Raw genomic sequence first — 63,533 nt, forward strand, 5'->3', positions numbered from 1 at the left:
CTGGGGACCCAGAAAGGGAGGGCAGGGCAGAGCCTCCGTCCTGACGACGCTGCTGGCCGGGGCCCCTCTCGGTCCCACCAGAAGAATGGCGCCTGCTTCGCAGGGTTCTGTGCCACCCCCACGGGCCCCGTCCAGGTGAGGTGACCGGTCCCAGGGCACCAGGCCTTGCCAGGGATGGACGTGGGCGATGCGCTGAGTGGCTTCTCGGACCCTCGTGCTCCAGCCCCCCTGTGCCTGCCCTTAAAACTCCTGCCTGAGATGTCCCGTGTGTGCGTGGATCGGGACCGACCTTTGAGGGAGGACCGTGGACGGCTCTGCAATGGACCGAGGTCTCCTCGGGTCCCGATGGGATGCCGTGGTCGGTCGGTCACCGGACCAGCGGAGCCTCGCCTTGCCTCGGAGCCAGTCACACGCTGCAGGCGGCTGGGCCCTGCTGGCGACACCCGTGCTTCCCGCCGCACAGAACTAACTGTGTGAGTGTGTGTGTGTGTGTGTGTGTGTGTGTTTGTGTGTGTCCCGGCCCCGGGGCGGAGCTGCTGAGGGCTCGGGGACCGGCTCCGGCGGAAAGAGGGTGTCTTGCATTCCTGCTTGCACACACTCCTCTGCGTGGAGACACGCAGCCGCCGCTCCGCGGGGAGGGGGCTGTCGGAGACCCTCCCGCAGCCGCTCAGACGCCGGGAGGAATGGCCTTTGTTCGGTGCCTGCCCGCCGCCCGCGCCCGGGAGCTGCTGCGGCTGCAGGAGGCGCTGGCGCCCTGGGGCCTGGCTCCGCGGGGCCACGCGTGCGCCTGCGAGCCTCAGTGTGGGGGGACGGTGCGGCCGGGGTCCACTCCTCCTCGTCCAGGAAGAGGAAGGGGGGGGGTGCAGCCCAGAGATGGGGAGAAAGGTGCTCACGATTGGAGACCCCGCACGGAGCCGGCACCGAACCTGGGCTCCCGGATCCAGCTCGGCCTTGCACACCCCGGTTTTCCCTGTGGGGGTGCGTGCGTGTCTTCCTGTTCCCCTTTCATTTATGAAAACAATCTAGCTTCACACACCATGGAGACGTGTTTCTGTAGGTACACGCATGCGCGCACACACACACACACACACACACACACGCACTGGCTTCCTGAATCGTGTTGCTAATTTGCTAACAAAATGCTGGGTTTTGTCACGCTCACACATGCTTCCAGGAAAAGCCAAGGCCCCACTGCCCCAATGGGCAAAGATACAGTGAGCTGCTTTTATTTATTATTATTATAATATATATTTTTTAAAATATATTTTATTGAGTTTTTACAGAGAGGAAGGGAGAGGGATAGAGAGCTAGAAACATCGATGAGAGAGAATCTTCGATCAGCTGCCTCTTGCACACCGCCTACTGGGGATGTGCCCGCAACCAGAATACATGCCCTTGACTGGAATCGAACCCGGGACCTTTCAGCCCACAGCCCGACGCTCTATCCACTGAGCCAAACCGGTTCCGGCAAACCCCTGCAGTCTTCGCAGTCGTCATTGTCACCGTTGCCTAGTAACCGGGAGCTGTTCCCACTCGCTTCCGGCCCGCGGGTCGGGGGTCCTCACCCACAGCACCCGCCCGCTGTCCTGCACGCGTCCCGGCCCCCTCGCCGAAGCGTGTCCTTGGGCTCCGCTCCCAGAAGGGCCATGTGTGGGCGCTTGTGCAGGTTTGTAAAGTCCCCTTCCTCCCTGCCTGACTCCTCCAGCAGCCGGAGTGTTTGGTTGCCATGGAGACGGGTGCCCTGGGTTTCCCTCCTCCTCCTCCTCCTCCTCCTCCTCCTCCCTCGAACCCTCCCCGCAGGCCCTGCCCACCCAGGTGGCCGAGTCCCCAGCTGGATCCCTCGGGCGGACGGCACGCTGTTGGCACCGGGAGCCGGAGGGAGGGCCCGTGCCAGGGGCGGGCACGGCCTTGGCTGGCGGCCACAAACCCCGTGTCGGGACACCCTGGGTCAAGTGGCCCGTCTGAGCGGACGCTGGCGCCCGCCGGTGGCCTCGGTGGGGTGAGAAGGAAGGACGGTGGGTGTGCTGGGTCAAGTGGAGCCCTGGCTGGCACCCTGCAGGGCAGACGGAGGGGCGAAGGGGGCCGGGCTCTGCGCCCTCCCTGCCAGGTGGCCTCGGGTCTAAGGCGTGAGACTTCCTTCGCTTTGTGGAGACTTTTAACCGAGCGTGTTCCCCGTCGGGTCCGGGGGGACCTGCTGGCCGTGCGGGGGCTCCGGCTGCTCTCGTGGCCTGAGTTGGCAGGTGACGGACTAGATGAGAGAATCTGGGTGCTTTCCTCCCGGGGCTCCCGGATCAGGGGCGCCCGGGGCCTGGGGGTGAGGATGAGGGGGCAGGCGGCCCACACGGACAGGAACGGTGCCCAGTGCCGGCCTGCGCTCAGAGGAAGGCCACCGAGGGCCGGCGGGTCTGCCCGGGGCAGTGCTGGGATGTGCGAGTCAAGGCCAGAGCTGGTGGCTTTCCGTGCGGTGACCCAGGGCTCATGTCCCCGGGGTGGGGGCCACTGTGACCTGCCAGCTACACCTTGGGGGGGGAAACAACAAAATTAAGAATAAAAATCAGCCAAAACCGGTTTGGCTCAGTGGTAGAGCGTCGGTCTAAGGACTGAAAGGTCCCGGGTTCGATTCTGGTCAAGGGCATGTACCTTGGTTGCGGGCACATCCCCAGTAGGGGGTGTGCAAGAGGCAGCTGGTCGGTGACTCTCTCTCATCGATGTTTCTCTCTATCTCCCTTCCTCTCTGTACAAAATCAATAAAATATATTTAAAAAAAAAAAAAAAAAAAGGACCTCATCTGAGGGCCTGACGCAGTTTGTAGGTGAGCTTTCTAGCTCCCTGTCAGCCTGACCCCTCCTGAGCCCCCCACCCACAGGGGCTCCCTGAACCCTGGAACACACAATCCAGTGCGTTCAGCCCCGTCCTCACCCCCATTTCCCAGACCAGCAGGCGGGGGCGTGGAGCGTTCGGTTTGCTTGCGGTTGGCTACGTGGCGGTTAAGTACGGTGGCCGGCACTCAGGCCCGGGGCCGTGTGGACCCGCAGCCCTAGCTGTCAGCCACCCTAACGTTGCCTTTGCTTCGAGAGAATGCGTGCTGGAGACAGGGGCCGGCTCTGGGCGTGGGGTCCCGGGTCCCCCTGCCGCCCGGGGCCTGGAGGAGAGGAGAGAGGACGCCATGGCGGGCTGCACCCAGAGCAGAGGCGTGGATCCGGGGCTCGGCGCGGAGGTCTCTCCCTTTGGAAGGCCTTTGACCCCTGGGTTTCGGAGCCGTTGAGTCATCCCAGGATGTCTCGTCGTCGTCGGTATTTCTGCACGGGCCCGAGGAGGCAGCTGGGTCTGAGGAGGAAGCCGGAGATCAGGAATGTGAGAGAGGAAGAGTGGGCAGATCCCAGAGGAAATCAGTGGGCGAGGGAGAAAGCAGGAAACGACCAGAATAGACAGCTGGGCCCGGGGCAGCGTGGGGCGGGAGAGCGCAGAGCGGGGACTTTCCCTTGGCGTGTGGTCACGCGGAGGCTCCTGTCCGTCCCCGCAAACCCGGTCCGCTGGGCGCCCTCGCATGGGGCCAGGCGTGGGGTCTTAGGTCAGACTTTGTTGATTCAGCCTGAGGCCGCGAAGGCCCTGATGTGGAAGAACACCAGCTTCTTCATGTGGGGGGAATCCGTGGAGCCGGCGGTGCAGGCAACTCCAGTGTGGCCACACCTACGTGCCGAGCACACGTGTGGTTCTGGGTGGGAATTTGCTTTCCTTTCCTTCAGGAGTCCCAGGCCCAGGCTGAGACCTGGTCTTGCCCAGGTGTCACCTGCCTCCCGGGCCCCAGTGGAGGATGGAGAGAGTGTGCCACATGCCAGGGGACACGGCACCCTCATGAGCGTGAAGGTGTAGCTCTGAGTCCTGGAGTTCGGGAGGAGACCTCCTCTGGAGGTCTGAACTTCATTCAGGTGTTGTAGACGCCACCTTGGTGTCCCTGGCTCTCCCGTTTTACTAAGAGCACCTCTTCTTTCTGAAATCCTGCCTCTAAAACATCTTCAATTTCGCCGAAACCGGTTTGGCTCAGTGGATAGAGCATCGGCTTGCGGACTTGAAAGGTCCCAGGTTCGATTCCGGTCAAGGGCATGTACCTTGGTTGCGGGCATATCCCCCAGTGGGGGGTGTGCAGGAGGCAGCTGATCGATGATTCTCTATCATCGATGTTTCTAGCTCTCTATCCCTCTCCCTTCCTCTCTGTAAAAACTCAATAAAATATATTTTAAAAAAAGAAGAAGTAGTTTGGGGAGGTATGGGAAAATGGACAGAAGCAAAGAAAGCATGAACAGGCCTCAGCCCCTGCCACGCCCCCTGGGATGCAGGCACCATCTGTCCACACACGCGCACCTGTTATGCCCAGACTTCATGATCCCCAAGGACCACCAGGGAGCCAAGTCCGAGCGCGAATTTCTCCCAGTCCAGGGGTTTTGAGGGCTAGGGATAACTCCGCCCTGCGGGGTGGAGTCGGGAGCTCATCCTTGCCCCGCCCTGCCCTCTCACACCCTCCCTCTGGGCAGGCTTTTCCAGTCTTTTTTCTTTGAATTTCTTCCTTACAGGGTTGAAATACACAATCTTTAGGTCTTTTATTTTTTTATTTTTAATATTATTACATAATGGTGTTTTTTTTAGTTAAAAATGTTTTGGGTTACAAATACAGAAAATTCTGGAAAATCTTAACGACATTATGAAACAAAAAGTAAAATTTCTCGTTTAATCTACCCGTGGACCTGATACTACACAAAAAAGTTTTAAACATTGAAATGTATGAAGTGGTAAGTGCAACTTCCCTTCATTACAGCCTCCCAGTGCTATGTAATAGTAGATAAAGTTTTTTTTTAATTTTATTTATAAAATTGAAAGTGGAATTTCTCTGTAACGCTAGCTACCGGTAGTAACTGCTAGTAGTTTTAGTGTGCAATCTTCCAGGTTTTTCTTTTATATATTAGTGGTGTGTGTGTGTGTGTGTGTGTGTGCAAGTTACTGAACTGGAGTTGTACTATAAATACAGCTGTCAGCTTGCCTTTTTCACTTCCTAATGTTATTGCGTATTTTTCTATAGTATAAGCATTTTCCAGTGTCACTAAAACACTTAAACTGAATGGTATTTTAAATGGCTACATCATGTTTTCACATTTAGATGCACCCTGTTTTATGTAGTCCTTTTCTAAGGCCATCAGTTTAGATCGAAGTAAATATTTATTCACATGTCAGATTCTTTCCCTAAGCTAAGTCCCAGACTGCCCCACTGAATCAAAGATAAACGTTTTAAAGTTTCCTTTCCAAAGAGAGTTTATCGTTTTACACTCTCATGAGTAGCTTGCAGAAATATGTCGTAGCTGCAGTCACAAACGACTGGGATCACTTTAAAAAAAAAAAGTCTTTGTTAACATAAGAGAGAAAGCTCTTGTTCAATTTGCGTTTCTTAGACTATGAGAGGGTTCAGTGCTCAGGCGTGCTTAATGATCTTCCTGGATGATTTTTGCAACAGAGATAATCCGCCCTCTATTAAAACAAAAAACCCTGCAATTCCCAGCTCAGACTCCTGGTCTCGGACTCCTTAGAACTCCGTGGGCTGACTCCTGGGCTCAGAGCTGGGTGTCTGCCCTGTGGATGGGTCAGAAGCCTCGCCTCCCTAGCATGGCCTGTGCGGGTTTCAGGCGGCCTCCGGCTCCCTCTAGTGGCCTCACCGGCAGCTGCAGCCTCACCCCCTTTCCCATCACCCCGGTGGGAAATCCTAGAATGAAGAAAACCAATTAAACTTAACCTCCAAGGCTGCCAGGGGCTTCTGGTAGTGAACTCTGAAACCACTGAGTTGAAAGCACTCGTCTTGTTACCCTAGCTTAGCAGAGCCAGGAAATACTTGCGAAGGTTCTAGGACCTTCTGGGAGTGAGGGTAACTCACTGTGAGGGTTAGCATTTGGTCTACATCCGAAGTGTAGGAAAGCACGTGCAATTTTGCAGCCATAGGTGTGTGCGTTTGTATGTCCATGTATATGCACACACACTCATACTTTTATAACCCCTCCTCCCGCTCTTAAAGAACCTTAAGTATGTCGCCGGGTCCTTAAATCTCTTCTTAAAAACAATCCTTTCTTATGGCTGCCTAATAGAATAAACCCTGCCGTGTATCTTATAGGAATAGGATGCCGCTCATTTCTCGTAGACGTTACGAATGATGGCGGGATGAAGAGCCTTTAAACAATTGAACTCTGACTATTGTCTTGCAGTAGAATTTTTGGGTCAAAATCATCTGAACTTTCTAAATTCTATGAATATTTAATTCCAAAATTTCTCTCAAAACCCTGCTCCAAGAAGGGGTCAAAGGGGACAAGGGGACGACATATGTAGCACTTTCAACAATAAAGATTTAACTTAAGCCAAAACCGGTTTGGCTCAGTGGATGGAGCATCAGCCTGCGGACTGACGGGTCCCAGGTTCGATTCCTGTCAAGGGCATGTACCTTGGTTGCGGGCACATCCCTGGCAGGGGGTGTGCAGGAGGCAGCTGACCCATGATTCTCTCTCATCGATGTTTCTAACTATCCCTCTCCCTTTCTCTCTGTAAAAAAAAAAAAAAAAAAAATCAATAAAATATATTTTTTTAAAAAAGATTTAACTTAAAAACAATCAGACACCCTCGTGGCGTGGGGAGTGTCTGCCTGCCAGTGTAATCACTAGCGTTGTTCTCGCTGACCGCTGCCCGTCGGACGCAGCACGGCCGTTATTTTAATTTGAATTTTTTTCCCCTTAGGCCGGAAGCTGAGAGGAAAAGCCTTTTATTTCGTCAACGGCAAAGTGTTTTGTGAGGAAGACTTCCTGGTGAGTTTGACCCCTGAGCCTCCCTCCCCACAGCCCTGACCAGAGTCGGGGGGGGGCGGGCAGCACCCGGGAGGCCCGGCCAGGAGAGGAGGGGGGCCACACCCCTCCCGAACGGGTCCCGGCCGTCCTTCTGGAGATGCTGGGGGGCCCGGTGCCCGAGGCCAACGCCCAGCCACCGAGCCTTGTGCTCTGAAGGGACTCGAGGGTCCCTGGGCCTGTCCTCTTGTCGCTTTGCCCACTTCTGCCCACTCCATCCCTTATCCCCCAAAAGCCTCCGCGCTGGGATGCAGGCCTTCCTCACGTCTCACTCTGCCTGCTCCCCACGGATCCGGCCCCTCCCTGTGCAGCCCTGTCACCTCGGAGGCTGACACCCCACCACCCACAGGACCGCCCCGGGCTGTCCCTCCAGTCCCCCCACTCCAGTTGCCAGAAGCAGAAACACCCCCTCACTGTGGGTCCTCGCCTCGGAGAACGGAGGACCGTGTCCTAGGTTCCTCCTGTCCCTCCTCCTTCCCGCCCGCCCCAATGCAGCCACGCACGGAGCCTGGTGCCACCAGGCCACCCCCCCACCCGGGCCTGCTTAGCCGGCAGTGGCAGCGTGGCCCAGCCCGGGCACACTATCTGCCTGTGCACCTGGCCTTCGGGCGCAGCCCCGGGTTCAAGGCCGTGCAGAAAAGCTCTCCGCGTCAGCCTGACTCACTCTGCACCTGCCACGCTCTGCCTGCCCGCATGCCCGCCTCCCTTCCTGCCTTCGCTGGTGCCGTCGCCTCTGCCTGGGACGTCTTCACCCTTTCTCTGCCCCGGGAACTCCCGCAGCCTTCCTGTCCCTCCTGCCCCCACGCGGGCCTGCCTCCTCCGTGCAGCCCCCGCCCTGGCAGGCAGGCAGCACACCGCATCGTGTCCGTGTGTGAGCCTCTCCCTCCGGACCGTGGAGACGGCAGCCCCTCCGAGGGCTGAGCGAGCTCCTCCACCTGCAGGCCTGAGACCCGAGCTCAGTGCTGGGCACAGAGTGCGGCCGGGAGGGAGCCAGACTGAGCCTGCGCCTCAGGGATGAGGACTGAGACCCAGCGGGCCCGGCCAGCTGCTTTGTGTGGGTGGATTCACGTGACTCACGTTTGCCGGGCACGGACACACAACCCCGGGCTGGCTGCAGCCCAGAGGAATCTCATTCCAGCAGGGCCTCCGGGAGTCCTTTTCTCCTTCCGGCCCCGCCTCTCCCGCCCGCGGTGTGGTGTCAGGCTCGGTGGGCACTAAGCGGTGGCCCGAGGTTTGGCCGGAGCCTGGGCGGACAGTTCCCGGGGCCTCCGTGGCTCTTGGCGGGGCTCGCGGCCCTCCCTGGGCAAAGGCATTGGTGCTGGCGGGATGCGAGGCTCTGATTGGCCGGGGCCCCGTCTGTGCCCCGCCTGGGCACACAGGATGGGGTCGGTCCCACGGGAATGGTGGGGTCCCGAGTGACAATGCCACACGGTTGTTACCCCTGGAACGGGAGAAGGTGCCAGACGGCAGAAACCACACCTGGTGCAGAGCTGTAGAGAGTTCCCCTTTTCCTTCCCCACCTTCCTCTCCAGGACATGCCCCCCATGAGGTAATATTTGCAATATCTAAGCTCCACTCTCTCCCAGGGAGTAGTAGCCCGTATGTTTTCTGAAGACAGTTCCTCGTTTCTTTTAAGACTCGTGCTGTGTGTGTGTGTGTGTGTGTGTGTGTGTGTAATAATTCTTATCAAGTTTCTTTGAAGCTAACTGTCAAAAGCATTGGCTTTTTATAAAAAAAATATATATATATATATATATATTTTATTGATTTTTGCCAAGAGGAAAGGAGAGAGATAGAGTTAGAAACATCGATGAGAGAGAATCATCAATCACCTGCCTCCTGCACACCTCCTACTGGGGATGTGCCCGCAACCCAGGTATATGCCCTTGACTGGAATCGAACCCGGGACCTTTTAGTCCGCAGGCTGATGCTCTATCCACTGAGCCAAACCGGTGTTCGGCAGCATTGGCTTTTTAACCAGAAACTGACTTGACTTTGAATCCTGTCCTTACCCCTTGGAAGCTGTGTGACCTTGAGAAGATCACTTAACCTCTCTGAGCTTCCCTTCTGAGAAACGGTTAGCCTGAATGCTTCAGAATTGTTTTAGGGTCCATTGGCCTGGAGGCCTCACACTTGAACACGCATCAGAATCCTTCGAAGGGCTTGTGAAAACACGGGTTCCGGCCCCTACCCCGTGAGCCTCCACGTGGGCTGTATCCTAATAATTTGCATTTTTTTTTTTTTTTTGGAGTTTGTAGGCAATGCCTGAGAGAACTCCCCTTAGAACCGCCCTGGTTGGATTCAGGCCCCTCTGCCCTGCCACGGGTACCCAGGTGTCCTTCCTGGGGCAAGTGGTATTGGTATCGGTCATGGCTTTTGTGGCAGAAATGATTCCATGAGTCACCCCACAGCTGTGTTGTCCCCGGGGAAAAGACAGGTTCCAGAAAGAGTGACACATCTCTCCGAGAACGTCCTGGCTACCCTCATGGCTGGCCGGGGAGATGGGGGAGGCTGGGTGCCTCTGCCCTGCCTGGGTTAACTCTCTCTTCTCCTCCCTCCAGTACTCCGGCTTCCAGCAGTCAGCTGACCGGTGTTTTCTGTGTGGCCACCTGATCATGGACATGGTGAGTGGGGAGAGGGGGTCGCCTGCAGAGAACAGCAGCATTCGTCACACAGAGAACCGTGTGTCCTAGCTCGGCGTGGGGCTGCATCTTTATGAACCTCTGGTCCTGTGGGAAGCAGGGCCCACGCAGGACGCCGTGTTTGAAGTTGGCTTGAGTTGGCGTTCGCATCCCCAGCCCTCCCCAGTCCACACGGCGGTGTGTTTCCCATGATCCTCTCTGCTCTGGGCTGTCCGCACGCAGGCCTCCCTCTGGCCTCCTGGGGTCCCTGCGGCATCCTGGCTGACACGCCCAGTGGGACCTGTTTTCACGGCGGGATTCTCAGCTGCCTTGGCGTCGGGCGCAGAAAGTCAGATAAACACTGTGCTTTTCCCCTTTGCTCTGCCCGGCTCAGTCGGTTCCTAAAACTAATTACATTTCTGTTGTTGTTGTTGTTGTGAATCGTCACCTGAGGGGATGTTTTTTCCATTGCTTTTCAGAGAGTGGGAGGGAGGGAGGGAGAGAGGGGTGGAGAGGGAGAGAGAGAGGGAGAGGGAGAAGGAAGGAGAGGGAGAAGGAGGGAGAAGGAAGGAGAGGGAGAAGGAGGGAGAAGGAGAAGGAGAATGAGGGAGAGGGAAGCAGGGAGAGAGAGAGAGAGAGAGAGAGAGAGAGAGAGAGAGAGAGAGAGAGAGACATAGACATTGATGTGAGAAAGACACATCAACTGGTTGCCTCTTGCACCTGCCCCAACCGGGGACAGAGAGCGAACTTGAGACCCAAGTACGTGCCCTGGACCAGGAATAGAACTGGAGACCCTTTGGTGTGCAGGCCAACACTAACCACTGAGAACACCAGCCGGGGCCTAAGATGAATTTTTGAACCAGGGAACAAGGAGCACATTTTATCCATTCTGTTCCTCGCTGAGCCACCGGCCCTCTGAGCCACTGTGTCCTCGGCCACAGTGTCTCTCTTCAGGGGAGCTAGCTTTCCCTTCCTGGCCTCCGTAGAGCAGGGGTGGGGAACCTTTTTCCTGCCAGGGGCCATTTGGATATCTATAGCATCACTCATGGGCCAGACAAGATTACCAGCTTAAAAATCACCTGCTGCGTTGGGTCACACATGTAATCAGCTCGCCCCTCACGCCTTGGCAGGGCCAGACCAAACGACTTACAGGGCCCCAGGTGGGCGTTCCCAGCCCCACCTCACAGGGTGAGGCTGTGGGCCTAGGGATACGGAGGGTCAGGTGCTCACCAATGGAGAGTGGCCCTGTAGGTTTTATTTAATATACTGGAGAAAAGGACCTAGAACTTTGTTTTCGTTGTAAAGAGTTAAATAAACTCCTTTTTACTGATCCCTTCATTCCTTTCAGGAGAAGGGAATTGCTAAGAGTTGCCTTTAAAAAAACAACCACTAGCCGAAACCGGTTTGGCTCAGTGGTAGAGCGTCGGTCTGCGGACTGGAAGGTCCCAGGTTCGATTCCGGTCAGGGGCATGTACATTGGTTGCGGGCATATCCCCGGTAGGGGGTGTGCAAGAGGCAGCTGGTCGATGTTTCTCTCTCATTGACGTTTCTAGCTCTCTATCTCTCTCCCTTCCTTTCTGTAAAAAATCAATAAAATATATTTTAAAAAAAACAAAAACAAAAAAAACAACAACCACCAGCCGAAACCTATTTGGCTCAGTGGATAGGGAGTCAGCCTGCAGACTGAGGGGTCCCCGGTTCGATTCCAGTCAAAGGCATGTACCTTGGTTGCGGGCACATCCCCAGCGGGGATGCGGGGGTGGGGGTGTGTGTGTGCAGGAGGCAGCTGATCGGTGTTTCTCTCTCATCGATATTTCTAGTTCTCTTTCCCTCTCCCTTCCTCTCTGTAAAAAAAAAAAAAAATCAATAACATATTTAAAATAAATAAATAAATGAACAACAACCATTTTTATTGAGAAGCAACTCATGGAGTAAAGGACACCCTCCCCCGTCCCCCAGTGTGCAGCTGAGTGAACTTTTACTGAGTGAACTTACACCCTCCCAGCTGATACAGATATCAGATACTCACAGCAGCACCTTTCAGATCAGGATGTAGGTCATCTCCCACATCCGCACCCCAGAAGGTTCCTCCCTGGCCTCCTCCCCCTCCTCCCGCAGGGGTCCCCGCTGGCCCGCCACCTCTGGCCTCGGGTTTGTCTCGCTGGTCCCGGGGCGCCGTGTAAATGGGATCCTACCGGACAGGCTCCGTGGGGTCTGCCTTTTCTCCCGTAGGAAGATGTTTCTGAGGTTCGTGCATTTGTGGTCACCTGTTGGGAGTGCGTTTGTTTTCCTTGCTACGGAGAAGTCCGTTGTAGGGATAGGGCAGTTTGCTCATCCATTCTCCTGCTGGTGGGGTTTGGCTGGTTCCCACTTGGGGGCCATGCAGGAACAGAGCCGCAGTGAACACCTTTAGGCACGTCTTTTTTTTTTTTTTTTTTTTTTTTAACACAGAGAGGAAGGGAGAGGGAATAGAGAGCTAGAAACGTCGATGAGAGAGAGAGAGACATCGAACAGCGGCCTCCTGCACAGCCCCTACTCGGGATGTGCCCACAACCAAGGTACATGCCCTTGACCAGAATCGAACCCGGGACCCTTCAGTCCACAGGCTGACGCTCTATCCACCGAGCCACACCGGTTTCGGCTTAGGCACGTCTTTGATGGACACGAATACTCATTCCTGCTGGTCCAGGGGTTGTACTCGGAGAACCACCGACTTAGCAGGAAAAAATGCTTTTTCTCACCGAACGCGAGTGTGGGGGTGGGCGGTCCCGCGGTGGGTGGATCTGGTTACGTGCTGACGTCGCCAAGGACGTTCTGTCCGGCTCTTCTCCTCTCCCCACGCGTGTCAGCGCGGTCCCGGCTTCAGGGTGGCCTCTTACCGGTCCAGGTGGCCCCTCCGGGTCAGGGACCCTGCGGGGAAGGAGGTTTGCGGGGCCTTCTCTCCACGGAGCTTCTTAAAAGGCAACAGCAAAGAGGCTTTGCTCGCACTTGGGTTTGGATAATCGGCTGAGTCTCGGCTTATCCTGCCGCAGGGCCAGAGCCGCTTAGAAGGGGTCGGAGGTGTTCTCCGAGCTCTGCATTTTCACGGGGAGTTGCCTTCAACCTTTCCACATAGTACTCGCTGCTCCCCAGATCCGGGGCGGATCGATCCTTCTGTGGCCCTACTGTGCATCATTTCCTACGGAGAACCGTAAGGCTTTCCCATGGGGGAGCCACTGAAATTCCCTCCCGGAGTCTCCCGGAGTTTTAGGAATTCAGGAGGAAGGTCCTGTGTGGCCTCCTCCTGTTTACACATGTGACCGCATTAGCTTTCCTGCCCGGTCGCCTCTTGACCGGGGTCCACGTGAAACTCGGTATGTGTGATTGTCCCCGCGGCCCTGCCGCCTGGTGTGCCCTCTTGGTCCCTGCCACCCCGCTGAGTCCCGGCCGGTCCCGTGTGTCCGCAGATCCTGCAGGCCCTGGGGAAGGCCTACCACCCGGGCTGCTTCCGCTGTGTCGTCTGTAACGAGTGCCTGGACGGCGTGCCCTTCACCGTGGACTCGGAGAACAAGATCTACTGCGTCCGCGATTACCACAAGTAAGGAGGCCGGGGCCGCACGCGGGGGCCGCGCGGTGGGCACGCGGCAGACACCCGCCAGGGCCAGTCTGCAGGCGGCTCGCCCGTTAGCCCACAGCAAAGGCCTCACTCACAGTTTGCGGGGTGGAGCGGGGGCCTCGGAGCTCAGCAGATGCCTGTGCAGACGGGAACTGATTAAAGACTTACTTTTTTTTAAGTATATTTCTTTTAATTGATTTTTTTACAGAGAGGAAGAGAGAGGGATAGAGAGTTAGAAACGTCGAGAGAATCACCGATCAGCTGCCTCTTGCACACCCCCTACCGGGGATGTGCCCTCAACCAAGATACATGCCCTTGACCGGAATCAAACCTGGGACCTTTCAGTCCACAGGCTGATGCTCTATCCATTGAGCAAAATCAGTTTCGGCTGATTAAAGAATTACTTTTATTGAAAACACACACACACACACACACACACACACACACCAAAAACCCCCAGGTCACACCCTCCGGTTCACCGGCCTCCTCCCTCGGTGTGCCTGGGCCTGTGCCCGACTCCTCGCGGGGAGGAAGCAGACAGTCAGTCTCTGTTCCGAGCAGAGAGGGGCCACGTGTGCCCGTTTGCGCTGGGGGTGGATCCTGAAGCGTGAGGAAGCGCGTCCCAGTGAGTGAGCCAGGCCCTCTGTCAGGGGCCGGAGCGGGCAGGGCCGGGCTGGGAGGAGGCCTCCCAGGAGCCCTGGGCCTTGCCCTCCAGAAGCACAACCAGCATCTCATGGCGTCTCTGCTCTCCCCACAGGGTGCTGGCCCCCAAGTGTGCAGCCTGCGGGCTCCCCATCCTTCCGCCTGAGGTGAGATGCCCCGCGGGCCCGGGTCGCCCACCACAGGAGTTTCTCCCGGCTCTGTCCTTCGTGTCCTCCCCAAGCGGCCCCTTCCTCTCTCCGGCGTCCCTAGCCCAGTGGTCAGCAAACTCATGAGTCCACAGAGCCAAATTCTTTAGACTTAAACTTCTAACGCCACTTCTTCAACATAGACTTGCCCAGGCCGTGGTATTTCTGTGGAAGAGCCACACTCCAGGGGCCAAAGAGCCACATGTGGCTCCTGAGCCGCAATTTGCCGACCACGGCCCCAGCCCAGTGCCCTGCCCGTGCCCTGTTTGCCCGCAGTCGGGGCAGACGCAGTGCTAGCTCCTAGGGGAGGAGGTGAGCAGGTGGCTTTCTCAGTGCTGACAACCTCCCAGAGGGTGGGACTCCCGTCCCTCCATTTCCCAGGAGTCAGTGTGTCCTTTACCCCCGTGTTAGTCTCTTCTCCTGAGGCCGCCTGCTTGTTACTCAGAATCCCTCCCCCCCCCTCCCCCCACACCCCATTGCATGTGAACCCAATGGGCCCCCAACGTCTTGTCCTCGCGTTTTCTCGGCCCAGGGCTCGGATGAGACCATCCGCGTTGTGTCCATGGACAGAGATTACCACGTGGAGTGTTACCACTGCGAGGTAGGCCTCTCCCGCCCAGGCCCCAGCGCCCGCTCCAGTCCAGGTGACCGTGGCAGGAGGCGGTTGGGTCCGGGCCTGGGGCTGCCGGCAGAGCGGACGGAGGAAATGGGACGGAGCCTGTTCTGTGGGCGGAGGTGGGCGGAGAGGGCCGAGAGGACCCAGGTGTTTGGGGCATGAGGGTCTTGACCGTTTTCTCTAAGGCCTGAGTCCGCGGCAGCTGCCCCGCCTGCAGCTGCCGAGTGGGAGGAGCAGGTCCTGTGTGGGGGCCTCGTCTTCAGGCAGCTGTGCCATGTGGGGAATAGACCCCCCTCTCCCCTCCAGTTTGTACCAAGCTTGGCTGTGAGTTTGACACGCTGGTGTAGGCTTTCCGTCTGCCGGGAGCCTCGTTCTCAGCCGAGCCCTGGAAATCACAGAGACATTTCACCTCCACCTCACCCCCCTCGGACACAGGGGTGGCTGATGGGTGTGAAGGTGGGTGGCGGGACTCTGCCTCTTCCTCCCCCCACATCACCCCCAGGCCGAGGACGGTTAGGCCCGCCAGGGGTCGCCCCTCTCCAGCCCCTGGGAAGGCTGCAGGCGCTGTGAGAGCCCGTGGCCTGCCAACCGGAACTACGTGGGAGGAGATGAGACGTATTCTGTGATGCTGGGGGGGTCGGTCGGGAGAACCGGGGTGTGGGTTCAGATAGATCGCTCCCGCCGCCCATGCTGAGGAAACAGGTGGGCCTCGTCAGTGCTGCCCCAGGCGCGGGGGGCAGAGGAGAAGGAAGCTCCACGGTCCCCTCCACACATCCAGACCCACGCTCCGGTGGAAATGGAGAGCCACAGACGCAGGTCCCGCTGTGTCTCTTTGCTTCCTAGTAGCCACATTGAGAAGAAATTGCCCAGGTTCCATTTTTGTGATAAACTGTACCCAGCCCCTTCTATCCAGAGGGTTACCATTTCCACGTGGAGTCACCGTGAAACATTTTTCACGAGTCATTTATGTCCTTCCCGCCCCCTCTCCCCCCCAAGCCTTGGAAAGCTGGCGTGTGTTTTCCCTGACGTAACCTCCCATTGCTCACCAGCCCCATTTCTTTCTTTTTTTTTTTTTTTAAATTATATTTTATTGATTTTTTACAGAGAGGAAGGGAGAGAGATAGAGAGCTAGAAACGTGGATGAGAGAGAAACATCGACCAGCTGTCTCCTGCACACCCCCTACCGGGGATGTGCCCGCAACCAATGTACATGCCCTTGACCGGAATCGAACCCGGGACCTATCAGTCCGCAGACCGATGCTCCACCGCTGAGCCAAGCCGGTTTCGGCCCACCAGCCCCATTTCAAGTGCAGGATGGGGACTGATGGCAGGTGGCCCGGGGATGGGGCAGTGCCACCCAGACCTTCCCCAGGAGGGTGGCTGGGTGGGGTCCTGCGTTGGCCACCCCCTGGGAGCCGCATCGCTGGCTCCCGGGGCGCTGGCCTTGGGCAGCCCCTTGGCTCGGCTGCAGTGGGACACGTGTGCCTCTCCCAGGACTGCGGCCTGGAGCTCAACGACGAGGACGGCCACCGCTGTTACCCGCTGGAGGACCACCTGTTCTGCCAGCCCTGCCACGTCCAGCGGCTGGAGAGAGGGCCCTCACCCGCAGCCCTGCACCAGCAGCACCAGCAGCACCAGCAGCACCTCTTCTAGCCGGAGCCCCAGCCTGCGGGGCGGGGAGAGGCCAGGGTGCCTGTGGATTCTGGGAGTGGAGGAGGGGGTGGGGGTGGGGGTGGGGGTGGAGGAGGCGTGGCCAGCGAGTGCCCGCGCACATGCTTGGGACCCTAGGCTTGGGACCCTACCCGCCTGGGGTGGGTATTTCCCGAGGGCCTGCATCGGATCGCTCAGGAAGACGCTAGGACCCGGTCCCTTCACAGGGCGAGGTGTGCACGGAGCGTGTTTCATAAGATCTTGGCGGTGAGAGAGGTTCCAGCTGCCGATGCATCCATCCAACCCTTCCTCTCCCTCCAGGGAAAGGTGCCCCCCACGTCCCCCTGCACACGCGCGTGCACAGAGTGATTTTGGGCTTCCTTCCGCCCCAGAGCTGCCTTCAGCAGAAGGGCTGCAAATTGTAACTGTGTTGAGGCGAGAGGGGAAGCCCAGACACGCGCTCTGCATCTTGGGGAGCATTGGTCAACCGGAGCCAGTGCCGAAATAAGCAAGGCGGGGCGCCCTCCTGCCCCCTGCCCCCTGCCCCCTGCCTGCATTCTGTGCGCCCGACAGATCTGCGCAGCCGGGGAGGGGGGCTGGCGGAGACCTGCCCCTCCCTAGACTCTGCCCGGGACAAAGAACTTGGTGCGGGCACCAGGCCTCTTTGCCCGCCTCTGCCCTTTCCCCTCTCTGCCGCTCTCCAGGGTCTGTGACTCGGGAGTCGCTTCTGCAGAGGCAGGTCCCCGGACCCCACGTGCCTGTACGGCTCAGGGAAGGCTGGGCTTCTGGAAGTCCTGCGTCCTGAGAGCCAGCGATAGATCCTCCCAGCCCCTTGTCCGCCGGGAGCGTGTGTGTGTGTGTGTGTGTGTGTGTGAGTGTGTGTGTGTGTGTGTGTGAGTGTGTGTGTGTGTGAGGCCTCTCGGCCCGGGCGGTGGAGGGCGCGCCTGAGGATAAGTTATTAGTCATGGCACGGGTTTCTCTCTGGCCCCTCTCTTGGCACCGGCATTATTACATTGGAAGGAACCGGTATTAGGTACAGAGCTTTTGTCTCTCTCTTTTCCTCTTTTAACGGTTTCCCTCCACTTTCATTCAGTCTTACACACACACAACATACCTCACAGACACGGGCATCCCCATGTCGCAGGTAAAGGGGGACGTGGACCGTGGCCGTGGGCTCAGGGACCTTCTTTGGTGCCTTAGGAACATCCAGCTTCCTGCCGGCCACTCTCCGGCGGGCCCAGGCCCTGGGACCCTAAGCAGGGGCCAGCAGGGAAGAGGTGGAAAACTGGGTGCTACTGCCTTACTTATTTCATCGTGCTGGCTCCCGGGGGTGGCCAGGCCTGGAGGGCCACACCCTGGCAGGTTTCCAAGGCAACGTCTGCACGGAGGAGGCAGGGTTTGCCTTGCATGTCACAGTCCTGAGGCCCGAGGTCAGGATCCCTGGGCATTTCAATAGGAAGATACATATGTTCCTGTTGGTAAAAGGTTTGGGGGGCATTTGTCCTCTTAGCCTGTGGAGAGGGCCCCGGAGCCTGGAGCACTGGGACCATCTCACCACGGCCGGGCACGGCAGCTGGCGTCTGCTCTCTGCCTCCTCACCTGGCACCCCGAGCTGGGGGACTGGGGCCGAGGAGGGTGGTCAGTGGAGCCATTCTGGGACTCCCAGACGTCCCCCCTGGCCCAGCTTCCCCCGCGGGCCATGTTTTTGACTCATCCGGTAGCAGTTGTCTGTAAGACGCAAGAATTGACGCCATGGGTGGTTGCACAGTTTTGTGAAATGTATTCTACTGGGGTCCTTTGGCCAGATGCCACTTCCAGGCTGTGTGCTGTCTGTCCTTGGTTCTTTCTCATAGGCTGAGCCTCCTGGAAACCTGTGAATGAGTAGGGCTGGGGGAGGGACCCCTGGGGTCACACCCCTCTCTTCCCATCAAGTCCTCCAGCTTAGCCCGGGCAAGGCTGTGGGCAGAGGAAGCCAGCCAATGGGTCTCAGCTGCCTTTGCCAACTCACGGATGTTTCTGGCCTCGCGGACTCACCTTTGTTCCACTTTCGAGTCCAGCGAGCGAGCCACTGACAGGAGTAGGAGGCGTTTGTTTGCAAATTGGGTAACTCGTTAGTTATATCTGTGATTCAGTTTTTCTTAAAGGAGATTTTTAAAATAGACTGCATTGGGGTGATTCAGATCTCGCTGTCAATATGGCATTATTATTATTATTATTATTTTTTAATGGAAGAACAGTGAGAATTCCCAGACGAGACATGAGCAGCAACCTCTCTCATGATCCGCGTCCCCCGTTTCTCTCTCTCCTGCTCAGGCCTTTGCACGTAATCCACGAGGAGATGTTCGCCTACCCGGTTATGTTAAACACTCTGTATGTTATCAGCCACGTGGACCTGTCATGAGGTGGTGCTTAGAGAGAAAACAAGCGCCTGGCAGACCAGGATGAATATGTTGGCTGTAAAAGTTAGAGCAAATAGCCCTTCCCGGGTTCCCTAGACAGCTCTTTGACGTTAGCCTGATTCCAGACCCCAGCGCCAGCCTTCTCCCTTGCCTCATTGCCCTTTCATTTTTTTTCTTTTCTTTTTCTTGCTTCCTACTGCCCCTCACCCACCCCCTCAGGTAGGGCCTTTCAAAAACTGCCTGGGTGGTCGAAGGGCGTGTAACCCATGTTGGCCCGCTGTCAGGAGTCTCTGCCTGTGGTGTTTCCCATCTGTCACTGAGTAAAGAGTGATTTGTTCATCTCCCACCATGGGAGGGCGGGCCTTTAGGTACCTGGTCCCTGGCCCTGCCCTCACAGGACTTTCCTTGCTCCTTGGTCAGTGCTGGAGTGACAGGCTCTTTCAGCTGAGTCCTGAGGTTGCTCCATTGAGTCCTGCGTGGTGGGAGGGATTGTCACCGAGTTCCATCACCTGCAAGGGCTGCCATCACCTTGTTTCCTTGGGCTTGGGTCACACTTACAAAAGGGAAAACAGAAATGTTAGGACTGGAGAATTACCCAGAGTCCTTTGCAGGCCGTCTGTGTGTGTGTGTGTGTGTGTGTGTGTGTGTGTATGTGAAAGTGAGAACCGTGAGGGCTGCTGACTCACTTGCAAAGAATGTGTGCGAGACTCGCCCCCCAAACCATGGTTGCTTGGTGCCGTTGTTAATAAGACCCTGTCTGCCAGGAAACCAAATTCTTTGTACTCTCCTTTGTGCCGCAAATGGTCCTAATTTCCCAGTTACTATTTGAAGTAACTTTCTGAAGTTAACAGATAAAAAATGAACAACATATGTTGGCTTTCTATTGTTCTGAGCCAGAACGGGACAGATGTGGGAAATTTCCATCGAGAGTATGAAAATGTCAACTGTGCAGTGAAAATTATTTTTCTTGGTCTCTTTTCTACAAATTTATTCAAAATTTTACTGTTCCTATGAAGTTATGCACAATGTTGTTCCTGTAAAATTATCCCAAGTTTCACTGTTCCTATAAAATGATTTAACATGTCATAACAATAAAACTCATCAATTTGTAGACCATTAAAGTGCTCTTCAACCTGATAATGTTGATCGGGTCTTTTGTGTGTGGAATAAGAAGATGGTGCTCATTGTAAAGTGGATTTGGTCTCCTTTTAGAGCTCTGGATTCTTTCTTCTTTTTTAAAAAAAATATATTTTTATTGATTTCACAGAGGCAGGGAGAGGGAGAGAAATAGAAACATCAATGATGAGAATCATTGATCTGCTGCCTCCTGCACGCCCCTTCTGAGGTTCAAGCCAGCAACCTGGGTGTGTGCCCTGGACTGGAACTGAACCCGAACCCGGGACCCTAGAGCTCTGGATTTTTAAAAATACATCTTATTGATTAGAGAGGAAAGAGAGTTAGAAACATCAATCAGCTGCCTCCTGCACACCCCCTACTGAGGATGTGCCAGCAACCAAGGTACATGCCCTTGACCAGAATCGAACCTGCGACCTTTCAGTCCACAGGCCGATGCTCTATCCACTGAGCCAAACCAGTTTCAGTGAGCTCTGGATTCTTAAAGGAACATATGGGTGTCAGAATGGGGAAAGGACTGAGATTTTTGTCCTGAGATGACCATGTTTTAGTCAATGACCTTAAGCAAATTAGTTCCCAATATTTAAAAATGGGGATTACGAGTGCGGGAGCTGGGGGGTGGGAAGAAAAGGAAAAAAAAAAAAAAAAAAAAGGGATTACAACAGAACTTACCTTAGGAATTGAGGTAGTATTGAATTAGTCCAAGTAAAGAGTTTACAGCCTTAATTGCTCAATAGGAGTGACAGGCTTTAAGCTTACTTGATTTTTCCATTGGAATGACCAACAAAATAAATTACAAATGGTGTAAAAGTAAATGGAAAAAATAACACAAACACAAAACAATTTGAAAAGAGCACTTACGCAATAGAGGGAACCATAAAATAAAAAATACTGGTATGTTGGAATATATGAAAGTGAAAATTACTCTAGGTGCAGAAATATAAGGGGAAGGTAAACAATAAACTGGAAAAGATTGTAATGCAATGCAATCTTTGATAGCAAAAAATTGATATCCTTTATATTACAAAAAGTCTTAACAAATCTGCAAGAAAACAATGAATGCCTACATCAAGAGAAAATAGTTACATCAAGTAAAAGGAACTTTTATTTTTCAATTATGAAAATTGCAAAGAAATAATGAAGCTTGTAAAATAGTGCTGATTAGAATGCAAGGAAACATGTTGATAGAAGATTTTATTGGATTTTTTTGGAGGGCAATTTTAAAATACGTACCACGGGGTAAAAATGTCCACAAAATGGACCTTAAAAATGTCCGCTTGATCATTTCACATCTATAAATTATAGATGTATATGAAAATAACACAGAATTATTTTTAAAAAGTGTAAAACTGACAAATTCCCAACAAAAGAGTAATGCTTAAAATATTCTCTAATGAGATATCTTCGGAGAATATTTAATGACCTTACATCTAAGGCAAAAAGCTAAAGGGGGAAAAAAGACAAAGTCATTTCGGGTACAAGAGGGAAATTTGGAAAAATACGTGTGGGTAGATCCATATTAAAAATGTGGGGGAGGGGGGCGGGGGAAAGGCCTCTAAGGGGGGGAGGGGGGGTTATGATGTGAATAGTAATGATCTGCGATGAGAACTGGCATTGTTTTTATTCCCAATCATTTTCGGTAGTTTACAAATGTTCTATATTTCCTCAAGAGGAAAAACACGTTATATTGGACAGATTAATCAATCGATGAGTGTGACTGGTTAATGGACAGCGTTGGATGTCTCAGCCACTCCCTGGCTTCGAGTCCCCTCTCCGCCGCAGACGTTTCGGGCCCTCCCAGGTCTCTGAGCCAGGCACCTATACAATGAGGGGACTAGGTCTTCTTGCCGTAAAAACACACCCATGTCTTAAGGTTTCCCGATGGCACTGGGGGCCAGGTTACCTTGGAGATCTCCAAGGACAGTGTTGCAGACTCCTTGCACCGCGGAGCCGCTCGGAGGGAGGCGCGCAGCCGCACTGCAGCAGATCCTGCCCCAAAGCGGGTCAGAGCTGGAGCCCACCCCCTCCATCCCTGAAACCTGACCGTGCACCGCTCCCCACACCACCGCTCGGCTTCTCTTCCGCGGGGAAAGGCCAGAACTGCAGCCCTCGGTGCGCCTGTGCGTCATCCGGTGGCCAACCTCCGGCCATCGCACGCTCCCCCTCCCCTGCCCACCGCACTCCAAACTGCTACCTTTCCAGCTGCGTCTTCCTAAATGTGCCCCATTGTTACCGACTCTACAAGTGGATCATTCATGGGGAGCTTTGCCATGTACAAACCATCTGCTACTTTAGCCATAATTAATGCTTTAGCCCCGGGTTCCAAATGCGGCAGAAAAGATGATATTTAGGGCAAAATAACCTGAAAACTGCAGATAATTAGCCTTTACCCTTGAATCACAAGTCCTTTCCAAGAAAGGCCTGGAACATCTAAACCCAGATGGGACAAAAGTGTACGCCTCGAGCCAGCCAGGAGTCGAACCTAGAATCTTCTGATCCGTAGTCAGACGCGTTATCCATTGCGCCACTGGCCCGGTACGAGTAACTTCCTCGCTGTCGTGTAGATCACCGCTTACGCAGTTTCAACAGGCTCGCCGGCACTGGCGCTGCAGCGCTGCCGCAGAGCCAGCCTGGGGCTCCTCAGGCTCCGCCTTTCCCCTGCGAACCCGCTCCGCCAATCCGCAGCGGCTACGTCACCGCGCTCCAGCCCTTTACGTGCGACGCGTCTCCTGCGTGCGCTAGTGGGCGCCCGAAGTTTGTCCGCCGCCGCCTCCCGTCCGCTCGCGGGCCCAGCGGGGCGAGGGGAAGGGGTGGGACCAGGGCGCTGCAGCCGCCGCGCCAGGGTGACCGGTAGCGCCGTAGCCGAGGTGGCGACGCGGGGCGGGGCGGGCGGAAAGAGGAGGAAGGAGGTGGTGTTGCGGGATGGCGGCGACCACTTATGAGCGGCTGAAGCTGTGAGTCCGCGGGCGGGAGGCTGTTCACCGAGAGGGGCGGCGGCGGCGGGCGGGCGGCAGGTGCGGGCCGCTGGCCCCGGGGAAGGCGCCTGGGTCCCTGGGCGGCTGGCCGGCTCGGCCTTCGTCTCCCGGCGAGGCCGCCCCAATACCCCGGCCGAGTCCGCACAGGCCCGGGGGCGGCAGCCTCGCCCGCGGCCGGAGCGCGCAGTTGCAGGCCGGGTCCTCACTGTGTGTGTGCGCTTTTCTTTTTCTTTTTCTTTTTCTTTTTTTTTGAGAGATGTTGGCTAATTGTGTCCTTATTACTCAGCAGAGAAAGTTTTTTTTTTTCTTATTTAATGGACCCATAGCCGCTTGTTGGAGTCCATATGCAAATCGACAAACGTTTGGGCATCGAAGCCTCCCTGGCCAGTGCTTAGGAGGCGGGGGGTGGAGGCTGGGGTGGGTAAAAGTGAAGTGGCAGTCAGTAGTCCTGCAGTCCTGAAGGATTTACTTGGCTTTGCATATTATACAACTCCAGCGCAGAGCAGGGTCTGAAGTCCACGTTGACAGGCGGAGGCTAATCCGGGGAATTTGGGCGCTGCAGGCCGACTTTTCCGTCAAGCCACGTCCTTGAGGCTTTTTAGACTAGGCTCCTGGTTGTTGGGGTTATAAATTAGGTCTTTGTAAGGTTATTTTGGCTTGTCCCGGGAGAAAATAAAAACATGTGTTTTCCCTTAGCGTTACGGGCTTTTCTCGTGTGCGAATTAACTTCGTTCTATTGTACTTCACTTGGTGTTTAATGCTGGACACCCAGGGGCTGTAGTCCGAGAAGGTCTTTGGCAGGAGAAGCAAGATGTAATCTTTGAGGAGCGTACCCCTCCCTCCGTACATTAACATATCTTGGTACTTTAAGCATGGGTATCTCATTTCCTTTGCAGGGGTAGGCGGACATCAAAATGTGGGTTGGGCACACTTCTATGCTCCCCAGCACCTCAAGCTCACTGAACTTTCTGGAAGGTTCAGACTTAAAGTTAGGGATGCAAAATTGAGAGGGAGGTCATTTCAGCATCAGGTATCTTGTAGAAAAGAGGATGACTCTTCCCTCAGCCCATTCCTTTTGCCTCTTCTCTCTACTGCTGTAATTCTCTTTGAAAACCGCAGCTGCACACTTCCCTCCACATTTTCCTGGCTAAGTTTCCTTGTCCTCCCCCACGTCCCCTTTAAGGTGATGATCACCTTGTTGGCGGATGAGTCCAGCTGTGTCTTCGACCCAGGGTGCCGGCTGGGCCTGTGTCACGTGCTCTGCTGGCTAATTAGGTTATTGCTGTCCATCTGATAGTTACTAAAGGGCTTAATGTGATCCTGCGCCACGTCTCAGGTGCGATTGAAGCCACACGGAGCCAGGCTAGATGCGCTCAGAGTTGGGTTACGGATGCAGCTGAATTTTCCGGTGGTCAAGATTGAATGGGATGGGGAACTTGAGCTGCCAAGGAGGCACTAAGTGCACCAGTCTAGACCTAAAAAAAAAGCTCTCCTTCCATAAGAGAAAGGAAATTGGGCCCTAAAGTGATGAGACCGATGCTTTTGTATTGATTTTGGGTGGGAAGTGGAAATTATAAATGTGGGCGAAAAGTGAATCTGGGGTTATGTGAAAGGCATTCTCTGATTTGTCAGTCTTTAACTTGTTTCCCTGACAGAAAGTTTTGAGTGTTTCTGTAAGTGTAAAGATACAACCTTTTTGCAACTTTGTTTTCCTTGAAGGAGTTTGTGAGTTGAAATCTCCCCTCTTAATTCCTTTTTGGCTCTTTCTGCTGTGGGCATGCTGGCCAAGGTTTTTAAATGTGGCCTGATATAAGGAATGTTCTTTTTTAGATGCATTTGGAGGTGGAAGTAGTTTCCAACCTATATTAGAATTGGTAGGACACAATAGCTGTTTTTAAAAACGTGTTTCAAGATTTTTTTATAAATAGGTTTTAATTGATTTTAGAGAGAGGGGAGGGAGAGGGTGAGAGAGAGACATGTGCCCAACCAGTGACCTTTTGGTGCATGGATGACACCCTACAACTGAACCACACCAGCCAGCGCTTGCGATGTGTTTTAAGAAAGATGCATACAAGAAATAGTTTGATAATATTTTATTACAAAAGTGTTGCTGCTGGGTTTATTTAGATATTGAGGTACTTGGAATTCTGCATAATAATTTGTTCTGTATCAGAGTCCATCTGTGTCCTGCTATGAAGTTCACCTTTCTAAGAGCTCTGGTTTTATCCTCTACTCCCTTGCTTACAGTCTCCATTTTCATTTTATGGATCGTTAGGATTAAGTCCCCATTTTCAAACCATCTTTACTTTTAGCCTCTTCACAATCTGTGCTCTAATTTTATTTCCCAAAACTGCCCAGTGCCTTCTCCCCTCACACCCCCACTAGACTTGGAAATTTTTTTTTTTTTTTTTTAGCTTCAAGCTTGGGCTTATTTTGATCCTTGTACCCAGAATGCCTTCTTTTCCTCTCCCCTCTTTACATACTGAGCATATCCATGATAGAGTTGAAAGATATCAGACTTTTTTAGTCAGAAGAGACTTAGATTCAGATCCTGACCTTGTTACTTGCTTTGTGTCCTGGCCATGTCACTTTTTCTAAAATGGGTTCTCATCCACAAAACGAGAACATTACTATTTCATGGGATGATTCTAAGGATGAAATACCCAGGTACTTAACAGACGCTCACTTTCTCTGAGAAGCCTTTTTCCATGTCATTCCCTTCACTGAGCGGCCCGACCAGTCAACTATCACAAGGATGAGACACTGAAAACGTCTATGTGGTTTGCACATTCTGTCTCAGGATTGACTAACAGTGTATTTACTGGCTCATGGACAAGAGGGCCGAGCTACAGTGATCATTGTGTGCACCACTCACTTTGCCACCTAGAAATGATGAAATCACTATAAATACCTTGTTTCTCCAACTAGTTGCAAATATGTGGAACCTCTTAACCTTGATTTCTCTCTCTCCTCCTCCTCAGTACCTAGCATAAGCCCTGTGTAGAGCAGATCTCCTGTGAATCACCCGAGGAAAGGAACTTTCTAGTGTAGAACACCTACCAGCACTGCAAAAGTTGAATAGCCTGGAGTAATGTGGAATGTAGTCTTTTGAAGTAGCAACTTAAGTCATTTCATGTGTATGAATGTATTTCCAATAGTTCTGTAAGGGCATCGTGGCTAAAGACAGGGAAATAGTGGCCCTGGCCCCTCAGTCGGGTCACAGCCCAGCCACGGCCGAACTGGTCTTGGAACAGCAGGCCCAGAGTCTAGTGATCTTTCCATTACACTGCATTATTCAAGGGGCCTTTTTCCCCTCTTATCAGATTGCTCTTATCTTAGTCTGCAGACCTGTCTGGTATGGAAATGAGTCATTTATAATTGAAAATAGTTATGTCCATACGGATTTTTTAATATAGGAAACAGACTATTGATTTGTTCAGAATTTAAAATTCATACTTGTTAAGCATCCAGGAAATTCTTAATGCTTTATTACTCCTTTTTTAAAAATATATTTTATTGATTTTTTACAGAGGAAGAGAGCGGGATAGAGAGTTAGAAACATCGATGAGAGAGAATCATCGATCACCTGCCTCTTGCACACCCCCTACTGGGGATGTGCCCGCAACCAAGGTACATGCCCTTGATTGGAATCGAACCTGAGATCTTTCAGTCCACAGGCCGACGCTCTATCCACGGAGCCAAACCGGATTCAGCTACTCCTTTTTCCTTTTAAGCGATTTGTGTATTTATGGATTAATGTCAGTGATAAAAATTTGAAATTACAAAATAATTACAAGTCCATTCTTGGAAACATTCAAAGCATTTTAAAGCATTCTTTTAAAAGGTCAACTGAAGTACCTGTAAGGCAAGAAATGTTGTAGAAAGTGAATCAGGCAGGCTGACCTCTGAAGAACCATTGTTTCCTCCCTGAGGACGTTCCCTTTCTTCTTAAAGATTGTCATAGCCTGAGGTCAGTCAGGGCAGATACATGCCAGCTACCCTGAGAACAGATGTAAACTAAGCTACACTGTGACAGAGGTGGTCTATCTAGTACCATGAACATTCAGATTATCCACACATCTCTCTGCGAGGAAGGATGGAGGGAAGCTAAAATTATGCTCATAAATACAGGCACAAGTGATCTGAAGTTTGTTTCCAAGGCCGTGGTAGGGTGGAGGTTCAGGCTAAAGAGTCTAGATTGGTGCTAGACTGCATTAGGTCACTTGCTGTGCTTGTTTTAGATGTGTATTCCCAAGCCCCGTTTAGGCCTGCGGAGGCCTGGCAGCCTGCAGGTCCAGCCAGCTGTCCTGGTAGTTCGTATGCACTCGAGCATGTATGTGGGGTTGGGCTGGGCTGATGGAAGAGCACTCTGGGGGCCTGGAGCTCTGCGAGGTTTTGCTGTGGGTTAAAGCTTCATGTTCGGTGGCATTTAGATCTGGTCTTATGAAGGAGACTGGTTTTGGAGAGAAGAGGTTTAGGATGGACAGAATAGGAAGTAAATAGGATCTCAAAGATTTGAGGAAAAAGATGGAATTAAAATGAACCGGCTTCCTAGAAATATCAGCTTGGATTTGGGAATTAGGTTGGGCTTCTGGGTGGTGTGGGATGAACCTGGGCTTATAGGAGAGGGTCCACGGAGTCACTCAACGAGGGAGACACTGCTGGGACCCAAAGGGAGGAGGGAGGGGGTGGGAGGGAGCACCCTCTGGGTATGGGTGCAGTAGGCTCACAGGAATCATTTGAGGAACCACCTTCTTACTGCTTTCATAGAGCAGCTGCATCATTTCATATTCCCAACCACAGTGCATAGGATTCAGATTCTCCACAGCCTCATCAGCATTTGTTATTCTATTTTGTTTTGCTTTTGATAATAGCCATTCTAATGGGTGGGAGGTCAGCAAATAGTCATATTTTTTAAGTAGGTTAATTTTACTCATAGTAGTTTGACAGGATTTTTTAAAAGGTCAGTTGTTTCCTGAAATATATAAATGTTACATGGGGGGAAAGTATGTTTTCAGGTACTAGAAAATCATATTGCCAACACTGAAAGAAAATAAAAATGACATCTGATGTTTTTATATTATAATTAAGTATATTGCCTTTCTTAAAATTTAACAAGGGTAATTTTTTAAAAGCACTCTTAAAAGCTATTGAATCCCATCCTAGCTGGTTTGGCTCAGTGGGTAGAGTGTCTGCCTGCGAAAGGTCCCAGGTTCGATTCCAGTCAAGGGACATGCCCGGGCTGTGGGCTCGATCCCCAGTGGGGGGCTTGCAGGAGGCAGGCGGTCCCATTCTCATCAGCGGTCAGCGATTCTCATCATTGATGTTTCTATCTCTCTGTCCCTCTTCCTTCCTCTCTGAAATCAATAAAATATTTTTTTAAAAAGTTATTGAATGCCAGGTGACTGTAAGGTTAAATGCGTTTATATTAAATACAATAGAATTGCCCTGTTAAATTTAATTTTTATTTTCTAATTTTATAAGAGTTCTTTATTGTATTACATATGTTCCCCTCCCCCCCATTAACCCCCTTCAGCCTGCCCTGAATTTAATTTTTAGTTGCTTGTGATTCCCCCCCCCTCCCATATTTGGGCAGTAATCCATAAAAGGAAAATAATCAACCAAATGAAAGTTGATAATAGGAAGTGTTATTTAAGGATTATGTTATTTTTAGCTATCTCCCAAAATATTTGTCATCTTAACGACACTAGAACTCTGGGTTGATGTTGAATCCCGTCTTTTTTTTTTTTTTTTTTTTTTTAATATATTTTATTGATTTTGTACAGAGAGGAAGGGAGAGAGATAGAGAGTTAGAAACATCGATGAGAGAGAGTCATCGATCAGCTGCCTCTTGCATACCCCCTACTGGGGATATGCCCGCAACCAAGGTACATGCCCTTGACCAGAATCGAACCCGGGTCCCTTCAGTCCCCAAGCCGATGCTCTATCCATTGAGCCAAACCGGTCCCGGCTGAATCCCCTGTCTTGAAGGAAACAAGGTAGTATTCTTGTTCAGTGAGAGTAAAATACCCATTGGATTCTGGTAACCTCGTTTTTTTAAATCACAGCATAGTTAAAGAGCAAGTCATGTTCTTGAAAGGGTTCCCCTTGTCTTAACTTCTAAAATTTATTTCATAAAATAAGCAATGTGAGATAGTTTTATAAAAATGAGAGACATCACAGCAATTGAGGACCTTTCTTTTTGTAGTAGGGAGAGGATTTTCTCCTAGATTTTTGGTTATAATTGAGTCTTTTGTCTTGGTTTCCATGTATTTATTACATCAAAAACTCAGTATGGCCTGTTGACTAGTTAATTTTGAAAAACTGGCAAACTTGGCTCTGTAACACATTGTAGACTTTCAACAAACCACTCCCTTTTTCTCCTCTTTATTAGTTACATTATAACATCAAATCCAGTTAAAATTCTGACCTGCCAAGATCTTTTCTTAGCTAGGAGTAAGGAAAACAGTTTTTAAAATTCTGTTTGTTCTGTCACTGAGCCAAAGAAGACGTCAGTTAAAGGCCACATATGAAAACCAACTTAGCCCTGGCCGGTGTGGCTCTGTTGGTTGGAGTGTACACCAAGAGATCCCGGGTTTGATTCCCGGTCAGGGCACATACCTAGGTTGTGGCACTTAGGAGAAGCAAACGAGGTTTCTCACTTCAATATTTCCCTCTCAGATCAATGCTCCTACCCCTCTCCCCCTTCTTCCCCGCCCCCCCTCCCCCCCCCCCCCCTCTCTCCTCACCTTTAGTCTCTCTAGAATCGATAATGTCTTCTGGTGAGGTTTAAAAGAAAAAAACAAAACACTTTAATGTAGTTGTTTGTTATAGTCTCTAAGAAAATTGATTGGAACTTCTATCATTTTGTGTGAAAAATACTGAGGGGAATGGATAAGCTTAGAGTCCTTGGTAGCCTGCTTGGTGAAGATTAAAGACAAAAATAGTAAAACCATACTCACCCACAAACTCCGGGTGTTTACTTAAGGCTTTCTGACTCAGTAAGTGCCGGACAGTTAGTTTCCCGTAGCTTTTGAAATGAAGCCTGGGAAGCGTAAAACGTAGAGAATAAAATCTATTAAGGTCAATTAAAGAGTGGTGGGAAGTGGAAGGAGGGAAAGAAAAGGACGTCAGCAAAGGGACACGCAGGTGACTATGAGTTGGGATGCTGCTGCTGTTATGACTAGTGGGATTCTGAGTCATTATTTGTCAGTACTCTTCTTAGCTGGCAGTTACTGTTCTTATCAAATTCTTAAGCCATTTTCAATAACATTATCAGACCAGCCTGATGGCAGCACCAGCCACTTAGATTCCCGCCGGATCTCCCAGAGAGGTGACATCCAGCAGAAGTCAGAGCCCATGGACTAGAACTCTCTGCCTTGATCCACAAGTACTCTTAATTTTATTTTAATCTCATACATGCAAATGGTTTAAAAGTAAACAGTTCACAAAGCTTATAATGAAAGAGACCTCCCTACCGAGCTTCTGCTCTCCCAGACCCCTCTGCCCCAGAGACACCCACTTCAACTCCAAGCGATTGCTCTGGTATTTCACTCCAGAACATGTCTGTGCTGCTGTGTCCTGGTTTTTTCACTTTTAGTCTTCTGGTGACTTCCTGCTTTAGAAGATGAGGATTAAGCTTTTATACCACATTCTTTTCCTCTCCTCTCAGTGTAGTTATATTAAGATATTCAGTGGTCATATGGTTATGTAGATGTGGTTCAAATGAAGTCAGGAGCATAGTATAATTACATAGTCTTATAAAAATGTGTTGTTTTTTCTGGGGTTGAAAAATGGCTGTTTTCTTTTTATTAACCTTTTATTAACTTTCAGTGTCATTCCCACTAATTAATCTTCAGTTTCAGCAGTAAAACTCCTTTCAAACATATCAGGAAACTCAATTCATTTTTCTCTCTGAGGCTTACTCTGGAGCCTCTGCCCCTTGCTGTAATCTGGACGGGCTGTCCTTCCGGCCCCAGAGTTGTCCTATAACCTCTCTGCACCGTCATTTTTCACGTCTCCTGTGTGGGATTCCAAGTCTGACTCTTGATTTACTCTGTTTTTGTGAAACTACCGTGTTTCCCCGAAAATAAGACATCCTCCGAAAATAAGACCTACTTACAGGTTTCCTTCTGAGTGAAATATAAGGCATCCCCCTGAAAATAAGGCCCCCCTAGGCTAAACATGAGAGATTTGGTCCACTGATTCTGAAAGAAATGGAGTCATAAGAAATTCACCAGGAAATTCAGGAATTGGATTATGATGATGTTCCAGAAGATGATGACATGATGGTCATTGAATAAATGAGTAAATTCTTGATACTGTAGGATTCACAGTTTGTCTGGTTTGTGTTGACAACTACCGTACTACCGTACCGTATACAGGTAATAAATTTCCTTTATTTTCATTTAACAATAAATGTGTACCGTATTCTTCTTCATGGGAAAATAAGACATCCCCTGAAAATAAGACCTAGCGCATCTTTGGGAGCAAAAATTAATATAAGACACTGTCTTATTTTCAGGGAAACAGTAACTTTTCCTTCTTTCTAAGAAAGAGAGCAAGAAGTGGCTTTTAAGATACGGCCCACCTGGAAATGTTTTTATTCTCTTGTCTCACTTGTTTGATAGTATGACTATGTATAGAATTCTCGCTTAGGAATTATCCTTCACAATTGTGAAGACCTTGCTATTGAATAGTTCAGTAGTGTGGCCGTTGAATGTTTCAGTGCTTCCTTTTCTTGTTCCCCCTCCCCTTCTTGATCACAGTTGTGCCAGGAGCTTTTACACGTTGTTTCATTTAATCCCCAAGATTGAGCACCCAGAATCTTCTACATACGTACCTTCGTTTTCCTAACAGCATTTACCACTGCCTGAAACCTCTGGGTTACTTCCTAGTAAGCTGGTTGTCTTCCCTATTACAGTGTAAGCTCTGTGATCCAGGACTTCGTACAGCAGTACCTAGAACAGGGCCTGGGATGGGGAGGCACTGGGAACTTGGCCAGCAGCGTCGGGATTAGAACCTTATTTGATGGGTTTCAGAACTGAAGAACAGACAGGATGAATAACTTGCTCAAGGCCGCACAGCACAGGCAATCTGGTCCTATAGATTGGGCTGCTAACTACTATGTTACCTTCTGCACCTTGTTGAAGATAGCAAATTAGCATTTATTATGATTTTCTTGTGTGAGTCAAATTGGTGGTTTTACAGCAAATTAAAATCTTGTCAAAATTTAAATGTACAAGTGAATTCATAAGGATTGATGTAACAACTTCATCAATTCAGAAACTGGGACAATGATGTAAAATTGTTATAAGAAGTAGTTCTTTAGGAGTGTATTTCATTTGGTTTAGATATTTATGGTTTTAAATTTCTCCTAGGCATATCACAACTGAAAAATTTTACGTGGAGGCTTGTGATGATGGAGTGGATGATGTGCTTATCATCGACCGTGTGTCCACAGAGGTCACCCTCTCAGGTATTGTACAGCCAGGTTTACCAGTGTCAGAAAGATTTCATCCGAAAGCTGCAATAATTATACTAACCAGAGGTGTGCCAGTGTGTGGATCTCCGCGTGTCTTAATGAAGTGTTAATTCTTGCTACCTCATTTGATTTCTATGCATTTTATGCTTTCTCCTTTTTCCGAAAAGGAGAAATGATTTTGAAAATTTTGCAATCTGTAGGACTTAAAAACATAATTATTCCTTTATCTATACTCTTTCAGGATTGGTTTTGTTGATGTCCAAGTTCCTTCTAGCTGTAAGATTTAAGGTATTTTTAATGTGAGGAGATTGTTTTAGCATTAATTGTGTGGAATTTTTATAGCAGCTTTTAAAAAAACATTCATGACTGTGAGGGTAATTTAATGAATGAAAAATAATATAAACATCACTGACTATAACTTTTGTTTTAGACAAATGATATTTCTAAGCTTTATCTTATCCATTTATCCAGTTATATTTTGGTTTTGGTTACCAGTTTATACCCCCACCGCACCCCCAGTTGTGTAGAACACTGATTTCTGACTAAATTACTGTGAAATAATTTTGGTGACAAATTAATGTACCATTATCACATTTAGAATTTCATTTGTTTAAAAATTCATCTCTAGACCGAATCTATATTTTTTCTTAAGTACAGCATTTGAGTGACCATGGAATAGGCATTGAAGACACAGTAACTATCCTTTGACTAGATAAAGTGAAATATGAAAATATTGCATAGGACAGTAAAGTGCAAGAAAGGCATGACTCTACATTTCCATTTCTTTGGTTATGTGGTTAGTCTGGTAAGGACCATAAATAGAGTTTTTATTAGACCACATGGAATTAGATCTCTGTTTCAGTTTGATTTGACATTTTTTGGCTGATGCTCTCTCAATATAGTTGATTGGTTTTATTATTTTTATTTATTTTATTTTTTTAAAATATATTTTATTGATTTTTACACAGAGAGGAATTGAGAGAAATAGAGAGTTAGAAACGTCGATGAGAGAGATACATTGACCAGCTGCCTCTTGCACACCCCTCACTGGGGATATGCCCGCAACCAAGGTACATGCCCTTGACCGGAATCGAACCCGGGACCTTTCAGTCCGCAGGCCGACGCTCTATCCACTGAGCCAAACCGGTTTCGGCAATATAGTTGATTGGTTTTAACTAGTCAGTGTCCTGCTCCTGAACTTCTATATCCCCTGTTGATACAACCTAGTGTTTTATAAAAAATATTTAGTATAGATGTATTTTCAATTGTCTTTTACTTTTCATTGACATTTAACTTGTGGGTAGAGATTGCAGACACATTTGAGTGGGTCACGAATAGTTTGGATGTAAAGATGATACCACACACTTACTCGTCAGTAGATACTTGAAGAGATACTTTGACCTAAAGCCAGTGATGATGAGGGGTGATTGCTCAGTTTCTCTGCCAGTTGGAAATGCAGACCATTGCCACGGAAAGATTGATTTTCTTTCTTCCATGAAAAACTAACCTATTATAAATTGTCATAGTTTTATTGCTATTCCACTCCAGTTAATATGACTTACAGCTCTATCTGTTTAAGTTCATTAGATGACCTCAGTATACTCAGGGTTTTCTTTGTGCTTTTCATTGCACTCATATTTCTATTTTTCATGTTGTTAATTGTGGGACAACATTGCTAAGTAAATTGAATTACTAGATAAAGCAAGTGAATTTTAGATCTTATTGAGAATTACTTTCTTCAGAATGATAGGACTGCCTTTAGAAAAAATAACTTGGATTTACAACAGTGTTTCAGTGATAATTGGACTGTGACTGAAAGAAAAGATTTATAGCCACATAAGTTTGGAAAACCATGAATTACACAGTGGCACAGTTTTGTTTTACCTTAGGCCAGTGGTTGGCAAACTCATTAGTCAACAGAGCCAAATATCAACAGTATGATTGAAATTTCGTTTGAGAGCTAAATTTTTTAAACTTAAACTTCTTCTAACGCCACTTCTTCAAAATAGATTCGCCCAGGCCGTGGTATTTTGTGGAAGAGCCACACTCAAGGGGCCAAAGAGCCGCATGTGGCTTGCGAGCTGCAGTTTGCCGACCACGGCCTTAGGCCTTCTCAGAGCTTTTATTCTCCCGTGCATTCTGACTTCCTGGGAGAGGGACTAGGGGTGATGTGGTGAAGTAAAATAAGCTTCTTTAATGGGGCATTATTCCCGAGACTGCAGTCCTACAAAATATGTTTTGTAAACATGGCTGAAAGTTTAACAGTAATGAAGTGAACCCTATAGTCCAAGATTAATAGATTAATTTATTAATAAGGGCATTGATAAAGTCACAGTTCATGGTGATGCCTCCCTATCTGGACAGGTTTCTATTAGACACCGGAGCAGGCTTTTCCTTCCTCTGTCTCCCTTGAACCTTCGCCTGCACTTCCCACATTCTTAGGCATAGCTAGGCAGGTCTTTGTTGCATTCCATTAGTTACATGTTGAGATTAAAATCATGTCTCAGCACTCCTCCCACTTACTTTTTAAATCACTTAAAGGGATATAGACCTTCTGGCAAGAGGTTGAATAAATTTAGTTGAAAATTGACATTAGAAATAACCCACAATTTACCTGATAGGAATGCTGAATCATGTTACATTTGATACCATGTTTGGGATAGGCAGAGACCTTAGTAATGTGGACATCTTTATTTCAAATTCTGCCCAAATAGAGGTCTAATGAAGGAGTATTGCTTTCTAACAACAAATCACGTTTACTTAGTAGAAGTAATGATTGAAATCAAACTAAATTTCCCATGCTTTTGGTGAGTGTATTCTTTGATTTTTTTTCTTTTTCTTCTCTTTTAAAGTCAAGAAAGATATTCCTCCTTCGGCTGTCACAAGAACAATATTTGGTATCCTGGGCACAATCCATCTGGTGGCAGGTAAGGAAGAAATAAGAAATAAGCTAAGATGGACAAATAAGGTAATTAAATTGACACTTGGAGTATAAGATGAAGGAACACTTCATATCATGCTTTAGGCAATAATCTGTGGATTTAAGTATTTGTCATTACTTTCTAAAAGTAATATACCCCAAATGGCTAAATTTATGAACCTGAGGTCCTATTAAAAAAAGAATGTTTCATAAATCCTAAGAGGGTTTAAATAATTTAATGCATTGATGGATCAGAATATTCTACTTTCAGCTCTGGACTGAGTTGAATATGACGTTGTGCATGTTAGAGGATGTTACCTGATTCTGAGTAATTAGAAAGTGGTTTTATTAGTCTAAATTTCATTTAATTGAACTTTTAAAATATTCATGTTGTTTCAGGTATTGTGCTAAATTATAAAAGATATATGTCCTGCCCTAGACAGTTTGGCTCAGTGGATAGAACGTCAGCCTGTGGACTGAAGTGTCCTGGGTTCAATTCCTGTCAAAGGCACATGCCTGGGTTGCAGGCTTAATTCCCAGTATGGGGCGTGCAGGAGGCAGCCGATCAATGATTCTCCCTCATCATTGATGTTTCTCTCTCCCTCTCCCTTCCTCTGAAATCAATAAAGATAATTTAAAAAAAAAGAAAAGAAAATATGCAATACTTAAAAAAAAAGAAAAAGATGTACATCCCTTTTGTGCTCACTTTACAGTCTAGTGAGAGGCATGTCGGTAGTAAATTACTGCAGTACAGTGTGACAAGGTGTAGGAGAGAGATGTGCCCCAGGGAGGGCACCTTGTGGACAGAGCCTTGAACAGAACTTAAGAATTAAGTAGTGGGAAAGGCTTACCCTGTTTTATTTGGGGGGGGGGGGGCGGGGGAGGGAGGCGGTGGCCAGGGTCAGGTTGGTGCATTGTGCCTGGTGCTGTGCCGGCTCCTTGATGCCTGACTGCTCATCTTTGTACTGAGGCTCCAGACTTACGATGGGCTTACATCCCAATAGTCACATCATATATAGGTTGAAAATATCCTAAGTCAGAAATGCATGTAATGCACCGAACTTCATAGCTTAGCCTGGCCTACCTTAAACGTGTCAGAGCACTCACATTGGCGACAGCTGGGCAGCATCTCTGATACATGAGCACATCAGTTTGCCCATATGATCATGTGCCTGACGGGGAGCTGTGGCCCTCGGCCAGCGCCCAGCATCATGGGAGGGCCTCCTGCCGAATATTGCTAGCCTGGAAAAGATCCAAATTCAAAAATTGAGGTGTGGTTGCTACTAAATGTGTATCGCTTTAGCACTATCGTAAAGGAGATAAATCCTACGTCAAACTATCATAAATTGGGGACTATCTGTAATATTGCATTAACCAGTTATACTACTGCCCCGGCACTTTTCTCTACCATTATAGAATGACCGACAGGAAGGACATAGGAGTGGTGTAGATGGAACATTGCCTACAGTGGCCAGATCTCATAACTATGTTGATTTAGGCTAAACACTGGGAAATGCATTAGCAGAAGCCTGTCTGTTTGTCTTGGGGATGACAGGAGATGGAGGGAGTGAAGGAGAGAGGAAGGGAGGGAGGGAGGGTGGGAAGGAGGGGGGAAAGAGTGTCTTCTGTCTCTACTCTGATCTGCTAAACCAAAAGCTTTTGTGTTTGTCTTTCTGAGAAAAATAATTTGAACTTTCAATAGGAATTTTTCTAAATAATATGCTGGTCTTACAATTTATAAATTATAAAATTGCTTAAAAAATTATGGGCCTTTTCTCTGTATAGTACAATACAGTCTCATTCGCTAGCCTTTGGAGTTTAAACAACAAGGACCACTTACTATTGTACTTTTGGCATTAGAGTTGCTTTATTTATATTTATCTGAGTTTGGTTTTGCTTTTTTTTTTTTGCAGGAAATTATCTAATTGTCATTACCAAAAAGATAAAAATAGGTGAATTTTTTAATCATGTAATCTGGAAAGCAACAGATTTTGATATTCTTTCTTATAAGAAGACCATGTTGCACTTAACTGATATTCAGGTAAGAAATAGAAGCGCTTACTAATTGCAAAACTCAAAGTAGTACCATGGGAGTGGAGAGGGAGGTGGAACACAAAGAACATTTGCTGGATTTTTTAAGCCTAATTATTTAACCATAAAGCAAGGTTGCTTTACATACCTTTACACCTAGCCATAAAATGTATTAAAAAATTCTTCATATATTTAATTTATCTTGGTTTGTATCTTTAAATTGACTCAATTCTTAACTTGTGAAATTTTCATATGGAGAGAAAAGGACAAACAGAAAATGCATGTTCTCAATACCCGATTTTAACTTCATATATTTTTTTAAAGAAATAAAATGTTAGATATCTTTGAAATTCTACTCATCCTAATGCGTTCCCTCTTTCCCCATAGAAAAAGTTTTCTTCACTTTTTCCACATGTGACTATAAATATGTGTGTACTATTATATGTGTTCAAACAGTCCTCTTTTTGCATGATTCCTGTATGCACGGATTTCAGTTAGCATGGTTAGTTAATATCAGTCCTCCGACAACATGGTTTATATTTCAGTTATCCTGGTATACTAACTAAAGATTATCCCACTAAAGATGAAAGTGCAGACAAAAAGTGACAACTCTAGGAGTGAAATTCACATTGAACATAAATGGGGTGTGGAAGAAATAGCTGACTGTGCGAACGCTGATACTGTCGCTGTTCCAGAGGCTCTAGATACACAGCCAGAGGTCTCAGTGAAGGTGAACTTCTTAATATTAATGAAGTGCTTATGTCTCATAGTTACCAAACATCAACAATTATTTTTAAAATCTTTATTTATTGATTGGTTTTTAGAGAAAGAGAGAAACATCCATTTGCTGTTCCACTTATTTATGCATTCATTGATTGATTCTTGTATGTGCCCTGGCCAGAACAACAGTTATTTTTTAAAACAAAGATTAAAATAAATGTCAATCTTGGTATTCATTGGGAAAGCCAGCTAAAAATGATCATCAGAAAATAAAGATATTACTTTTACAGCACTTTTCTTTTTAACATAAAAGGAAAATAATTCTACCCCAACCAGTAAATTTTCTTAAGAACGGGGATGTTATTTACTGGGTTACTGGGCCCTTCGTGAATTTATGTTTTTCATTTGACAAATGAGGATAATTCTAATCTAGCAGGGTTGTTTTTTGAAGGTAAAAGAAAATCTATGTAAAGTACCTGTGACACAGTAGGTCATAATCTGAGTTGGTGACGTTTCATTAAAATAACCCTTCTGCCTATAGTGTAAAAAATATGAAAGACATCAAAGGGATGGAGTTCTGCTTCATCAATTAATATAGTCATACATTATACTAGTTATTGAGTATCGCCTGTGCGTCAGGAACTGTCCTAGATCCTGGGGAAATGGTGAGCATTCATCCCTCTCTCTTCCCCCAATCCAGTCCTTGTCCAGTGATATTTAATAGGGCCAGACTAACGGGTTTTTATTTTCATTCTTCATGCTTCATGCTGACAGATTCTTTTCAAGTATGAGGTAGATTGATTTTTTTTTATCTCCTTTGTTCACAGTTACAAGATAATAAAACCTTCCTAGCAATGATAAACCATGTCTTGAGTGTGGATGGGTTTTACTTTTCAACCACATATGACTTGACCCATACTTTGCAGCGTCTGTCCAACACTAGTCCAGAATTTCAAGAAATGAGTCTCTTGGAAAGGGTAAGCTTAATTGTCAGGTATTTTTACTTATTTGGATTTCTTCCATAAAAATATATATTGCTTTTTCTGAATCTTGGCTGTATCAGGATTATGTATGCAACTTTGAAAATTACCATGTTTTAGATATATGTCAATTCCCAATTTAGGACCCCAGTCTGTATGTTACACAGGATTGAGAACCATGATGTAGTCAGAAATGCAATATAAAGTACACACATTGGAAATCCCTTAGCTCTAGGTGTTCTACAGTCTTACAGATATTAATAACATAATTAGATATTAATGCTTATAAAATAGATGTTCTAACAGGTAGTGAGTGTTCTTTCTACAGTGGAATTACAGTTTTTGCAGCTGGGAAAGCAACTTATTGACTTAAGAACTTGCTTTTTTTATTTAAGATGGGTTGTTATTGTTACTATTTTTTTAAAAGATGAGTATATCTTTAAAACTGGACCTCAAATTATCTCGATTTATAAGTGTTGCTATTCAGGAACCTGGATGATTGCTGTCTTGATTTTTTATTAACAAACCTTAGTTGTGTTTAGGCAGCAGAGAGAATTTAAAAGGTTGCTGTCAGTCATGAATTAGGTTGGACCATAAGAAATTGCCAGTAATTGACCAGTTTTGACCAATAAAAATGATAATTTCATTAAGTTGAACTTAAATCAATGTTTTAGTTGATTGGCGGTATTAAGATTTCATACTCCAATCCAGTACAGTTTATGTAGGTTTGGCTGTAAATTCAGATGTAAGTTAAGCAATCAAGAAGTTTGGTTTTTAACTACAAAGAAACTGTTGCTTTTTAAAGCAGTTGCTACATTCTGATTCTGCATTTGTCCAATGTCTCTCAGATGCCTACTGTGGACCAGGCACTGTATTAGCCATGTAAGGACACAGAATGAACTGACATGGCCCTGCAGTCTCCTGGGGAAGCGAAGTCCAGGCAATCACAAAACAAGGGCCACTTGCTGCCGTGGCGATTTGTGGCAAGTGTAGCAGGTCCTGAAGGAAGGGTCTCACTCTTGTCTGCGGAAGGCAGGGATGGCTTCACAAATAGAACTTTTGAGCTGAAATTGAATGGTGAATAGTCTTAGTTGTCAGGTGACCACGGGAGAAGGAGGTTCCGGGCAGGGATGGTGACAATATTAGGCTAAACTGAAATATAAGCCGTCACATCTGGGGATGGGGAAGGAATATTTTGTCAGCTAATCAAAAGAGTTGTTCAAGCCGAAACTGGTTTGGCTCAGTGGTAGAGCATCGGTCTGCAGACTGAAAGGTCCCGGGTTCGATTCCGGTCAAGGGCATGTGCCTTGGTTGCGGGCACATCCCCGGTAGGGGGTGTGCAAGAGGCAGCTGGTCGATGTTTCTCTCTCATCGACGTTTCTAGCTCTCTCTCTCTCTCTCTCCCTTCCTCTCTATAAAATATCAATAAAATATATTAAAAAAAAAAAGAGTTGTTCAAGTTAACATAGGGAATCACAAAAGTGATAAAGGTACCACCTATGCTTTAAATGTTTTAGCTTCACGTGAAATTTTACATGGACTGGTCAGGTTTTTTTTTTTGTTGTTTTTTTTTAATGTAGGCTTCTCTTTGTTTTTGGTTCCTTGATTCCTAATTGTCTTCTCTGGATAAATTACATCCATAACACTTTCTAGTTTGAATGCCTAAAGATTCTGACGCAGAGCAATCTGTTTGCAGAATCTTATAGATTTTCATGGTGCCATTCCCACTCTAATTCAGCAGCAGCTTTATTTCAGCAATTTGCCTTTTATCAAGTTAAATTCCAAAACATTCAGCTTTATAGAAACAGCAGCTTGTTTTTAAATCATATTTTATTGATTTATAAAATATTTCATGTAACAATAACAACTTCAGTTGGCACAGACCAAAGCGAACACACACCTGAATCAATCTCGGGAAGTGTACCATCCACCTGGTTATAGCCAAGCGCAAGAGCCGCTCCCTGCAATCTCAACTTGTGGTCATGGGGATGGGGGGAGGGGTGGGAGTAGCGTGTCAGTTGGTGTGTTTTATAAAGAGAATGGAGAGAATTGGTTAATCTCCTGAGTTGTTGAAGGAGCTTCTTCTGTATTAAGTTTGAACATCAGAATGGCCAGAGATGAGATCAGAGAGTTAAGTGGGGGCTGTCAGAGCCCAGGCCTGGAGGGGCCATGCGAAGCTTTGGCTCTTTAATGACAGAGAGCCAGCAGAGACTGCCAGCAGACAGGAGACTGACCTACCTGTCCCGTTGGAGGATTGCTGGCAGCGTGTGAAGGGACCAGAGGGAGGGCAAGGCCAAGGCTTGACTCCGTTAGTTAGGCTGGAGTCCGGTGCTGCTGAGGCGGTGGGAGGAGGGATGTAGAAGAGAGAGGATTTGGAAGAAGACTTAGGACTAAATTGACTAAAAATATGAGAAAGAAAGATCCTGAGAGGACTCCCAGGCTTCTGGGAGCAGCACTAGCTTGAGGCAGTGAGGAAGGAAACCCCGAGGAGGAGGACCAGATTTGAGGGGAAGAGTTTTGTTTGGAGCCTGCCAAAGCCTCCAGGAGGAAACATGGGTTGTCACAGTTTTTTTTTTTTTCTGTAGAAACTCACCTTTCCAAGAGATGTTTTATTAATTGTAAAACTTCCCTCTTAGGCAGATCAGCGGTTTGTATGGAATGGTCATCTTCTGAGAGAACTTTCTGCGCAGCCAGAGGTAATGTCCACTAAATAAAACCTGCTTGTTTGGTACAGTCCAAGTTTTAATTGCATACATAGTATAAATGGCTCCCTAATCACCAAAGATTTGGGTAAATAATTCTAATTTAACTCTGTTTATGACTATTAAACTTGAGTCAGGTCTCCCACCTCACATTGTTGTGTCTCCTGTAGGAGCCTTAAGTAAAAAGACTTTTTATAAGTAACGGGGAGATGATGGGTTTTAGTGGACGAATAATGGAGAAATGAGGGCCAGGAGCCTAGACCCAGGCGAGGGGAGAGCTCTGCATTGGCCTTCCTGTGGGGATGTGATTCCATCGGCGTCACCTCCCTCTGTCCTCCCTCTATACAAATGCAGTACAAACAAGGACGTAATATAGTCACCTGGTGAAACAGATCTGCCAGTGGCTTTATTTGTTGCCATGTGCTTTTCTTTTTTTGGACGAGAGTTTGAGCTGCAGACAGCTAGTGTGGGCACCTCTTTCCCCAGAGGGGTGGGTTGTTGGAGACAGACTGGGAAGGAGGGAGGGAGATTCTGCGCCTGCAGTGGTTTCATTAGTGTTCCGAACTCGGAGTAGTCAAACCCGAACAATTAGAGCACTTCTTGAATTTTCTAGTTGAAAAGATGTTACATTAGAGAAATTTCTTTAAAATTAAGTTGCCTATAAGATTACTACCTTGTTTATACTCTTATGTTACCCCTCCTGTGTGAATACATTTTATATAGCGCTGTTCGTTTACTTTTAAACTTTATATAGTGCTGTTCGTTAACTTTTAAACTATATTCCCAAGTGTAATATATGTCTTCATTTCAGGCCCATCGGTTTGCTCTCCCAGTATTACACGGCTGTATCCTTACATGATACTCTCTGGTTCTAGCAGGCTTTATTTGAATACTGTTACCAGGCAGATTTAATGACAGCCTCAAATATTTTAAAATAAAATCAAAAGCAATTCTAATTCTATAATTATCTAATTGTAAGTTTACTTTAAAAACTAATCTTTATCATAGAGATTGTAATAAAAGGAGGGAAGGAACATGAGCTGGCTGTTGAAAGACAAGCACTATATGCTGAGTGCCTAGAATCCGTTGGTGTCCTGCAGAGACCGAGGTGATCTTCCTGTCTAGGCAATTTTGGAATAGTTTATTCATAAGGAAATAATATTGTCACAGGCTTAATCTAAAGCTTTAAGTAAATGTAATTTTCTTGGTTAGAGGTATAGTCACATGTTTTGCACACACAGAGAGAGATCAACAAGATCCAAGGCCCCAAGGCAGGCTCATGCCTGGAGCAGAGAGAATTGCGGTGTGCTCAGAGAAGTAGCTGTGCCCAGATTATGCAGGGCCAAAGGGGCGTGCCTTTTACTTCAGCCGTGATGAGAAACTGTTGGGATCTAAACAGGGTTGGCATGATAAGACAGGCCAAAGGAGAGCAAGGGAGGATGCAAGGCATGATGAGGAGGCAGCCTCGGGAATCCGGGGGGGGGGGGGGGGGGGGGGCAGTGTTGCCTAGGACTTAGAGGATGGCAGGTATGGCGGTGAAAATGAGCAGGTTCTAGGCATATTTTGCAGGTAGCACTAGTGGGATTTTCTGACAAATTGTACATGGGATATGGAAGAGAGAAGCTTTCTGCAAATCTACTTTTTTGATGAGACTGCATGGAAGGAAGCCTCCACTGAGGTGGGGAAGAGCCTGGAGGTGGGAGGGAGGCCGAAGAGTGGTCAGGGTTCCATTCGGACATGTGAAGTTTGAGATTCCTGAGACATCCAGGTAGGTTTAGTCATACCCCGCTGCTCTCTTCATACACGTAGTCTCTGTACGTTACGTTTACTTAATGCATTGAAGTCATTACTATGCACTCGTGTTCTATTAATGGAAAGTACTTCGATTGGATTCTCATCTCGAGGAGGAGTTGCTTCAGAGCTGGCGTGCGCTATTACGTGAGAGGTAGGATTAATTTCATGCTGCAGTTCTGCCTTATATCTGTCACTACTGAATGTTTTGTTTTAACAGTGATATGAATGTTTTGTATTTTACTTGTCTTCTTTATCATTTGAAAGCCTCAATAGATATTTATCTGCTGCTTCATTATAATAATTCGATAGGTCTTCTGTGCCTTACTCCGTTTCTTCCTGCTCTAAGAGGCGCCGATCATGTTATTTACACTGCTTCTTCCTGCTTTAAGAGGTGCCGATCATGTTATTTACACTGCTTCTTCCTGCTCTAAGAGGCGCCGATCATGTTATTTGCTGGATGTGTGACAGCAAGCAGAACTCCTTGTGTAGTTTTAGTAACCTGAAATCACAGCAGAAAGTATTTTCTCTTATTATTCTTGGTTTCTTTGTATTCATTAAGCTACACATGTGACTTTATGCCTTCAACTTTAAAGATTACATTTGTTCCTAGGCTTTATACTAGCATCTATTAGCTTTCTGGTCATGTGTTAATGCATTTGTTTTTATAAGTACTTTTCCACTAATTTGAACTGACTTAATTCTCTCCAAGTTAAACTGAATTAGTGAGTTTATGGTGTGTTTCTTATGTGATAAATAGAGTTAATTTAATTTTTTTCAATTTAGGGATTGATTCTGAAGGCCACGCAGCTAACTTTGTAGAAACAGAACAAATTGTGCACTACAATGGAAGCAAAGCTTCGTTTGTCCAGGCAAGTGAACATGTCTGTGGGCAGCCAGCTGAGCTGGCCTTTCTGCCTGGTCATGATTTTGTCACATTGGAATTTCTCTGCTCCCCTCCTTTTAAAAGTAATATCTGCCTACAATGTGGACAAAGTTCACCCAAAACAAAGGTATCGCATTAGCCTGGCAAGCCTGACACTCAGCTTCTGGCATTTCCTGCCCTTGAATTAGTCTCTAAAGGAGAGGGTAGGCATAGGAGGTGCAGCGGTTATGGAAACGGAGCCCCTTTCAGCTGAATTCTTTAGACTTATTCCGGGCAGTGATGCTGGGACAGTGGACTCTACCTGCCTGACTTCATTGTGAGATAATCTCCTTTCTCGCTGCCTCCCTTAGGAGTTGTGGATCACTTGCTATTCCAGAGCATTAGTAGCTAAACATATACGTTCATAGACATGTTCATCTGAGAATGAATACAGCCATTTTCCAGTTTTATTATAATGCCGAATTATTTAGCAGACATAACTTGTTAATTTTTACTCCGATAAATTGATTTTAGAATTTAGGGAAACACTAAACTGTGTACTCCCTTAGCACCATGCATATAAAATCAGAAGCAGAAAAGGGCCTTTCAGATGTATTCCCACAACATATGAACTTTAGGTTAGGAGCAGGCACACATGGACTTCTTTCATAGCTGGTAGGTTGTATATATATTTTCCCTTTGTAGTGTTTGATATGTATAAAACCTGACAGCATGTAAGCTGAGAAAAACAAGTTTGCGTGTATGTTTTGTTATTGTTTTTTCTTTTTTCTTTTCACATTTCTCTTTTCTTTTAGACTCGAGGATCAATACCAGTTTTCTGGTCTCAAAGACCAAACCTCAAGTACAAACCACGACCACAGATCAACAAAGTAGCAAATCATGTATGTATCTTCCATGCTTTCCTTACTGGCTAAAAATAGCTTATTAGCATTTTAATTTATATAAAGAGCACATATTTATTCCTCGTAAGGCAGAATCCGTCATCTTTGAGGCCTTTCCCCTTGGTCCTGGCACATAGTGAACCTAAACCAAAGGGTGTATAGGTGGCATGTTGGAAATACAGAAGAATAAGCTGCAGTTGAATGCTATCACAAATTTAGATTTTAGAGATTTCAGTAAGAACTGCAACTATGTGGTATTTAGAGTATTTAGTGTGTTCTATTTGATACTGTGCTCGAAGTTAAAGTAGCAATATTGCATCTTGGAGTAGAAGGGCTTGTAATTGCTATTGACTACTTGGTACTTAGAATATCTAAAAGACATTTTTCTATAGAGGATATTTAAGGAGATACTTTACATCACCTTATAAGTATTCTTACAGTGTCCTCTGGTAAACGGAATAACTCTTCTTTTCTTCTCTAGATGGATGGTTTCCAAAGGCATTTTGATTCACAATTAATTATTTATGGAAAACAAGTCATACTCAATCTGGTATGTTTCTTACTTGTTTCTAGGGGAGCAGAACAGACTTTTTTTTAACCTAACATAAAATTCATCACCGTTTTTAATTGTGCACTTTAGTGACATTAAGCATGTTGTGCAGCCATCACTACTGACCATTTCCAACTTTTCCTCATACCAAACAAACTCAGTGTCCATTAAACTTAGCTTCTTATTATCTTTCTCCCTTCAGCCCAAGTAACTCTGGTCTACTTTCTTATATTTATAAAGTTGCCTGTTCAGATAATACTTGTTTTTTTGTGTCTTGCTTATTTCACCTAGCATAAATTTGTTAAGGTCACTCATGTCAGCATGTATCAGAATTTCATTCCTTCATTGTATGTGTGTACCACAGCTTGTTTATCCATTTATTCATTGATGGACATTGGATTGTTTTGAACAGGGTGTAAGAATTCCTGCTCTCAATTCCTTTAGCTATATACCTAGGAGTTGCTTTTTCTTGATTGGACGTTTTCTTGGTTGCTGTAAACCTTTGTTTTCCAGAGCTCCTAAAAAGTTGATTCAGACAGCTTCTGGTCTTCTTGTAAGGGAACAAGAGCTTAGAGCTTCCTGGTCCTCCATTTTGCTGATGTCACTCTCTCCTTTTTTAAAAAAATTATATTTGTATTTATTGATTTGAGAGATAGGGAAGAGAGAGAGAAAAAAAAAGTTGATTTGCTGTTCCACTTATTTATGCATTTATTGGTTGATTCTTGTATGTGTCCTGACTGGGATCAAACCTGCAACTTTGGAACAATGCTCTAGCCAACTAAGCTAGCTGGCCAGACATCACTCTCTTTTTTAAAATAAATTTAAAGCTATAGTGTTTTTAAATTTTTTACAGGTTAACCAGAAGGGCTCAGAGAAGCCACTTGAACAGGCATTTGCAACAATGGTGTCCTCCTTGGGAAATGGAATGATCAGGTACCTCACTATAAATTTGTTGCAGGTCTTTTTGGACTAGATGTTTACTTGCACATATACACGAGTATATAGATCACACATCCTGTATAATAAAAGCCTAGTATGCTAAGTGTCTGACCGTTCAACCAGTCACTATGATGCACACTAACCACCAGGGGGCAGATGCTCCAATCGGTAAGGTTAGCTTTCTGCTGGGGTCCGGCAGATCAGGACTGGGTGAGACGGGCCAGACACACCCTGGAGCCCTCCCACGGTCCCTCCCTGACCCCAATCGTTATCAGATACTTAAGAGACACACATCTTTTCAATGTTAAAAGATGGGGTCCCATGGCCTGGCCTGCACCCTCTCGCAATCAGGGACCCCTCGGGATGTCAAGAGCCAGTTCTGGCCTGATCCCCTCAGGCCAGGCCAAGGGACCCTTCCGGTGCCCGAATCTGGTTGGGTCATGGTTTTGTTGGCTTGAAAATTTCTGACATAACTTCTATTGCAGAATAACTTCTTAGCAGTTGATTTTAATTTAAACTTTGCAAAAATTTAGTCCCTGATTAAAATCCCCTTCTAGAAGCTCTGCATCACTATGGTCATTAGACCATGAATTACATTTCCTCGTGATAGCTTCGTGAGGTCTCTGTGGTCACAGCCCCCTCATGAGCTGGAGCACTTCACTCCGGCATGGTGGCCTTGTCTGAGCAGCAGCAGGCCTCTCCTGTAAGTCACCAGGCAGCAGTTGCAACCTCTGTGTAGCCTTATCAACAGAGAGCGATTCTGAGATCAGCAGTCGCCTGTGGAGAGGTGCAGAGTAATGAGTCAGCCCATCTGGTGCTTTCCGTGGCAGGAGGGGGGCTTTGCTCTGGTAGGAAGGAGTCACAGACATGAGGAAAACCTTCCGAAGAAATAGTGCTGGGTTATTTGGAGTTCAACGGTAAACTAATATACTTAAAATTATATTTTCTATTTTCTATTAAAATAAAACTATGTAACTCCTTAGAAGATAGGTGATTTAGGTGCCACTGAACTACTTACATTCTTTGAACAAGTCTAGAGCTATTTCTTCTGGTCAGAGCACTCCAAAAATAACTGTCACAGTGTCACTTTTATTGGAGCTGTCACCGAAAATGCTTCCCTCACTCCCGTCTTCCAGTGTTAAACCTCTCAATTGGTTAACCTCTATTTTCATACTTATTTCTAGTTTTGTTTCTAAATTTTCACCTGCAATAACAGAAATGATAGGAGACCCTTTCTTGATCTGCTTACAACAAGCCCACAGTCTGGGAGGCCTGTCAGTTTCTCAGAGCCAGAGGTGTCACCGAGAGCAGGCACCTCCTCTGAATTGTACTCTGTAGATGAGTGCAGTGTCCTTCCAGTCCTACCCTGGGGCTCAGCTTGAGCTTGAGAGGGAAGTTAGGCAAAATGAGACAGGTGAGGATCTTCATGTGTCCGTGGTGCTAGGTCCTCTGTCCACTCTTCCCCCTTAACCGTCAGGAATTGGTTCATGATTTTCCCCTCTCGAGGGGCATTTTTCAGCTCATAATAGGCTGCCTTCACTGATAAATGTGTTTTAACATTGAAAAGATGTGTGTCTCTTAAGTATCTGATAACTGAATACAGTCCATCAGAGTAACAAACAGGAAAATTTTATCTACCGTGTGTGTGATGCATAGATATTGGCAAAGGGAAATTTATTGCTAGTATGGTAACTAACCAGAGTGGAGGCCATTCTGCCCCTGTTCTTCCCTGGTACACACCGCCATCTAACCGTTTTGAACATTTGAATCACTTTGAAAAACAATACAGTGGGGCCCTCTCCTCTGCTCGTGGGGTGAAGAATAAACGTGTGCCCGTACTCAGTCGGAGAGGGCTCCTTTCTGTTGCACACCTGGTTCTGCACCTGAGCTCACTCCTCCCACGCTGAGCCAGGCTGCTCTGCTCTCTGTCTGAGAGCCTCTAGAGGAGCATGCGAAGGAGGAGTGGGTGCGTTTTCCCTCTGTAGGTTACGAGCTAGAGGAGGTGGGTGTGCACAGGGTAACCTGAGGGAAGGGGCCTGCTGTCCCAGGATAGCTGTGTGCTGTGATGTAGATGCAGTGTTTCCCAAACTTTTGACACACGTGTACCCCTTCTATAATTTCCGTAACGCTGAGTACCCCTTATACTCATGAGAATGTAGATTAAGGGCAGCTAAGCACGGTGCAGTGCATATCCCCACCAAACTCCGGTGCAACGCGTACCCCCACCAAACTCTTCCCGTACCCCTGGGGGTATGCGTACCACACTTTGGGAAACACTGTGAGGACAGTCAGCTAGAAAGGTGGTGTTGTTAGAGGGAAAGTGAATAACCTTTGGTCAGTTTTGAATATCTTTTGTTTTGGTAGATACATTGCCTTTGACTTCCATAAGGAATGTAAAAATATGAGATGGGATCGATTAAGTATTTTATTGGATCGGGTAGCAGAAATGCAGGATGAATTAAGGTAAGCTATCTGATTTCCCTGTGGAGGTCGTGGGAAGAGGTCTGTGTAGATATTAATCACATTTATTCATTGTCTAGCAAACTTACAAATGCACTTCCCTGGGTTGACAATACTTCTCCATACTTCCATTATTTTTAGAATTTTCTTGTTTTTGTTTTTAATATTTTTTATTGATTTAAGAGAGGATGGGAGGAGGAGAGAGAGATAAAAATATCAATGATGAGAAAGAATCATTGATTGGCTGCCTTCTGCACTCCCCACACTGAGAGGATAGAGCCTGCAATCCAGGCACTGCCTTGACCAGGAATTGAACTGGGACCTCCTGGTTCATAGGTTGATGCTCAACCACTGAGCCATACCAACTGGGCTAGACTTTTTTATATTGAAAAGATGAGACTTTATAATTTAGAAATATTTTTAAATTCTTAAAAATGACCCATAATTGTTTTTATGAATTATCTTTCACACATAATTTTTTACATAATTGAAGTTTATACTGTTTAATATTCAGTTTTCACTAAACATTCCGTTACAGATTTGTGTCATTAGCCTTTCTAGTCCTTGCAAGGATAGTGTTTAATGGCATTCTGTGTTCCCTGTGTCACGATACAGTTTCAGTTAAATGCTTTCTTTGGTTAAGTATTTAGTTTGTTTCCTTTTCTCTTCCTGCCATGAAAGGTGTGTTGCATTGAATCACTCTGAGTGTGTATATTGTTAACTTAAAAAAATATATATATTTTATTGATTTTTCACAGAGAGGAAGGGAGAAGGATAGACAGTTAGAAACATCGATGAGAAAGATATATCGACCAGCTGCCTCCTGCACACCCCCCACCGGGGATGTGCCCACACCAATGTACATGCCCTTGTGCGGAATCGAACCCGGGGCCCTTGAGTCCGCAGGCTGACGCTCTATCCACTGAGCCAAACCGGTTTCGGCTATACTGTTACTTCTGTTAAATTATTTCCTAAAATAAATTCTTGAGAGTAGAAATTAATGGATCAAAGGGTCTGAATATCCTCATGGCATTTTTGTGTGTGTGTTTACCGTGTTATTTACTGTGTTGTCCACAGGTTTACTGTACTCTGTGCATATGCCAGTCTTTACTTATTTTAAAGCCAGGAGAAGGAATGGAGAGCATTCTGTCTGCCTTAATTAGTATCATCCAGTATTCATCGCATGCTGTTCCATGCAGTCTGCCAAGCACTTTGACCTCTGTGTGCTTTCTGCATTATCTCACTCACACCTTCAAGCAGCCCAGGGTGGTGCTGTCACCTCCATTTTGTAGATGAAAAAATTTAGGCTTGGAGAGATTAGGTTGATCATGTAAAGTCACAGTCAGATGCCGAAGGAGTAAGGCTAACAAATCAGTTGCTTGCTGTCAGAGTTGTGTGTGTGGTCGGATTCTCTGAGCAGATTGTTAACAATGCAGGAGACTCGGGACTGGAGACCAGGTTGGCTCCCGTGCAGACATCCGGTGGTTAATGGGAGAAAGGGAGGCTGATTCTTCAAATAATACCCCATTACACCTTATAAATGTTGTATTATTTAAGAAAGGATTTAAAAATGTTTTTAATGCTCAACACCCAGCCCTTGCTTTAAAAATTCTCAGTTCTTTTAACCCCAGGCCAGCCATCTTCACTTTGAACAAACAGCTCAGGGAATCCTGACGTGGATAAGCACAGGGCTCGTGCTTTAAGACATCCTGTCACATGGAACGGAGGGGGGATGATTATGTCAGGGAAGCCTCCCCTGGCCTTAGGGAAGCATGGTTGATGCCATGGCAACCTTTATAATCTCCGGCTGAGCTTCCTCACAGCTCTTAGGCCAGTGGTCGGCAAACTCATTAGTCCACAGAGCCAAATATCAACAGTACGATTGAAGTTTCTTTTGAGAGCCAAATTTTTTAAACTTAAACTTCTAACGCCACTTCTTCAAAATAGACGCGCCCAGGTCGTGGTATTTTGTGGAAGAGCCACACTCAAGGGGCCAAAGAGCCAAATGTGGCTCCCGAGCCGCAGTTTGCCGACCACTGTAGGTGAAGCGACTTGTGATGCTATAGTTCTTTGGCTGGGGAGTTCACTCGCCTCAGCCCTTCAAATGGCTTCCTGGTCTGTGGTAACCAAGTATCCCTGGATCATGCATTTCCTGTCTGACATTTCAATTTACTGGTTTTAATAATGTTACTGATCAGAGTCCTATGTTATAAGCGGTATGTCCTTAGTAGATTTAACTGACTTTTATGAGAGTGTTTATACAAATATGCTTTAGTTATTTTCTAGTGGACTCTTCCGGCAAGGTGGTGACGAACCAGGAGGGCGTGTTCCGCAGCAACTGCATGGACTGCCTGGATAGAACCAACGTGATCCAGAGTCTGTTAGCTCGGCGCTCGCTTCAGGCCCAGCTGCAGGTGCAGATGCTTTTCTTTCTTTTTTAATGTATATGTCTTTGATTTCAGAGAGGAAGGGAGAGGAGAGAGAAATGGCAGTGATGAGAGAGAATCATTGATCGGCTGCCTCCTGCATGTCCCCTACTTACACTGGAGCCCACAACTTGGGCATGTGCCTTTGATTGGAATTGAACCCGGGACCCTTCATTCCACAGGCCAAAGCTCTATCCACTGAGCCAAACCTGCTAGGGCCTTCTCTTCTCTTATTAAACATATAGCAAATAATTATATATAAACATATAGCAAAAAATTAAAGATACTTCACCTTTAAAAGTCAGTAACAAAAAACATTCATGTTGCCCTCATCCTAACCCAGCTCATGTTTTTGTGTCTTGCCATCTCTGGCTGTGCATTTCCCGTGGTCGGTATGTGCATGCGCAAGTTTCACTCTTGCCTTTTCCTCTAGGATCATATGTGTAATAATTTTGAAGGGTTGCATTCAATTGTATTATCATTTTCTAAGTCATTTAGATTGCTACATTGTTGGCTTATAAATAACACTGTAGATAGGATATCTGCATATATTATTGTTTCTAAGATTATTTTCTTTGGGTTAATTCCTGGAAGTTCCATTACTGGGTTAAAGGGAATAATATATATACCCATATATATCTATATCTATCTATCTATCTATCTATCTATCTATCTATCTATATTACTTTTCAAAATGATTATGCCATTTGGATCACTTACACTGACATTAGCCAGCAGTAAGTGATCCATTTTATGGAACTTTGCCAGCATTAGATATTTTCACTTCAAACTTTTTTCTATTTTAATAGTACACAGTAGTACCTCCAGGTTGTTTCAAGGATATTGACTCCCAGGTAAAATGCTCTCACACAGCCTTGCTTCATCATTGAGATCATGCTGTTCTGGAAAATAGATGTGAATATTTTCTTCTATTTATGTTTGGACTTAAAAACGTGTAGCATCCAACTTTCTAGATCACATTGGCATTTGTTGTGAGGGGCAAACAAAAATGCATCCCAAGTGGTTTCCTGCTGAAATAATGAGGAAGCATTCAACTTCGTTCCCGCGGTTGTGTGGCCCAGGGAGGAATGGTGGCAGTAGAGTGCCTCCCCGGGATGAACTGTCCCCAAACCCTGAAGGAGCGTGTGCCAGGGCGTGGACTCCCCGTTGGAGGTTCTCGTTTCCTGTTGAATTGGGTGCTTGTCGGTCTGTTGGGTTGACTTCAGAGTGTTTTTCAGTAGCGGAACATTAGGAATGGTGTTTCCAAGGCTGATGAACAAAAACCTACTTAACCGGGTTCTGTAAGCTGCAGTGAACTGTTCCAATGCCGAATGTGGTGGGATAGACCTGACCCAGTTTAGACGCTCTGGGCGGGAACCTCTCTGGCGTCTCAGTGCCGCCGGGGCGGGGGCGCCAGGGGTGCCTCTTCCCACTTCCAGTGAGGTCACGCCAGTGCTGTGTCTGAGGCAGGCACAGAGAAGACATGGTTCTGAGGCAGGGCTTTCTAATCAGTGGCCAGTGAGCCCGAAGGGGAGCCACGGGGAACTCGGGATGGCCAGGAATGCCTGAGCTATGTGAAAGGCTGCACAGGTGTGCGGTTTGTGGGCAGGTAGAGTTCATCCAGTTCTCGCTGGTTAGGGTAAGTTTGGGGTGAGGAGGTCTGGGGATGGTGAACTGTGGGGAGGGCAGGGGGGTAAAGGCAGTGGAAGGAGAAGCGATGGCAGAATCTCACAGGAGCTTTCACTCTCTCCTTTCCTCTCCCTCTGCTCCTCCCCAAGTACAGACAGCCCTGCTTGTTCCCTTGGTGCTGGGGCTGCGGGGAGCCCTCCGAGGGGCTTTGCCCCTGGCTGGGCAGAGGGCCTGGGTCCGTTGGGACCTCAACAAGGAGCACACCTCCTGCCTGCAGCCGGCACAGGAACCACATGAAGTGACTTGAGGATGGTCTGCTGTTTCTTGCCCCCTTTTTTAGTTAATCCTCACCCAAAGATATTTTTCCATTGATTTTAAGAGCGAGGGGAAGGGAGAGGGAGAGACTGAGAGAAACATGATTGGTTGCCTCCTGCATGCACCTCGACAAGGGCTTGGGAATCTGGGACCCGTCAGTCCGCAGGCCAACACTCTTATCTGCTGAGCCAAACCAGCTAGGGCAGGACGGTCTGCTTTTTCTTTTAAATCCTCGGTGCTGAAATCTAGTAGATGTAAACATGGGGTCCTTCTTATTTCAGAGACTAGGTGTTTTGCATGTGGGACAAAAGCTTGAAGAACAAGATGAATTTGAGAAGATTTACAAAAATGGTAGGTATTTTCTTTAATAGAGGCAAAGTTACTCAAATTTGGAAATAAATATTTTAGATTTAGAATTCTGGTTGTCGTTCTCATCATCAGCTGCTTTTTACTTTTTTCACAGCCTGGGCTGACAACGCAAATGCTTGTGCCAAACAGTATGCAGGAACCGGTGCCTTGAAGACCGACTTTACCAGGCAAGCCCTGCTTTCTCAGTAACATTCGATGCGGCGTTCACAGCAGCAGTAAGAGCAGACAGCAGCACCCAGGCCCCATTAGACTGGTCAGGTCAGGTGAGGCCCAGGCTAGCTCGTGGGCCCTGCCTCCCTGGGTGACTCACATGCACAGCGAGGGTTGAGAACAGCAGCTCTTCAGTTCTCAGATGCACTGGGCCCGAGCCCCTGGTTAGGCCAGCAGTTGGGGTGGGCCTGAGATTCTGCACCTCTAAGAAAGCACCCGGATTCTGACTGCTCCTGGGACCACGCTGATAGCGAGAGGTGGGACACTGAATTTGTCACGGATATGGGTGGGCCTTTCTGCCGTTTCATACCACTTAGCCTGGTCTTTGTACCAGGAACTGAATGCTTTTCCTCTTTGTGCTACTTGGGCAGTGTTTTAGAAGGAGAGTACATATTTCTTGGACCCCACTACTAGTCATTTGTGAGGTATCTCGCTTATAGGTTCAGAGTTGATTTTTAAAATGGTTTTGACTCCCTTATCTCCGTAACACACACTTACTGGTCACTTTTTCTCACACTGTGAAACTGTGGGAATTAAACATGAAAATATATAACGTAAAATTGACCTTTCAACCAGAACTGGGAAGAGAACTCAGCTGGGACTTGTAAAGGACGGCTGGAACTCACTGATTCGGTATTACAAGAACAACTTTTCTGATGGATTCAGACAAGTGAGTTTGTATTTGATGCTGGTTGTTGGCCGTTGGCTGCACCTTTGTGCTATTCCTCAGGAATGTGCCCACACCTACCTGGGGAGCTAACGGTTTTCTGCTTTCTGTTCTAGGACGCCATAGACTTGTTTCTGGGGAACTACTCGGTGGACGAATTGGAATCTCACAGTCCTCTCAGTGTCCCACGGGATTTGAAATTTCTGGCTGTAAGAAACCTTCATTTGTTCAAGTGTTAAAAAGCATTATATCTGAGGGTATAGATGGTGCCAGCTCCCCTTGATTATGTATTCTACACGGAATACAAATGCTCCAGTTTCCTCTAGGAGTGTAGTTGGGAGCATTTTTCTTTCACATTTCACTCCGTCTTGCACATCCTTTTAATGCAAGAACCACAGCCAGGGGGACGTAAAAGGCTTCTCATTTCAGGAGGACTCCACGCCCCTTACGTGCAGGGATTGTTGGAGGCAACCTCGTGTCTCAGAAGGCAAAATACAGGCCTATACCTCAGAGATACTGCAGGGTCAATTCCACGCAGTGAGTCACGGGAATTACTGGCTTCCCAGCGCATGTAACAGAGTGCACTCTGCCGGGGTCTGTGAAGTGGGCAATAGCATCATGTCTGAAACAAGCTCTGTACATATCTTAATCAAAAACACTTTATTGCTAAAAAATGCTAACCCTCATCTGAGCTTGTAGGAAAATGGCCCTGGTGGGCTTGCTTGACACAGAGTTGCCACAAACCTTCACTTTGTAAAAAAATAAAGGCAAAGCGCAGGCAGGGGTACAACAGAACAAGGTGTGCCTGTGCGGTTCCCGTACTTCTCTCCTTCCACCAGACTGGCAGAGCCACTCGGGTCCCATTCCAGCGGGCAGAGCCCTGGAAGGAAGGGGCCTGGTGTCTTGGGCTCACATCTGGGCATGTGGGACTTGGTTTGGAGCAAAGTCACGCTTCTCACATTTGATTTCTTAACCATCTGAAGGTCTAGGCAGCTGTGACTAACGCCTAAGTGTTTTGAAAGTAGATATTTGTGCATCAGATGGCGGACGGTTTATTCTTTTTCAGGGGAAGCAAACTAATTGTGCAACCACTAGCAAGCATTCTTCCTGATGTTTCTGTCTCTGTTCTCTCTCCCAGCTGCCTATTATCATGGTTGTGGCCTTTTCAATGTGCATTATCTGCCTCCTCATGGCTGGTAAGTCTGCTCCTATTTCACCGTCTTACACGCGTTGTTTAGAATGTTGAACTTTCCTTGTACAGCATCTTAGTTTTAGAGTCTACTCAACACTTGATGTTCCCCAAATAAATTCAGTGAGTAGAGTGAGCAGATAAGATAGCTTCATAAATGTTTTGTTTTTTTTTCCCAATTATCATCCTACCTTCTACAGATAAGCGAACTTCTCTTAATATTTTGATGTTTTAATCTTTATAAGTGTGATTATTTTTTCAAAAGTGAAATATGCATTTTTTAAAGATCTTTTTTTCCACTGAGCAACATAAACATTTTCCATGTTCTTTATTTTTAAAGACTACAAAGTATTCTAATCACCTATTGGATGATTAATATAATACTTATTAAAGTACTGGTTAATATAGTACTTATTAAATTTTAATAGATTGAGAACAAAATTGCCTATGGACTGAGCTGGCATGGTCTTCACTGGTTTTCTTTTTTCTCTCAATATTTTGTTAGTAGGTTACTAGGCACCTAAGACTCATGTGTCTCCATTAAGTGCTCTTCCGGCCCTGGGAATTGGCGTCTGCCTGGGCTGAATTGTGCTCTTGTACTGAGGTCAGCCTCCGGGCTCCACCCCCACCCGGAATTCCTGGGCTAACATTTCTCAGCCTGGACACTGTTCAGATGCCGCCCTCAGTGTCCCCTGGTTCTCCCCCCAGGCACCCTCTCTGGTTCCCAGAGCACTTGTAAGCCCCCCCTTTTAACTTCCTAAGCACTAGGATTTCTTTTCTGGGTGTGCCTCTTTGTTGTCCCCGACAGGCCTGGTGTGTGTGTCTCGGTGGTACTGCTCTGCACACCCCTTTCTCACTAGATCAGCTCCTTCCTGAGACAGAGATGGTCTCTCCTTGGTTACTGCCTGCATCCAGGGTACAGGAAGTCCGCAGCTCAGTTTGCTGAAGGAAGGACTCCTGTTTCACCCCCACACAGGTTCTGGGAGCCAGCCCTCTCCTCCGCACCCCTGGGCTCAGCATTGGCAGCCACTGTGGGGAAGGAGGCGGCCTCTGGTGGTTCTAGCACAGGGCTTTTGCTTTTTGCTGAGTTTACGTGGCAGTTTTGTTTCTGTCAGAAGCCAGATAATCAATAGTTTATATTTTGCAAACTTCCTGTGATCTCTGTTGTGCACTGTAGCTCACAGTGTAACAAAAGGCCCAGGGCCGGCGGGCACAACGGGTCCTGCGTTAGGTGTAGGCAGAAGGAAGGGGACAGGGCCAGCCAGCCTGTGCTTCCTGGTCCCTCAGGCCTGCAGGCTGTTTACCCCCAAATCCTCTGCTTTCTCACAGCACCGCCTGGTGCCACTTCCTGGGAGCCCCTCCAGTTTTGAGTTAGTTGTGCTATTTTGATGGGTTTTTTTTTTTTTTCCCCCTGACTGTGGACTTGCATTTCCCTGTAGAGCCCCCCGGAGAGGCAGAAGAGCCAGGGCCGGGCATGGCCAAGGTACCTGGGACGGCTGCTCTGGGGAACGGGTGGGGGGCGGGCAGGCAGGGGGCTTGTGAGAAGCAGCCTTTCTCCTTTGCTCAGGAAGAGTTTTGAGACTCAAGAGCTGTGAATATGAGCAATCACACAGATGTTACGTTTTTAAGTAGAAAGAGACTGAATGCTGTAGAAGGTAACATGTCAGTCACTTGCTATAAAATAATGAGCCTGTGGTGTTTACATACAGTAGTGTCTGATTTCCAGTCCCAGAGACTAGGACCCCATTAGCATGCTGTCCGACAGCCCTTAGGAGTGGGCCCCGCCTGCTTTTCTCTCCAGGAAGGAGGCCAGTGCGATCACACGGACAGGGCACACGAGGCCCATTCCTCAGGGACTGCAGCAAAGGCCAGCTTGCCAGGCCTGCTCCTGGCCTTCCTGAGCTGCAGGGCTGAGAAGTAGGCTACCAAGCCGCCCAGAGCTAGAGCACAATACTGCCCAGGGAGACGCCAATTCCCGGCCTAAAGCTCAAGGGGGAGGTTCTGTATTTTGTAAACTTTTAAAGCCAAGATGTGCTGAATGGCTGAAAGTTGGCTCTGGTCTCAGTAAATGACTTACTTATCAACTCTTTTTTTTTTCTATCAACAGGTGACACGTGGACAGAAACACTGGCCTATGTTCTCTTCTGGGGAGTTGCAAGCGTTGGAACCTTTTTTATTATTCTTTACAACGGCAAAGATTTTGTCGACGCTCCCAGATTGGTCCAGAAAGAAAAGATAGACTGAGTTTGTGTCTGTGGAAAGCGGCTCGGCCTGGAAGACTCCATTCTGCAGAACTGGAGTCTTTACTGACCCGCTTTCCACAGGAGCCGAGATCTTAGGAAGCCCTTTGCCCAGAGCACGTCTGCTGTGCGGGGCGCTGACTTACATTGGTGATCTGCCTGATGATCCTACTGCCCGACGCTGTGCTTATAATCTGAAGCTGTTCTGTAATTCAACATAGCCTGGATTCAGCTCACGATGGAAGGAATCTGTCCATTGTCAGTTTAATCAACTATTGGAGGATAAGTAATATATATCAAAAAACTAGCTTCTTTCATTGTGTGAAACAGTCACTGTTCGTCTAGCTGTTTCATTATCATCACGGTGGAAGCACTACTGTTGGCAAGCATACTTTCCTACACAACTTCGGACTCTTCTTAAAGTTTAACGTATGCTCACTCTGCTCTGCGTAGGAAGTGTCTTTTCCATTCATCAAGGAAAAGCCCTGACTTCGCGGGAAGAGAAGGGGCGTGTATCTGGGTGTCTCCGAGGGGCTGGCTGCCTTAGAAGCTCAGCTTTAGTGTGATGGGAAGTTCAGGTACGCTGCACCTTTTCTAAAGGGTATAAATGAAATCAAAGATTGTAAAGTCTCTCTCTTATGCTAACGGTCCAAAGCCACCTCTGTTTTTGGGACTGCCCTTGGCTGCTCAGAGGCTCTATTGGTGTGCTTCCCCTTTAAAGCTTCTGACAGCCATCAGTAGAATAGTGTATATAAGATGTAGTGCTTCCAGGTAGCACAGTTCTTCAAATCAAGGACCAACTTCAGCTCTAATTTATGTATAAAAACAAACCTGAAAACCGTGCTTTAGAGGCTGTGCAGAGGTAAGTCGGACTATATATTGAAACTATATATATTAAGTCGGACTATATATTGAAACTATAATTATGAGGTTTAAATGGTAGGAAAGTATGTGAGGCAGTACAATTGCCACCTTCTTAAAGCCGCTCAGTTAAATATGCGACCATGTGTGTTATGCTTGAAAACATGAGCAGTTCTTTCAGTAGTAATCTTGTTCTCCTTAAACATCTCTAAAAGCGCCTTTTTCAACATCACCTTTTATAAACGTTAGTAAGTTACTGCTTTTAGAAACTAAAGAAAAGTAACAGCTGGCAAACCTTCTTTAGCATAAAATCAGTCATTAAAATTCACAATAGGGAAAGTAATTAGAACTACCTATTCTTACCATGTAAATAAGCAGAATCTGTTCCAAAGATGAAATGTTGAAACTTAGTTCATGTCTACTGTATGCTATTACTCGAATGCTCCTGCGTGTTTCACGTTGAGCTCACTTCACCTACAGCACAGAGAGCTGACCTGTGCGGCTGCTTTGCGACGAGTGGACTAATGGGGGGCCGATCATAAGGCTCTACACTGCACAACCCTACAGTGATTTCACTTCCAAATTCACGTACTGTACATCCTGAGTGAAAATAAAATGTCATATTTTCTAACTACCGTTGGTGTCGTTCCTATGCTTGTCTTACATGTTTAAAATCTTGCAAAGCAATGTACTGTCATTACAGAAAAATTAGACAACGTAAGGGAACCAGAAATCCTACTTTCTAGTTATGATCACCTTCTAATTATTTGTGTTCATCCTTCTAAGTATTTCCTAGTTTCAGATAAAACCAGAGAAATATTTAGGGAAGTGGAACGTCTGCACAAAAGAAGTCCTCTGTCCCCCCACCTCCAGAAGAAGACGCTCTCTCAGCCACAGGGTCCGTGAGAGCCGGGGGATGCTGATTGAACACTTGGTGCCGAGGAGACCCTCGAGCGCACAGGGGAGTGAGGTGGTTCTGTGCAACGGCCTCTGGGATACACATCCCCCGCGAACCATGTGCAGCTGCCATGCACTGCGTCCTGCCCGTCCCTGCGGGCTGTGCGGGGGCTGTGCCCTGCTTCCTTTCCCGTCTTCCTGCAGAGGGCCCACAGTAATTCTGTGCCTCCACGCCCGCCCGTGTCCTTCCCTCCCCTGAGATACACCAATAGGGCCTGCCTGGTGACCTGGGCCCTTCCAGGGGATTTATATGAGAGGTTTGGTGTATTACCCAAGCCATCTGTGCTCTCTTTCATTCTAGCTCCAACATGAAAGCTTTGTCCCGTTCAGGATTTAGTGACGGTGGGAGTCGTGGGTGGGATAATCCCTGAGTCACTTGATACAGATTCATCAGTCCTGAGGGCACAGAACTTACTTTTTGTGTGGGGGTCAGAGGAGAAACGAAGGGTGTGTATGGCGGGGAGGGGGTTGGGGAGTGGCTTAAACCGGTGGGGTTTGGAGTTTCCTCCCGCTTGCCTAAGAGCCCTGATGCCAGAAGAAATTGAGTTCTCTCCATACGAATAAGATACATAATTAAAACACTGTTTCTTGCTACCTAGGCCTCTCCAACATGGCAGCTTGGTTCACCCAAGCCAGCAAGATGGAAGTCACAGCCTTTTAACACCTCATCTCAGAGATGTCCATCATTCTTACCACCTTCTCTGCACGGTGCTCAATCCAGCTCACCCTTTCAGGGGGGCGCGGAAGCCAGGAGGTGGGGGTCTGCACCATCTTAGATGTCTGCTACCACAACCAGTACGGAGAGTCTTTAAAACCTCAGCCAGTAAGACCTATAGACATACTAGTACTTGTTTAGGGCTTTATGACGATAAATGCTAAGAACCAAATACTGCCCACCCGATTCCTTGGGAGAACCAAGATGGTGGCGTAGTTAATTGCCAGTACTCGCTGCCTCCCACAACCACATCAAAATTACAACTAAAACAGAACAACTGTCATTCAGACCCACCTGAAATCTGGCTGAATGGAAGTCCTACAACTAGCAAAGACAGTATATCGAGACTTACAGGAATGGAGGAGGCACATAACAGGCTGGTCCAAAACCCACGTGCAGTGTGTTTTTTAACCGGGAGGGAGAGCTCAGCTACAGAGGCCTTCCCTGAGAAGCGAGGGATCCCGGGCCCACACCTGACCCCCAGCACAGGGTTCCAGAGCTGAGAAGAAAGGTCCCCATAACTTGGGCCGGAAAAACCAGAGGGGATTGTGGCTCAGTGACACGGAGGCTACTGGAGTTCCCAGGTGTTCCTGTTCATGGACTTACATGGTCCTGCTTCCTCTGAGCTCCGGGCCGGGGACCCAGGGGCACACAGGGAGGAACTGGGTTGTCTGGGCAGGAATTTGGGGGGTGGCTTTCTCCCAGGAGGAAGTGCTCACACGGTCATTTTTCTGGGCGGGGACCTCCTTGGCGGCAGGGCTGACTGGCAGCCATATCTGTTTCCATCAACATGGCCAATGCTCTTCACTCCGCCCCATCCAATCTGCAGCTCCAGCCACGCTGTTTGCAGCAGCTTTTCCATATGAATGGCCTGTCCTGGCTCAGGCTTCAGATTTTTCTAAAATCTCTCAACAAGCAGCAGCTGCCTCAAACCTACCCATAAGGGGCCTAAGACCTGGCACTAGCACCAGCTGGGCCTCTCCTGGGCGCTTCCAAACCCAATACAGCCGGAAGGCGTCTTCAATCTCTGTGGTTCCTGCTGGGAGGCCCCGGCAGTGGCTGACTCTGCACCTCACGTGGGGCCCCAGAGGCAGAACACCAGGTGCACAGCTTCAGACCGCACCAGATTACAACTCTACACGTCCACAGTGACACACTCAATGAGCACCAAAGCCCCACCGAAGCAAGTCCTGCCACTCTCCCCCTGTAGTCACAGCCGGTCCTCACAGCCAACTGGCCTGGAGGTCACCTCCTCCCAGAGACGCCCACAGCCCGCACAGGGCACACCCCGAGGGCCCAGCTCAGGTGACCCGGGAGGCTGAGCCCCTGGGCCCTACAGGACACCGACTACACAAGGCCACCTACCAATTCCAAGAGCCATAGTAGCTCTACCCAATACACAGAAACAAACACAGGGAAACAGTCAAAATGCAGCGACAAAGAAACAGGTCACAAATGAAAACAAAAATGAAAGCAAGCAAACTACTGGCAACATAGTTCAAAACATGAAATGTTGAAGGATATTCTTTAAGAAGAGTAAAGAAAGAGGAGAAGGAGAAGGAAGATTTTTTAAAAATGTGAATAAAATGGCAATAAATGCATATCTGTCAACAATTGAATCTAAAAATAAAAATAAAGGAATAAGAAATCTAATGAATAAACGGATGAATAAAATAGAATCAAAGGCATGGAAAGATGGAACAGACGACGAATCTCAGGGAAAGGGGCGGGGGGGGGAGAGATTAACCAAAGGTCATACTAGTACATGCTTTACCTATGGACACAGACAATAGGGGGTGAAGGCCGGGGGCGGGGAGGGAACTGGGCAGAGATGAGCTATGGGAGGGAAAAGAGGGACACGGGTGATACTCTGAACAATAAAGTTTTTTTTTGTGTGTGTGTGTGTGTGTTTAAGAACTAAGACAGGGTTCTTATGTTTCTAGTGTAAATAGCTTTGCGGCACTGGTGATCTGGCCAGGTCACCATGGTTACTATGAAGTTGTTACCAGGAATGGAATGTTCCCTTTTCTCTCCAGCTCATTGCAGAGGGGGGAACAATGGTCGAAATGCCCTCCTTTGTAAAGTACCTGGAAAACAGTCAACCAAGAGCTTTCTGAGAGAATCTTACTACTGGCTTAAGAGAATTACCGAGAAATAGTCTGCTCTTCATGAAGTTTGCAGGAACAAAGTAAAAAAGTAAACTGAAACTCAAGACGGCTTTTGCTGGGAGCCCATTCTTCTATAAATAACGGGATTTCATCGACTGGACTTCCTTGAGCAGAATTATTCCGTGGCAAAGACGTGGCCACACAATTGGAAATCTCAAAAATATTCCCAAACGTTTAAAGGTCATTTTGATGTAAATATTCCTACATGTAGGACAGGTTTTCCTTATTTTTTAAAATTGATTTCGGAGAGAGGGAGGGGGAGGTAGAAACATCAATGGGGCTCTCTCCTGCACGTGGTGACGGAGCCCACAGCTCGGGAGGGGAGAAGCGGAGCGTGCTGGTCCCTTTCTCAGGGAAACTTCCTGCCTTTGCTGGGGGTACGGTTCCGAGGTGACTGGTCCACCCCGGACCTTCTCGAACCCTGCGGGACCAGGACACATGGGGATCTCGATGCTTCCCTCCCACGGGTAGGCTTCAGGGACTTTCCCAACCCCCCACTTTTCCTCGCTCCCTGTGACCGGGAGGGGCCTCGGGGCCTCAGAGGCTCTGGCTACACGGCTACTCACTCGTTCTACAAAAGCGCAGGTGCGCCCGGCCGGGAATCTGCTCTGCTCCCGGGAACCTTCTCTGTCTCTCTCTCTCTCTCCAGGCTGGCTGAGGGAAAAGGAAGATGATCCTTGTTCCTTCCCCAGCTTCCCGGTGGCCCTTCCCTCCAGTCATGGGGCCTCTCAAGCCA

The 63,533-nt window shown here is 47.5% G+C and overlaps 2 protein-coding genes across 3 annotated transcripts in view; both read left to right on the forward strand.

The window, feature by feature from the left end:
* Positions 1-19,613, forward strand: part of LIMD1 (LIM domain containing 1) — a 44,531-nt gene extending 24,918 nt beyond the window's left edge. For both annotated transcript variants that reach the window (XM_084902044.1, XM_084902045.1), the window contains 6 exons: positions 6,766-6,833; positions 9,431-9,493; positions 12,937-13,067; positions 13,843-13,894; positions 14,466-14,534; positions 16,044-19,613. In XM_084902044.1, coding sequence (XP_084758170.1) covers positions 6,766-6,833; positions 9,431-9,493; positions 12,937-13,067; positions 13,843-13,894; positions 14,466-14,534; positions 16,044-16,202 — 542 coding nt within the window. In that variant the 3' untranslated portion in view covers positions 16,203-19,613. The remainder of the gene's footprint in view (positions 1-6,765; positions 6,834-9,430; positions 9,494-12,936; positions 13,068-13,842; positions 13,895-14,465; positions 14,535-16,043) is intronic.
* A 2,909-nt stretch (positions 19,614-22,522) lies between these two features.
* On the forward strand, positions 22,523-59,592 carry SACM1L (SAC1 like phosphatidylinositide phosphatase). The gene is made up of 20 exons (XM_084902049.1): positions 22,523-22,686; positions 32,088-32,185; positions 35,044-35,118; positions 37,025-37,152; positions 38,690-38,839; positions 41,479-41,538; positions 42,356-42,389; positions 43,388-43,489; positions 44,122-44,207; positions 45,016-45,102; positions 45,584-45,652; positions 46,506-46,585; positions 48,956-49,054; positions 51,327-51,465; positions 53,703-53,772; positions 53,885-53,957; positions 54,577-54,670; positions 54,784-54,876; positions 55,806-55,863; positions 57,964-59,592. The coding sequence occupies exons 1-20, from the start codon at positions 22,655-22,657 to the stop codon at positions 58,098-58,100; spliced, it is 1,764 nt and encodes a 587-aa protein (XP_084758175.1). The 5' UTR covers positions 22,523-22,654; the 3' UTR covers positions 58,101-59,592.
* The last annotated feature ends 3,941 nt before the right edge of the window (positions 59,593-63,533 follow it).

The sequence above is a fragment of the Pipistrellus hanaki genome (assembly GCF_964339955.1).
Source record: "Pipistrellus hanaki genome assembly, chromosome: 13".
In the NCBI taxonomy this organism is placed as follows: domain Eukaryota; kingdom Metazoa; phylum Chordata; class Mammalia; order Chiroptera; family Vespertilionidae; genus Pipistrellus; species Pipistrellus hanaki.

What these genes read in the sequence shown, in the direction of transcription:
- SACM1L (XM_084902049.1), top strand. Translation starts at nt 22,655, where the DNA reads ATGGCGGCGACCACTTATGAGCGGCTGAAGCT. An exon ending in CACAATCCATCTGGTGGCAG is followed by an intron (nt 35,119 to 37,024) that starts GTAAGGAAGAAA and finishes TTTTTTTTGCAG; the next exon opens with GAAATTATCTAATTGTCATT. An exon ending in CGTGCGCTATTACGTGAGAG is followed by an intron (nt 43,490 to 44,121) that starts GTAGGATTAATT and finishes TTTTCAATTTAG; the next exon opens with GGATTGATTCTGAAGGCCAC.